General features: G+C 38.3%; 3 protein-coding genes across 7 annotated transcripts; 1 reads left to right on the forward strand and 2 right to left on the reverse strand.

Annotated features, from left to right (window-relative positions):
• Positions 1-9,107: 9,107 nt before the first annotated feature.
• On the reverse strand, positions 9,108-18,639 carry MAIP1 (matrix AAA peptidase interacting protein 1). 4 transcript variants are annotated; one of them, XM_080799006.1, is made up of 5 exons: positions 17,972-18,639; positions 13,149-13,220; positions 12,606-12,732; positions 11,347-11,494; positions 9,108-9,475 (listed from the first exon to the last, which is right to left on the reverse strand). In XM_080799006.1, the coding sequence occupies exons 1-5, from the start codon at positions 18,410-18,412 to the stop codon at positions 9,397-9,399; spliced, it is 867 nt and encodes a 288-aa protein (XP_080655132.1). In that variant the 5' UTR covers positions 18,413-18,639; the 3' UTR covers positions 9,108-9,396. The 4 variants fall into 4 exon arrangements, 2 of the variants coding, with proteins under 2 accessions (XP_080655132.1, XP_080655133.1); XR_013966573.1 differs by having other exon boundaries at positions 9,176-9,475; positions 11,347-11,448; positions 17,972-18,460; XR_013966574.1 differs by having other exon boundaries at positions 9,177-9,475; positions 11,347-11,490; positions 17,972-18,460.
• Positions 18,640-18,692: 53 nt separating this feature from the next.
• TYW5 (tRNA-yW synthesizing protein 5) lies at positions 18,693-38,167 on the forward strand. 2 transcript variants are annotated; one of them, XM_080799668.1, is made up of 9 exons: positions 18,693-18,820; positions 23,516-23,651; positions 28,069-28,138; positions 30,797-30,878; positions 31,000-31,044; positions 32,137-32,274; positions 34,015-34,102; positions 34,473-34,589; positions 37,627-38,167. In XM_080799668.1, exons 1-9 carry the CDS (start codon positions 18,743-18,745, stop codon positions 37,881-37,883), a joined length of 1,011 nt encoding a protein of 336 aa, XP_080655794.1. In that variant the 5' UTR covers positions 18,693-18,742; the 3' UTR covers positions 37,884-38,167. The 2 variants fall into 2 exon arrangements, with proteins under 2 accessions (XP_080655794.1, XP_080655795.1); XM_080799669.1 differs by lacking the exon at positions 30,797-30,878 and having other exon boundaries at positions 18,698-18,820; positions 23,516-23,670.
• A 3,843-nt stretch (positions 38,168-42,010) lies between these two features.
• Positions 42,011-58,690, reverse strand: LOC308340054 (mitochondrial protein C2orf69). Its single transcript, XM_080799210.1, has 2 exons — positions 58,247-58,690; positions 42,011-45,291 (listed from the first exon to the last, which is right to left on the reverse strand). The coding sequence occupies exons 1-2, from the start codon at positions 58,586-58,588 to the stop codon at positions 44,464-44,466; spliced, it is 1,170 nt and encodes a 389-aa protein (XP_080655336.1). The 5' UTR covers positions 58,589-58,690; the 3' UTR covers positions 42,011-44,463.
• Between the last annotated feature and the right edge of the window lie 13,225 nt (positions 58,691-71,915).

Raw genomic sequence — 71,915 nt, forward strand, 5'->3', positions numbered from 1 at the left:
TCTTGGCACCGAGTTCTGGAGGTTGTTGTCTGGTTTGAATCCCAGGCATCACCACATACTAACGGTGTGAATTTAGAAAAGTTAACCAATCACTGTGTGCCTCAGTTCCCCAAACTGTAAAACAAGGATAATAATTGTGCCTATGATAAGGGATGTTGCATTGATTACATGTATAACCCATAGAACATTGCCCAATATCTGAAGGCAATCAACAAATGATAGGTACTATCCCTCTCAGACAACATTGCCAATACCACCTCCTGAACCCTAACACAACAACACAGCTGCCAATAGCTTAAACCAGTGTTTCTCAATTGCAGGCAATTTCGGTCCCAAGGGGACACTTGGCAATGTCAAGACGTGTTTGGTTGTCACAACTAGGGGGCCAGAGAAATCACTAAATACTCTATAGGGAACAAGACAGCTGCTCCCACAATAAAGAAGTATGTAGCTCCAAGTGTCCATAGTACCAAGGCTGAAAAACTCTGCCCTAAACTGAACACCAGTGACATAAAGGATATTTTCCCAGATATGATGAGGCACTACCTTGAAATGGGAAGCTCCCATCCTAGCAGAGGGAGGCCAGACAATAAACAAATAAAGAAAAAAAAAACTATTGGTGACAGTAAATGCTGTGAGAATAAAACAGCAGAACCTGATCAGGTCAGGCTGCTTTAGGTCGGACAAGCAGGAAGTCTTCATGGAGGAGGAGGCATTTAAACTGGAACCTGGATGACAAGAAGTGACCAGTCAGTGAAGATCTGAACAGAGAGCATCTAACTGGCAAAGGGATCGTTCTTCCAAAGATGCCAAGGTAGGGACAACCTGGATGTGCCTGAGGAACAGAAAGAATGGGAGGCCAGTGACTAGTGGGAAGGGGCAGATAAGGAGGCAAGTAAAATTCCTATAAGGCCGCACAGAATGGCTTCTTTCAGACAATGGTACTTCTTGGTGTTACTCCTCAGAAAAAATATTACCTAAAAATACTTGATGGTAACTAAAATATGTGATTTGTTGTATGGTAAAAAAAAATTTTTTTTACTATTTTTTTTATTTTAATAAACATATAATGTATTTTTGTATGGTAAAAATTTTAAGTTGGTTTTAAAGTTTCTGTTTACTTCCTCGTTAGGGAGCAATAATAGGGAGTCTCTTTCCTGGCAATAAATTAATTAACAAGGTCAGTTATTGGAATTGGCTATTCCTTTTTGGGATAAATCATATTTTGCTCTATTGGTACTTTTTTTTTTGAAGATTTTATTTATTTATTTGACAGACAGATCACAAGTAGGCAGAGAGGCAGGCAGAGAGAGAGAGAGGAGGAAGCAGGCTCCCTGCTGAGCAGAGAGCCCGACACAGGGCTTGATCCCAGGATGCTGGGATCACGACCTGAGCCGAAGGCAGAGGCTTTAACCCACTGAGCCACCCAGGAGCCCCTATTTGGGGCATTCTTAAGCAGCTGTGGGCTCCGAGTTTTCTCTGGGTGCTGTATTACATCCAGGTTTTAAAAATTAGCTGGTAATATTTAGGACTATTACAAGACCCCAGCTGAAAAGTATGTGGTGGTCTCGGTCAGTGAAGCCGGCAAAGCAAACCTGTCGGCCATCTAACCAGAGTCCACACCGACACATGACTCAAGTAACCCAATTAGGGCAAATTATTAGTTGCCTCCTCCTCTTACTTTAGTTTTAGGACCCCTAGTTTTATTTGGGCAATAAAATGTACCCAGCAAGAAGAGTGTATTTCCCAGTCCTAGCAAAACCGTGTATGACCATATGTCTAAATTCCAGCCAATGAAATTAAATGGAAGTGTTTTGTGTGATCTCTGAGAAAGCATCTTAAACGACAGCTGATATATACCCTTTGCTTATTCTTTCCTTCCCCCCATTCTGCCACTAGAATATAGATACAATGGCTGGAGCTCTACCAGCCATTTTGTACTGTGAGGGCAAAGGTCAACTCTAAGGAAGGCAATGCTAACTGGAAGGAGCCTAGAAGGAGCCTGACTGGTAGGACTCTGTGCAGTCACATACCACCCCGAAGTACCCTATCTCTGAATTTCTTTTATGTGTGAGAGAAATCAACTACTTCTGTATTATTTAGGTCATGGTCTTAAAAGTTTTTGTTTCATGCAGTCAGAACTAATCCTAAATAATACACCAATATTTGCATGATCTATCTAAATTGAGATTGAAGGGCCAAGATTACATACTCTCATAAAGTCTTATTTTATCTAAGTTTCTTAGAATTATTATTTTGGCACAATGAACAACTTATAGTAACATTGACACTATGTAAGGTCTTAGTTTGAATCCACATGGTGCTCCCATTAATCCAAGGGGTGTTTTTTTTTTTTAAGATTTTATTTATTTGACAGACAGAGATCACAAGTAGGCAGAGAGGCAGGCAGAGAGAGAGGGGGGAGGAAGCAGGCTCCCCTCTGAGCAGAGAGCCCGATGTGGGGCTCGATCCCAGGACCCTGAGATCATGACCTGAGCCGAAGGCAGAGGCTTTAACCACTGAGCCACCCAGGTGCCCCAATCCAAGGGGTGTTTTAAAGCACTTGGCAGGTCTCATCACAGAAGAGAATGGAATTCAGGTGTTCTATGGTCTCTGTCATTGAGCGCTGGTCTAAGGCATCTGCAATCATTGGTAAACATTAATAGAGCCCCTCATCTTCAGGCTCCCATAGCAGAGTAGTCAATAATCCTCAGGTAAAAATAAGTCACCAGAAGATCTGGAAGCCCCCCACCCCTTTCTTTTATCGAGCTTCCCAATCTATTTGACGCAATAGTATCCTGGCTCCACAATAGCCAATCTTAGCATTAAAATAAGACAGGTAGCTCCTTGCCACATGTGGTACCAATTGTTACTGCTCACCAAATGCTTCTCAATCTCTGCCTTTCAGCCACATGATTAATTGCATTTGATGGAGCTCTGTAATTGAGCAGGGTCATGTTCTGGCCAATGAACTGTATCACTTCCAAGTTTAGTATTTAATTGCTCATGTGAGCCCCTACAGAGTTGTAGTTTTCATTTTGCATCATAGCAAGTAGTGGTGGCCTATCAGCTGTGTCCAGGAGGGCAGGTGACACGGTATCACTGCTGAGCAGAGCCCCCTGGTATCTCTTATTGAGTTAAAAAAAATATATATATATATATATATATATATATATATATTTTTTTTTTTAACTTCAATCCACCGCTATTTAGAGATTGTTTGTTACTGCAGCATAATCGGCATCATCCTGACTGATAAACTACCCCATCCAGAAAAAAACGTGAAGACGGGCGTGATCACAGCAGAACTGAATGATGCAATCTATGGTTCCAACAGAGAAGAGATGTGGGTAAGTTCCCCCTGATTTGACTCATGCACTTAACCCTTTAAACATCAATAAATTCTGTTCATGAAACCTTTTGTTAAGCGGTTTCCTACAACATATCTACCTACAAAAATCTGTCAGTAAGCAAAGCAATTCTCCCATTGCTCCGTGACTTCAGACCCTGTCACATGTTACTGCCCATCCTGGCCTTCAGATTCCATACACAATTAGCGCCACCGTGTGGTACTTACAATAAATGACATTCAGTATGGGACTCTAAGGGCAAGGTCACTTACCAAGTGCTATCATTTACCCATTGAGAAGGGGGTTGTATGTGATAAAAGAAACCACATCCAGGTTGCTGGGACACACACAAAAAAAAAAAAAAAAAAAAGAGGGAAAATATTCCTGATCTGTGAGCTAGGAAACTCAATACAAGCGAGGCTTGTTCATTTATTTATTCATTCAAGTAATATTTACTAAGTTCTGCCATATACCAGATATTGTTCTGGGTCCTGAAAATACAGTAGTGAACAAGATAAAGCCTTTGCCTTAGTTGGAAAGATAGACAATGGAATAAATTAACAAAGTAATATATACTACAATGGCAGATATGGTAAGTCCTATAAACCAAAATAAATCTGGGTTAGGGCATAGAGAGTGATGGGGGAGGAATTGTTTTAAATAAGGTCGACAGAAATAAAGGCAAACAGTCTACATTTAACTCACCCAAAGTTACTTTAGAAAAATGACCCAAATCTCAAATATATATAAATATGAGCATTCTCTTGCATATATTAAATGCTAAGAAGCTTCAAGATGCCCAAAGCTTGGTTTGTAAACATCCTGTCTTAGTGCAATCAGGTTGCTGTAACAAAGATACCATAGCCGGGGTGGCTGAAACAACATTTTTTTCTCACAGTTCCGGAGAGTGAGAGGTTCAAGATCAAGGTGACAGCAGATTCAGTGTCTGCTGAGAACCCTCTTCCTGAATTGTAGATGTGTCCTCACATGGCCAAAGGAACTTCTGGGATCTCTTTTTTGAGGACATTAATCCCACTTGTGAGGATTCCACTCTCATGACTGAATCCTTCCCGAAGTCCTCATCTCCTAATGACATGATACTGGGGGTTAGGATGACAACATATGAATTTGGGAAGGACACATTCCGTCTATAGCAATCACTCTGAAAAGAAATCACGAGTCTTTGGACAAAACACTGATTTTTCAGGTCTGAGGCAGGAAATGAACATGAAGATCCTGGGACATATTGTTATGCCAAAAAATGCAGAAGCATACAAGGATTAACTACTACGGTCATAAGAGTCTTCACCTGTCACAGTGAACACATTATAGGGGCTCCCACTGGCCAAACTGGGGGCTATTTCAGCATCAAGAGAATAGTAACCGTAATTGATATTACATTGGATGACTAAAGTTTATGAGTGGTGATTTCTTTTTTTAAAGGGAAGGTGCACTGTTTTATAGAATGCCAATAGAAGGTGTGTTACAGAATTAGAGAATCGTTATTTCGCAGACTATGGTAGAATTCATGCAAGGATCATCTGGTATGTTAATTCCTTTTGCCAACGTAACAAATTACTACAATCTTAGTGGCTTACAACGACACAGATTTATTATTTTACGGTTCTGGAGGTCAGAAGTCTGGCTGCTCTCCTCCGGCAGGCTCTAGGGAAAAATCGGTTTCTTGTCTTTTCTACTTTCTGGATGCTGTCTACATTTCTTGGCTCTCATGGCCTCACATCACTCCCATCTCTGCTTCCATTACCGCATCTCCTTCTGACCCTGACCTATCTGCTTCCCTTCTATAAGGACCCTTGCAATAACAGCGAGCTCACCCAGATAATCAAGGATATTCTCCCCAACACAAGATCCTTAATCATATCTGCAAATTCCCGTTTTGCCATGTGAGATAACATATTCTAGGTTCCAGGCATTAGGATATAAACATCTCTGGAGACTATTATAAGCCTACCGCTATGTATGGTGTATGTATGTGGATGTGTAATGTGTGTGTGTGTTCTCTCTCTCTCTCTATATATATATATATTTGTTCTATAATATGAAGTACACAAATCACTTGTAAGATATTCTTGCCAAAAATGTTTAACTTGAATCTAATCAAGCCTCTAGCCCTAACTTTCAGCCAGCTTAGAGAAATGACACCGTAATAAAATAATCAAACACATTCAACATATGGGACATACTATATATTTTCTAGGCTATATGTTATACCATCCTAGACTCCTCAAAATTACAAGGTCATAAAAATAAAAGGATATTCTTAAAATTTTTAAAAGAACTTAAGAAACATGATAACTAAATGCAATGTGTGAACCTTGATTGGATCTTGGTTAAAAGATAATTGGTGAGAATAAAAAAAGATAATTGGTGGAATTTTAAACTTGGGCTAAATATTAGATGATATTATGGAATTGTTGCTAATATTCATATTTACTTAGGATAATGTCCTCATTTTTGGAAATGCGTGTTGAAATATTTAGGAGTGAAATATACAATGTCTGGAACTTTCAAATATTTTAGATAAAAACTGTGTGTGTGTAGAAGGGGAGGTGGGTGGAGGGCGCCTGGGTGGCTCAGTCCTTAAGAGTCTGCCTTCCGCTCAGGTCACGATCCAAGGGTCCTGGGATCGAGCCCCACAGGCTCCCTGCTTGGCGAGAAGCCTGCTTCTCCCTCTCCCACTCCTCCCTGCTTGTGTTCCCTCTCGCTGTGTCTCTGTCAAAAAAATAAATAAAATCTTTTAAAAAAAGGGGGGGGAGGTGGAGAGATGAAACAATATGGCAAAACGTTCATGATTTTGATTCTACGGGGAGAGTATGTAGTCTATATTGTAGCCGGGACAATTAATTTTATGAGTCAATTGGAGTAGGTCATGATACTCAGATATTTGACCAAACATTATTCTGTCTCTATGAAGGTATTTTTAGATGAGATTAACATCTAAATCAGCAGAGTTGAGTAAAGCAGATTATCCTCCATACTATGGGGTGGGCCTCATTTAGTCAGTTGAAGGCCTTAAAAGAAAAAGACGACACCTCTCCCCTGCAAGAATGAATGGTGTCAGACCACCTTCTGACTTAAACTGCAGCATTGACTCTTCTCTGGGTCTCCTGCCTGCCCCCCCATCCTACAGATTTTTAACTTGCCTGCCTCCACATCTCATGAACCAGTTCCCTAGTATCTCTCCCTCTCTAGCACATATATACGAAGATATATTTTTATTATGTATAATATAGATCACATATATATTAGCACATACATAATAGGATATATTTTATATATTACATCCTATTCATATATGTGTGTGTGTGTGTGTGTGTGTACGTGTGTATTTTTATTCCTGGGCTATCTAATTTATAGTTAGCTTGCTTAATTGCTAGCCTCTCAAAAAGCAAAAAAATGATTAAAAGTAGCAGGATGGGGAATAGCAGGAGGAGATTTAAATAATCCAGTTGTACATAAGAAAATGGCTTTGAAAGGGGAACATATATATATGAAATGCATGACTTAGGGACATGTAGTCTCTCCTTTATGCATAACTGAAGGCAGATTCAAAATGGTAAAGGAAGTGATGATATATTAGCAACAGACTTTAGGAATAAACTTCAGGAAACTTTTAAACAGAGGAGACACCCTACACCAAACACCTGAAAGGGGCTTTGTTCTCTGTCAACGGGCTCACACCCGAAACAGGGAACTTAATCAGAGAAAGTACAAAGAAATGGAAAATTGCCAATTTAGAGAGTTCCAACAGGTAGCTAAACATTTTCAAAGAGCTTTAAAAAGTAAACTAGCTAGAAGTCAAACCAAATTTATGTCCCTTTAGGTAAAATAACTTGCCTCCAACTTGGTGTCTCGGCTATTGTGAATAATGCTACAATGAATATGTCTTAACTTTTCTAGACTTTCACAGAAATGTAATTGTACAGTTAAGTACTCTTTTGTATCTGGCTTCCTTCACTCATTTGTCTATCCGTTCATCTACTGAACCATTTGGAGGTCTTTTTCGTTTGGAGTCATTAAGAACAAAGTTATGATCAGTCACATACGACACCTTGTATAGATGTTGGTTTTCACTTCTCTTGGATAAATATCTAGAAACAGAATTGCTGGACCCTAAAAGCATGTGCTTAACTTTAGTAGAAACTGCCAAAATATCTTCCAAGTTGTTGGTATCATTTAGCATTATTACTAACAATATTTGAGAATTCCAGTTGCTTCAGATCTTCACCAATACTTGGTTCTGGCAGTTTTTGTTATCGAAGCCGTTTTGGTGGGTTTGTAGTGGGTTTTGTCTCCATATAGTTTCATTTTTCCATTGACTAAGGATATAGAGCATCCTTCGATGTGTTTATTGGCAACTTGAGTATCTTTCATGGAGAATCTATTCAAATCTTTTGCCCAATATTTAGTGGGTTGTTTAACTTTTCATTATTGAGCTTTATAAGCATTATTTGTATTTTCCAAATATAGGTCATTTGTCAAATATTCCAAGTATTTCCAAGTATTTTCTCCCAATCTGTGACCCGGCTTTCGTTTTCTCACTGCTTTCAAAGAGTATAAGTTTTATTTTTAATATATTCTAATTTACTTCTTTTCTTTCACAATTGATGCTCTGTGTGTCCTAAGAAATCTTTTGTCTATTCCAGGATAGCAAAGTTTTTCTACGATTTCTAGAATTTTGCTTTTAAGTCTATGACCCATTGTGGAATCCAAATTTTGCACTAAAATTATGTATGGTGTGAGGCAAAAGTTGAGGTGACTTTCCATTTGAATATATAGTTATTACATTTGTTAAAAAGACCACCTTTCCGTCACTCAATTACTTTGGCACCTTTGTCAAAAACCAATTGTCCAACAGGCATAGATCTATTTCTGGACTCTATTCTGTCCATTGGTCCTTAACAATTTTTTTTTTAAAAGACTGAACAGGGAGCCCGATGAGGGACTCGATCCCAGGGCTCTGGGATCATGACCTGAGCTGAAGGCAGACATTTAACCAACTGAGCCACCCAGGGGTCCCAGCCCTTAACATTTCCTCTAAAACGGGTCTTCTGGCAACAAATTCACTCATCTTTTCCCTGTCTGAAAAAAACCTTTTTTCACCTTTTCTGAAGGATATTTTTGCTGAATACATAATTCTAGGTTAATACGCTTTTTCTTAAACATTTTAAAGATTTATAACAAGGTCTCTAACTTGCTCTTAGAGGGAAGAAATATAGTCCTTCTCTGTATGGAATGTGGTTTTTTTTTTCTTCCTCTAGCTGCTTTACAATTTTCTCTGGTTTTCAACAATTTGATTATGGTATACCTTGATGAGGTTTTCTTTATGTTACTCTGCTTATTGAATTTCCTGCATCTGTGAGTTTATAGTGTTCATCAGTTAGGAAAAATTTCAGACATTATTTCTTATATTGTCTTTGTCTCCCTTACCCAAACTTCTAGGAATTCAAATACAAGTATGTTAGAGGACTTGATATTATCCCATTGGTGGCTAAGGCACTACTGTATTGTTTTTCTTTTGGTGCTATAGTAAGCTTCAATTTCACTGATCTTTTTGGTTCTGCTGTGACCAACCTGGTACAACTCCATCCAGTCCTTCTCATCTAGCTAGTGACCAGAAGTAATCAAACAGCAGCAATGGTTTTTAAAAATAAATCTCAGACGTACTTGAACTATTGGTTTAAATGTGTTAATGACAAATATTTAGGACTATTAATTTAGAAATGTGTAGTTTTTCAATACTCTCTTTATGCCTATAAAATTAGTCTGTGTACAATAGAAATATTGAATATGACACCAACAATGGGCTGTTGTACTTTTTTTACTTTGATCTCTTTTATAGAATGTGGTATTTGTGGAAAATGCTCTATTATATCATGCTGATATACTACAAGAAATATTTCAAAATAATACAAAAGTAAGCCACAGTCTTGACTAAGTGAAGATCAACTCATCCAAAAATTTCTTTCCTTAATTTTTCATAGTAATTGCCAGAAGTCCAATAAGCTGGTTTTTCCAAGAAAGATCATTCTAGTAACTTTGAGTGTTCAATCCGTGCAATGGTCCAGTCAGGCTTTACTCCTTGTGTAAACTCCCTCTGAAATCTAGGGGAAAAAAATTACAAATAATATGAATCTTAACATTAGTCCAAATATTTCTTGGGTAACTATATAATTTGCAAGTGTACATTAGAGACAGTTTTTAGCAACAGCTAATGGTTAATCATAAACAAACATCAAAACAAAACAAGTTTAATTTACCAATTCAATCACAAAAAAAAAATCCTCACAAAATTACAATACTCTCCACTAAAATGAGTTTTGTTTTTCTTTTTTTTTTTTTTTGAGGTAGGCTCCACACCCAGTATGGAGCCCAACGTAGGGTTTGAACTCACGACTCTGAGATCAAGAACTGAGATGAGCTCAAGAATCGACCACAATTGACTGAGCCACCCAGGTGCCCCTAAAATGAGTATCTTAATCAACTAACAGACAGTCCAACAACTGCCAACCTTAGGAGAAGGATGTAATTATGCTTATATAATTATATAATGATAATAATAATAACTATTATTATTATTATAATCCTATTATTCTGCTGTTAAATAATAGCTATCACAAATGTCTAATATGAAGAAAAATAAATTGGACCATCGTGACGGAAAGGGTACTTTAGTGGAATTTGGCTTATATACATTAGATCAGTCTTGGAAATAACAGTCTTTATGAATTGTCTGTGGTCTTAATAAGGAAAATCAGAAGAAGCAGAAGTATTGGTTATATCGTTCTTTAATTATACATGATGTCTTTAAAAGGAGATGATTCAGATTTTGTACAGTAACAAATAAAACAAAATTCAAAAAAAGAAAAGAAAAAAGAAAAAAAGCAGTCCTTTCAAGAAAAGTGAAAAAGTAAGACTACCTTTTACCTTAGTGAAACAGAATATATTTTCTTTCTTAGGTCATTTTTGGGATTTGTTATTTTAAATCAAGTTTATATAGTTTTGGCAACATAATAGTATCTTCTTTTAAATGAATATTAAATTATGTCTCCATTGACTTGCTTGACCTGGCTCACTGTTCCAAATTTTATTAGCACAAACATACATGATAGTGTCTCTTTTAAATAAGTTGCTAACCTACTAGACAGTACCTCTTTATACATAGGAACGCTTCAATTTTATATGTGAACCCCTACCAGAGTACCTGGTAAACAGGAAATGATTAATAAATGTCTAGAGAGTGGATGGTCCATGTGCCAACTGTGGCGGATTGTATTTTCCAAGGATGGTTATAACCATATGCCCCATCACACATGTTCTTCTGCAATGTGACCCTGCTTTGCCCCATAAAGAGGTGGAGTCTCTCCTGCCCTTTCAACTGTGCGGGTCCTAGGACTGCTCTGACAGGCAGACTAGGGTGAAAATGATGTTCCCATCCTGGGCACAGTCCTTTACCTGGTCTAGCCAACGACCACATAAAATATGTGAATAGCCTGAGATCGCCACAAACCCAAGCCACGAAGAGAGGCCTTGGAGAATGAGACGTTATATGGAAAAATCAAGGAGCACCAAGGGGATCCGCGTGTGAGTGACAAAGCCACTATGGAAATGAATCCTCCAGCCCCCGCCATAAAGAAAACCCCAGAGCTGAGCCTTCCCAAAATTCCTGAGCAGTAAAACAGCAGACAAAATATACAGCTGCTTGAAGTGACTGAGTTTGGGAGTGGTTTATAACACAGCAATAGATAGCTCAAACACCCTTTAATTAAATTCAGCAATATTACCTCTTTCTAACTTCTCAACACTTCTGTTTCATGTCCAGTATGTCTTTATGACTTTCTCTCTTCTTAAATAACTTGTCAAATTTCAATCCTTTTCTTCCTAAAGCTCCCTTTAGCTTTCATACCTTCATACTTCCTTCATACTACCTTCCATTTTCTAGAGAAAGGAAACAATGAAATGAGATTAGACTTACTCATAGCTTGCACTAAGAAGCTGTTTAGTTTCCACGTTCTGATCCCCCAACTTAACCTGGAACACACTGGCTCCACTTAAAGTTTCACTGGGGATGTTGGCACTGGTTAGATACCAAAAGCACATCAGGATGTTAACAAACTTCCTTCCTTAGAGAAAAAACACACATATACACACATACAAATACAAATCACAAAAATCTATCATCCACATATCCAAAATGAAATTAGAATTTGGCAATAGCTACACAGTTGTTACAGATCATATTTTATACTTAGTCTAGTCTAGTATGATACTAACATTGGTGACTTTCTATTTTTAAAACATTCTCTTAACATTGATGACATATTTGCCTTCTTCTCTGCATCTCAGAAATAACAGTTAGGATTTCTTGAGCATGTACTATGTACCCTAATTCACTTTACTATGTGCCTAATGATTACAACAATGTAGGATGTTAAAATCAGGTTGTGACCATGATGCTGAGATGCAATTTGAAATATTAGGGGAGAAGAAAATATTCATCACTAAACGTATCTATAGAAATGTTTCAAATTAACATGTGTATGAAAAATGTTTAACCATTAAAGAGTCCTATATCAGAACTGCCTTGCAAAGTATGTAAGCAAAGGCTAGATTTCCTGGGTGCCTGGCTCATAATACATTTGCAAATATTTTAGAAGAAATAAATGAAATCAATACATTTTTTAGGAATGCTACAGGGAAAATGTATGCATCAGCCAAGGAGAAGAACAAAATAACTACTAAAGTTCCTTTTAACCTTTTCATTGTCTCCAAACAAATCCAATGTGGGAGTTCCACAGCCAGTCTTACTTTCAAAAAAGTCATTAACTGATATTATCTACTTTTTCTTTTACTCCTTCTATTTAACATATATTTAAAATATATTTAACATATATTTAAAAGGTAATGCTGAATTGTTTCCTTCAAGTTAGGAAATCTGAAACCCCAAGTATTTTCTCTTTGAGACATGATAGCAGCCTTTAACAATTTTCATCAACTTAGGTGCTGATGCCGTCTCTCGTGAATGAAATAGTAGTAGAGGCAGGTCCTAGATAGAAGGCTTTAAGTTATTACCACATCTTAACTCTCCCAGAGTTAGGTCTTGAAAGAATGAATGTATTATTTTTCCTGAAGTCTGCTTGTACCAACAAAATCCCCACTATTTCATGATCACCCACTAGATTAGCTTACTTGGGCCATTATTTATCATTTAAACTGACTACGCTCTAGCATTACCTTTCTCGTCGTAGTAAATGGAGATGTCTCCTGTTGATGTGTATACAATTTCATCTATGTCAGCAGCAAGGGCATTTTTATGGTTGTCAGGTAGCGAAGTGACCTTTTCCTTCAATACATGGAGCACCTAAGTATGGAAAAAGCAAATCATAGTTCACCCGCTGCATTTTCAAAAGCCTTTCAAAAAGCAGATGAGTTCCTTACGGAATGAATTTTTCTACGCCTATTTTTAAATTTACTACCATATTTACTCATATTCAAAGGCAAGGCTGAAAGGCATCAAATTGTTCAATAGGTAATTCCTAACAGAACACTCAGTATAAAGACAACTGAAAAACATCGCATTTGCTTACTTACTCCTTAAGTAGCAAATCATTCTATGCGTTTATATGACCCAAAGTACCCAAAAGTAAAGATACAGGGATTCTACTTCGGCTGATGGCACACATACTACTTTTAAGCATAAATAAGGGTAACATGTATTAGTCTATTGCAGAAGAATAATACATTTATTTTTAAAGGAAAATTAAAAGTATACTTCACCTCTTTGGCCACAAGTTCTTCCAACAGATCAAATTTACACCGTGACAGTAACTTGGACACATGAGCAAAAGCCTTAAAAAAAAAAAGTGGGGAGAGGTTGGTAATTGTTATTTCAAAACACCATGCAAAATACCATACAATCTACAATGCTCACACTTAAATAGCTTAGTATCATAAAGACTGTTTTAAGATAAAGGTGGCAAACAATGTCAAATATTATATCATTGTCAGGCATGAGTCCTTCAAAGTTGGTTGGCTTTTCTCTTCTCCTATGGCCTTCCCACATAGACAGTAGTGAGCTCACGGCCAATTACGTCTCCACTCTCAGGACCAGGGGAAAGACAGTGTGTGTGTACACATTAGCTCTCAACACCAATCCTCCTATAGCTTTCCTTTTAAAATAATAATGAAGTAATCACTGTTATTACTGTAAAGACTATTATGTGACACCCCCCCCCACTTAACCATGAACACAAAGAATTTGAGAAGTCGGGCAATCTAGATTGTACTGGGAGTCTGGAGATCTGGGCTGCAATCTGACCCTCATTAAGATTGGTAAGGCAGGGCACCTGGGTGGCTCAGTGGGTTAAGCCTCTGCTTTCGGCTCAGATCATGATCTCAGAGTCCTGGGATCGAGGTCCGACTAGGGTTCTCTGCTCGGTATTGAGCCTGCTTCCCCCTCTCTCTCTGCCTAGTTGTGACCTCTCTCTCTATGTCAAATAAATAAATAAAATCTTTGAAAAAAAAAAAAAGATTGGTAAGGCAGGTCTGGGAAAGTGGGAGAAAAGATAACGAATGAGTTTACAGTGTAAGTGGATGCCAACTTTGAAGTATGAGATGCCACTGTAAAGTAGAGGGGAACCAACCACACTCCTCCATAGTCTCAGCAGTGAGACTGAAACGGTTATAAGACTCCACCTGTCTTCAAGGAGCTTTCAGGATGCTTGAGAAGGGAGGCAAGTAAACTGACAAGTTCAAGAATTATGACAGGGGTAGGAACAGGATGACCTGAGCAGAAAAGCCACTTGAGCCAATCTGGGAGGACCAGGGAGGGCCTCTGAAAGGAAGGAACATCCAAGATGAGATCTGAAGAAGCAGCAGGACAAGGAGGTGTTTGGGATGGGATGTTATGGGATTAACAGTTTCCCCCCAAATTCATATGCAGCAGTCCTAACTCCCATCTCAGAAGGTGACTATATTTGGAGACAGGGTCTTTAAAAAGGTGATTAAGATGAGGGTGGGCCTTAATCCAATCTGACTTTATAAGAAGAAATTCTGACACCCACACAGAGGGGGAAAAAAATCACATGAGGACACAGAAGACAGCCATTTGCAAGGCAGGCAGAGGCTTCAGAAGAAACCAAACCTGCCAATACCTGGGTCTTGGACTTCTACCCTCCAAAACGGTGAGAAAATAAAGTTCTGTGGTTTAAGTAAGCCAGACTGTGGTATTTTGTTATAACCCAGCCCTGGCAAACCAGACAATGAGAGAGTCGAATTTTGAGAAAATGCATATATCCAAACAGGTTCAAGGACCCCTTGCAAACATTTTAGGGGCCCTGAGGGTTCAGAGACACTATACATATATTAATAAGCCTTCATGTGAGGAAGATGGTCGTATTTAGGTAAGAAGAAACGAAGACCACAGGGACCATGGTGAAACCCAACCATTATATTCTCATTTGTGGCCAAGGTGTGATATTGTGGGGCCAAAGATCCACCTGAGCAAATTATCTGATAAGATAATAATGAACCATTAGGAGGCTGCTCTGACAAGGCTTTGATAATATAGGATTGTCTAACCCAAAGAGGCTTCTAGGAAACAGCCTTCTAAAACATGTAAGGACCATACAGGAAAATAAACTGTATGATTAATGTGGTTTGATGGCAGTAACAGGGAAGAAGATCATATGCATACATCAGTAGTGTTATATTGTGACAGAAGAAAATATAAGTTTGTTCTTTGTTCTGATTCCTGGCGTAGAGCTCCTAGAACAAGCCCCTTTCAACCCTAGCTGAGTTTAGGCTAATGAGGTGACTGTCACGGAAGCTCCACACCCTTCCCACATCCTTCGCCCTATACATCTCTTCTATTTGGCTGTTCCTGAATTGTATCCTTTTGAAAAAACTGGAAATACCAAGTAAGGTGCACTGGCCAGTGAAATGGAGCCCTGACTTGTGATTAGCGTCTGAAATGGAGGCAGTCATCTGGGACTGAGCCCTAACCTGTGGGCATTAATTCCAGGGAGTCAGCCTCAGAACTGCTGTAGAATGCCCTGAGGAGGCAGGCCTTGATGACACAGGAGTGTCTAGCCTAGAGAGGCTTCTAGGAAATAGCCCTCTTTTTCATAGAAAAGGCTAAAAACTTACAAACAAGATATATAAGAAAACATACAGTATATGACTAACATAGTTTAATTGCAGTAATAGGGAAGATATGTTATATGTACATTTTTTTTAAGCTTTTATTTATTTGACAGACAGAGATCACAAGTAGGCAGAGAGGCAGGCAGAGAGAGAAAGGAGGAAGCAGGCTCACTGCTGAGCAGAGAGCCCGCTGTGGGTCTCGATCCCAGGACCCTGAGATCATGACCTGAGCCGAAGGCAGAGGCTTAACCCACTGAGCCACCCAGGCGCCCCCTGTTATACGTACATATTAATGAAAAGCAGGGTCTATGGTGCTAAAAAAGCTTAGCACTGGACCACCTATTCCCTTGGCTCATGTAATGAATCAAAACTTGACTAGATTGTACTTAACCATCTCAATTTCTAGTGACTAAAGGACCAAGACTGCTTGTAGACTGGGTCACAGCACAGTGCTTACAATGCATCCTTGAGCCACTGTTTTATCATTGGCAAAGGAGAGTTAGACTAGAATCATGAACCTTAAGATGCCTTTTCGTTTTCATGTTCACTGATTAAAAAGAAAAACCTGAATGAAAATGATCTAATGATCACTTGATATTCATAACCCAAGATAAGATTTTATTGCTGGGAGGTGAGCTTAAGGAGAATGGGCAAGTGGAGCCCAGGAGAGGAGATGAACTAGCTAATGTTTTTGCACCAGATTATTTGCAAGCCCTAGAATTATGTATGTATGTATGTAACCCATGTAAAAGAAAAAAGATACAGTTGCACTAAGAGATCTGGGAGGGAGGAGGTTTTTTTGGCCATGTCCTTTTAAATCTTAGGTGTTGAAGAACTGATTTGCTTTTAAATCTTAGGTGTTGAAGAACTGATTTGCTTGGTATAAAAGGAATGTTAAGTAACCAGTGGTTTAAGGGAATTGATTTGCCATGGATGACCCAATATTGCTTTTGAAAATAACGGTGGCTGAATGCACAAAAACTGACTTAGATGAGGCAAAAATTGTTTACAGACTGGCTGATTAGGGGGTGGAGATACTACTTCATAGCAAGGAGGAGGGCTAAAATAGCTAACAGGGGAAACAGGATGAGAGAGTGGCTAAAAAGTGTTCCACGCATCCTCCCCAGGGTCTGGGGAGAGGATTTCATTCCTTACTGATATCAATGAGCTGGTACAGTTATACAATGTTATGAGGTGGACAAACTCACATATCATCAGTGAGCACTGCAGAGGAGAGTAAAATCATGCCAGTTGACCTCTGCATGAACAGAAGATTTTGAGAACTGATATGAGCAGAGGTTTACTTCTTATAATGCTGTAAGTCAAGCTTGGTGTTTGCTTTTTAATTTTTTTATAAACACACAAAGCAGTCAAGAGTTGATTCAGGGAAGCAGGAACCAGGAGTTAATATCAACACGGATTATGTAAAGTTGGAAATGATTTATGATTGATGGGTCACACAAATAAATATAAATGGCTAAATAATCTGAAATAAATTAGGAACAAATGTATCAGTATTGCGAAATGATCCCACTAATAGCGTAAGTGTAAAGTCTTACACTTACTTAAAACGAACTGGGAAACAAACCATGACTTCTATTTATCACCGGTTCTGAAATGCTTGGGAATAACAAACCCTCAAAGGGATTCAAAAGAAATTTATAGATGCACTTTCAGCCTAGAAAAATGCATGTGCACACAAAATCCATGAACAATCTTAGGACCCAAAGTGACCACTGTGTGACAAGGGTAAGACAGGGTATTACCAGTCACTCGGAAAGAAACAACAGACAGGGGTTAAACTTCTTGGAGCGCAGGGCGCTGTGCTTTTATCAGCGACCAGGTTGTCTCAGCAAATTCTTGGAAAGGGTAAAACTGCTTCGCTCTAGGTTACTCTTTAAAGAGGATGATAGGGAGGGGTTGCAGGGTCGGGAGAGGGGCAAGGAAGCTCCACCAAACAGCTAGCCGGAAGTTTTGTTTTTCTACCAAAATTACATTATTGCACTAGGAAAATACTATTTCGTTTACTCTTCGAAACAATCTTATCTACTCATTCATTCATTCAACAATTTGTGTAGTGTCTACTGTGTGCCAGGCACTGTCTTAATTCTGCAGAAAATCACATTCAGAAAAGACAAAGCCATGAAGCTTTAAAGTGGCAGAAATGGGCTTCGAGTCGAATCCATTCCTATCGGATTCAAAACCTGCAGAGCGGAAAAAGAAACTGGGGGACTTGACCCTGGTGTCTCATCCGAACCCCTCCCAGTCGGCGACCATGCAAACAGGCTGAAGCTTAATTCAAGTCCAGAAGCAGCCAGGGGGCTCGGTGCATGGGTCACTACCCACGTTGGATGACCTGGGACCCAGGGAGGAATACTCTTCGCTCAAGACTTCGTGCGTGTTAACAGCCGAATGCCTGAGAGGCTAACGGGTCAACCCCAAGTCAAGAAACAAACCTGCTTCGCTCCCTCAGAGAATTCTGCGATGCTGAACTCTTGGTCGAAATAGGCCCAGATTAGGAAGGCGTAAATTCGAGTCCGAACCCAGTTGATGGGGTTGGAGAAGCCCAGAATGATCATCTTGGTTTTCTGGCGCGGCTGGGGCTGCTCCTCCGCGCTGTAGCGGCGCCGAGGGTAGGCAGGGAAGACGGAGAGGGCGGCGGGGGGTCCCGGAGGGCTGAGCAGGGGCCGCGGAGGGCCGCGAGCGAGCAGCGCCGAGGCCCAAGTGACGCGAGGAAATGGGGCCGCTCCGGAGCCGAGGCGGCGGCGGCAGAAGCAGCAGAGTCCAGCCAACCGCGGCCCCACCTCGGCTACACCGGGAGTCAGGGGTCGAGCGGCCCCGCCGGACAGAGGCGAAGAGAGCAGAAAGCGGGGCAAAAGACGCACGGCCAGCGCCATTTTTATGACTTTTCACCCCAGTCCCTGTCTGTGCTGTGTCGAATGAAAGCCGGCGGGAAACCAGCAGCGCAGCATCCGGGGAGAGAGACCGGTGAGTAAGGCTGACCTGCTGCTGCCACCTCTGGTGAGTCGGCCCCGTTCCGCCCCCCAGCACGCCGCTCACGTAGAGGCCTTTTAGCCCCCAGTCCCCCTCTCCGACCAGCCACGCTCGCGCGTCCGCCGCTCCCGCGGGCCTTTTCTCCCCGGCTCGGGTTTCCGGGCGGACGGTTTGCTGAGGGACGCGTCAGGCCAGGGTTTCCCGGACTTGCAAGAGGACTGGCGTGAGCCACCATGGCCTGGCAGAGTGTCCCGGTGCCTCGGCTTGAGGGCGTTTCGCAGGAACAGTTCGTGCAGCACCTCTACCCACAGGTGAGCCCCTCTCTACCACCTGGGCGGCTCCAGATTGGTTTCTTGAGACCCAGGGTATGGGGAGGAGGCAGCGGGCGGCTGAGGAAGGTTGGTTGGCTCTGTGGCTGGGGGAGAGGGCGCGTGGGGGATGTCGAATGGCTCATCTGTTGAGTTTTCCAGAGAGAACAGCTCCGCGTTTCTGGGGAGCAGGATGACAGCGGAGACCTGGGTGCGAGAAGCGGCTTGGTCACTGCGAAGAGTGGCCTCGCTGGGACTCTATGACGCTCTTTCCGTTACCATGGCAACGAAGGGAGTTTCCCCACCCCCCCCACCCCATCTTTTTCGGGTTTCCTGAAGTTTAGAGGAGGTTTCACCGCCCCGCTGGTGGCGCAAAAGGTGCCTGTTAGTCTCTTCGAGTTACTGGATTCAGAAGAGCAAGTTTTCACTGCACTGAGCCAAAGGGCGAGCAGTGGGAATCCCTCAGGAAACTTCCACCGGTCTCGGGTTCTAACTAACCTGGGTTCTAGTTCAGGCACTGGAAGCTCTTATGTGTGCAATTCGAACCTTTGTTCTTTAAGAGAAAACTCAAGAGGAAAATATTAAAGAGAGGTCTTTCTACTTGCACTGCTTTGTAAGGGAATCCATACTTGAGAGAAATTGAGACTAAATAGCCCAGCAGGTATTTAAAGAAAAAATAATCCACAAGGATATAGTTGGTATGCTTATGGTTGAACTCTCCTCTCTCCCCGCAATTTTACTTGATATTTACAAGTAAGAGTACAGTTCTCAGTATTAAAGAAGCAGGAATGAAGTTTTTTCTTTTAGGAGTTGGCAACCTACAGACAGGATCTAAGCCTTCATTTATTTGTGGGTCTAATGCTGGATGGTCTGTTGTTGCATCACTGAGTTTCATGAACTGGAAAATTGCGAACAACACTCTTGTCACTATGTAGTAAAATTAGAAATCAATGAAATGGGAAAACAAGATCTGTCTACTTGGAAACACTAAAGAAAATCTGCGAGGGGACATAGTCTTCATATTTTTAACATGTTTTAATAATTAACAGTGTGATAATACGTGCATGAGTAGATAGACCAGAGAAATAAAACCAAAAGTCTGGAGATCTACATATATCCGAAATAAAGTTCCATTTATATGGAGATTAAAGTATGTGATGAACGTGAGATGTTCAGAATCACTGGAGCAGAGGAATTTTTAAATAAATGATGCTGGGGCAACTGGATTGTCATTTAAAAAATGATAAAATTAGATTTATATCTGACACCATATGCAAGAGTAATCTCTAAGTGGATCAGAGATACAAATATAAAAAAATGAAACTACACAGTACTAGAAGAAAACACGGGTAAATTCCTCTATAATGTAGGCCTGTGAAAGGGCTTTCTAACTATGAAAATTCAGACGTAATAAAAGATTAACATTTGAATATGTAAAATACAAGCTGGGAAAAAATATTGACAACATGTTTCATAGAAGGGCCATAAGAGCCCGTGTATTTAAGAACTTTTAAAAAATACAGGGTGGGGTGTGAAAGGCCAAAAATCTGATAAAATGTGAGCAGTTGACAAAAAAAAAAAAAAAAAAATCAAATGGCCTATAAACATGAAAAGATGTTCAACTTTCCTAATAAGAGAACTTCAGGCCACACTTATGTGCCATTTCTTATCTATCATTGGCAAAAAATCAAAAGGCTGATTTTTAGTAATACTACTCTTGGTGAGGCTGTGAAGGAACTGGCACTCTCACACTTATGCCAAGTGGTACAACCCTTGTGGAGGGGAATTTGGTATATTTAATGAAACTGTATATATGTTTATGATCCAGCCGTCCTTTTAGGAGTTTACTTTGATGATTATTGCAAATAACCTAAAAAAAAAAACAACAAAACTATGCGTAGGAGAGTGATTGATTAAATTACTCATTTACACATGGTATACAAAGCTGTAAAATAGAATGAGGGAGATTAGTTGAACTGATAGCAGTGATTTCCAGGATATGTTTTTAAATTAAAAAGAAAAAAATCAAATTGCAAAAGAAAATAACATGCCACCTTTTTGTGAAACAAGGGGAAACAAAGAAGTATATATGTTTTTGGTCTCTTTGAAAAAAAAAACAAAAAAACAGGAATGATAAGCCAGAAATGAGACTGGTTAACTACAGAGGATGAGTGAATATGAGGTGTAAGAATGTGGCTGTGGTGACCCTTTTGTATAGTTTCGACTTTTGGGATCCCATTAATGTTTTACCTTCCAAAGTAATAGTAATAATAAAATTAGCAAGGATAAGGATGATTGAAAAACCCCAAACTTGGGAGGAAGATAAGTAACCCAAGTCACTTTTGAACACACACATATTAAACAAACACTAAACTCTAGTTAATAGACTTGCTTTTTTTATAGTGATGTGACTTAGCAATTGTGAAAGTACTTATTGTGAATTTATGCAATTTAATGAATTAAAGATGAGATTTCTCATTGTTAAGAGAAAGAGGTTACAAATATATAAACAAAAATTAAGATGAGTCTTCTGATATAAGATCGGAATTGAGCTATCAGTATTAGAGGTATTATGGTTCATTCACACATACATCCATTAAGAGTGTGTGTGTGTGTGTGTGTGTGTGTGTGTGTGTGTATGTAGTATATATGTATGCTTGGAGAGAGAGAGAAATAGATTCGGTAGCTATATGATACATATAAATACATAGGTGGGGTGAGGGGCTGTGCTCATGCACACGCATGCATATTTGGGAAAAGGGGGAATGAGTATACAGACTTGCACATATTTCCTAGCTCTGTCCACTGAGAAGGCCTGGTAGTAATGATACCTCAATAGCAGTGAACACCTCTAACACCCAGATCATGGTTTCTAAGTAGCATTCCCTTTAAAAGAAACCAGAGCTGCTTGAAGAAATGACTGTAGGGCTGGGAATGAAAGAGTATAAAAGGATTCTGGATTGTGGGGGTTTTTTGCTATAAAATAAGGAAGTGTTCAGGTAAAAAGTCACAAGAGCCAGCTTGATTTGGATCCTACTGGCCAAATATAAGATAATTCGAGCATCAAAATTATATCAGTAGATTATAACCAAGTGAATAAAATTAATAGGTAGAGATAAATTAGTTCATTTTGACATTAGCCAATTAATGTAGAAGATGATGGAGTTTTTAAAAATCATAATTTTTGCCTTCATCATAACAATACTTAATTCAGGAACGAATTACCAGTTGATCAGAATTAACACCATAAATAATAGGGCAAAATATCTTGTGCTACCTGATGTGTTACACTGAGATGGACACAACATTGCTTCTTTGGTACATTCCTTCTAAAAATGCATTACCCAGGGGTACCTGGGTGGCTCAGTCATTAAGCGTCTGCCTTCAGCTCAGGTCATGATCCCAGGGTCCTGGGATTGAGCCCTGCATCAGGCTCCCTGCTTGGCAGGAAGCCTGCTTCTCCCTCTCCCTTTCCCCCTGCTTGTATTCCCTCTCTCACTGTCTCTCTCTCTGTCAAATAAATAAAAACTTTGGGGAAAATAAATAAATAAATAAATAAATAAAAATAAAAATGCATAACCTGAATCCAATCATGAAAAAACATCAGATAAACCGAAATTGAAGGGCATCCTGCAAAATAACTGGTCTATATTTTTCAAAAACATCAAGATCATGGAAGAAAAATGCTGAGGAACTGTTCAGATTAAGAGACATGGCAACTAAATGCAATGTGGTATCTCAGAAATGGGAAAAAACACTATAAGGGATAATATTAGGATAGTTAGGAAAATTTGGATATGGACTGTGAAGTTGTAGTATTACATCAGTGCAAAATGTAATTTTGATAATTACTCTGTGGCTATGTAAGAAAATGTCTTTTTTTTTCAGGAAATATACTCCAGTTTTTGGAGATAAAGGAATATGTCTGCAACTTACTTAGAAGTAGTTAAGAAAAAATTTAATTATTTTTAGTACTGTGTTCCTCTCTATGCACACATAGTGAGAGTGAGAGCAAATTATAAAGTAAATGGGGCAAATGTTAAATTAACAGTTGGTGAACCAGAGTAAAGGGTATATGGGGGTTCTTTGTTCTTGCAACTTTCTACAACTTTGAAATAGTATCAAAATAAAAAATTATGAACAGTATTTGACTATAAAATACAAATTTTAATCATCATTTATATTTTGTCATAAATAACACTTGTGAAAATGCCTTTTTTTTTTTTAAACGTTGACTGATTTGAGAGAGACAATAAGTGTGAGGGCGGGGAGAGCAGAGGGAGAAAGAGAATCTTGAGCCGACTCCCCCTTGTCACTTGAGCCCAGATGTGGGGCTCAATCCCATGATCCATGAGATCATGACCTGAGCTGAAACCACTAGTCGGATGCTCAACCGGCTGAGGCACCCAGCCACCCTGAAAATGCTTTAAATAAATAATGTTCAGATTTCTGGTTCTCAGCTACTGATGGTACTGCTGTTTCATTTAGTTTGTTTTCCTAATGTTAAATTTTCATTCTAAGTATATTACATTGCTGTTCTCCCGCTTTATAGCATGCATTGTCGCAAGGTGTGAGTTTGAGCGTCTTAGGATCAAGAATCATTTCTTAATTGTTTTTGTCCTTCTATAGCCAAATATAATTCCTGATATAGTGTTCGTTTTCCCTAATTTTTTGTTGTATGCTGTTCCCCACTTACAGAGAAAACCCCTGGTGTTGGAAGGAATTGACTTGGGGGCATGTACAAGCAAATGGACAGTGGATTACCTGAGCCAGGTTGGAGGGAGAAAAGAAGTAAAGATTCATGTCGCTGCAGTTGCCCAGATGGACTTCATTAGTAAGAACTTTGTGTATAGGTATTTTCTTCTGAGGTTTACTCTGGGACTACAAGTAACTTATTTTGAACCTTGCCGATATTTTTGTGTTATTTTACAAAGACTATATGGCATTTCACCTTTTGGCTAGTTTGATGTCATCACAGAATAGCTTTGTAATTTTTAAAGAATAGCTTTTAAAAGACACGAATTCTGAGTTCACACAGTTATATAAAGACATTTTCTTTTTTTTTTTTTAAGATTTTATTTATTTATTTGACAGAGAGAGATCACAAGTAGGCAGAGAGGCAGGCAGAGAGAGAGGAGAAAGCAGGCTCTCCACAGAGCAGAGAGCCCAATGCGGGACTCGATCCCAGGACCCTGGGATCATGACCTATATAAAGACATTTTCAAAGACCATTTTTTTTCAAGTAGGGTATATGGCTTATAGCTTCTGGAGCTATGGAAGGAACTGGATTTCTGTAACTGGAGTTAGAGCACCTCTAACATTGGGTGTGCTATCCTCACTCGTGCTTCATTAATTAATAGAGCCTACCTCATTAGTAATTGTTATAGAGTAATGAACTCTAAAGTTTTCCCTCATAACCTATTCTGATTTTTAATGCTCTTATTTTTAGAAGATTTTCTAGTTCATAATTGTGACAGATACATAAGCCATGTTTTCCTTTTCTTCCCTCTTCAGAAATGCAGGTCAGGTAGTTGCTATGTTTGATAACAGTTTTTCATCAACTTTGAATCTTTGAAAAAAAAAATCACACTAAATTTTCTCTTTTGACAAAATAACCTTTAATACTTTTAATTTCCCTTGTGGTTGTCATTTTATGCTTTGGGATGTCTTAAAAGTAAAAAAGATAGTTAAACACTGCTGAATGTCCAAACTTGAAAGTTTTAAATGTTGTAATCTTATAAATACGTTATTTATTCCCATGTTTCATTAAAAATGCTAAAAAACAAATTATATTCTGAGCATGTGCAGTTTCCAGCAAATTCAGTCTATTGAAAAACCATGTAGTTCACAAAAGAGTGATTTTTAAAGAAAGGTGGTTCTCACTGTTCGTTCCAGAGTTTAGAGATGAGTTAAACAGAGCTTCTAATGTCCAGAGCCATTCCTTTCTCATTAGAGTTTTCCAGGCTCATATAGCAGCTTGCCAAAGCATTTCTTAGTTTTTGATCCTTTGAATATTCACCATTATAGTTTTGGTTTTTAATAGGCCGTGAATTGAATTTAATTGCCGTAAGTTTTTCTAAGTGTAATAACTTTTCATTTTTTATTAAATCAAAAAGGTGGAAGAAAGTGCTGGAATGGTGAACATTTTTAAGCCAGCAGTTAATGATGTTTATTTTCCAGAGAGTCCAAAGCCATAACAAATGGGTATTGAAACTTCATCTTGAATTGCTTTGCTGTTTTGTCATGTTCCATAAACTTTTCAAAACTTGTTTTTGAATCACATACATTATGTAATAGTTCCTATCCCAGCTTTCTTCAAGCCTTTCACTGGAGTTACTGAAGAGTTGCAAGATTATTTTCTTAGTGCAAGAAAAAAATAGATTTAATCATTGCTGGCAGTTACCGGGGAGTAGGAAAAAAGGAAGGCATCTAGGTCAGAAAGAGTCTAGAAGGAAGAAATCCTACACACATAAATCATTGTTATCACTTCAGTTCCAGGTTGCATTTCTGCTTGCTTAAATATTTGAAGAGCAATACATTTCCAGGTCTTAGCTTTTACTTCTTTCTTCTTGGTGGCTCTCAGAATTGGGGTACTATGAGTGAGAGGAGTATTGTGTGGTTAAAGAATACTGTTGGTATTCTTATGGTCATAGATCTAAAGAAATAAATCAGTTTGACTCTTACAGCTCTAATTGCTTCTGTCTATCACATCATCTAATCCCTTTCATCATCCTGCTCTTATTATTTATTATACTTTTATTAATCCTGATCTTGATTTTGCAAAGCAGCCTTTTGCAAATGGGAAACAGGACAATGCGAGATTTTTTTTTTTCTTTTTCTTAATGTTGGTAACTACTTTTGTCCTGCTGAAGGGTACATTACCATTGTTATTAACCCCACCATTTGTCCTTTACTGAGCACTTACTATATATCAAGTACTGTGCCATGCATCCTAGATCATATATTAGTCATTTAATTTAGAAAGTCTGTGAGGTAGTTTTTTGTTTGTTTTGTTTTGTTTTCAATAATTATACAATCGAGAAAATGGAGGCTTAAAAACATTAAGTAACTTACCCAAGACCATATGGCTTGAAATAATGGAACCAAATTTGTACCCAAATTAGCCTGACTCCACAGAACCCATGATCCTAACCCCTCTTTGATACTACCTCCCTTACTGGTCTGTTTACCAGTCCAGACAGATGGAACTTAAATGGCAAATGTCCTTCTTTTTGAAACATGCGTGGGATAGATTAAATCCTTGAGTCTAAGGAATTCCCAATTCCTACCTCATTTCCTCTTCTCTTAGCTTTGCTTCTACAGCTCTGACAGGCACCATTACCCAAGGGAAAAAACTGTTGAGAGCACTCAAGTTCTGCTTCTCTGGGTCGAGTTACTCTGTCTGCCCTGTTCTTAGAAAGGTCTTGAAACACTTCAGAGTTTTCAAGTAGTATTTAGTACAAAGATAAGCCTGGGCAACTGCACCAAGTAAGGGGTAGCTCTGGACCCGAGAGGCTTCCATATTTTCCCCAATCTCTTCAGAGTTGCTTTGGTAGGAATGAAGGGTTTGTGATGAGGTAAGAGATGGAAAGCATTGCATAGGAGGATGCCAAGTAAATTTGTTGATATAATTCACTAGAAACTGTAGCAGCAAATTGGTCTTCAGATGGCAGACTCCTTTCTTCCCTCTTGCAGTGCTCACTCTTACACATAATGATCAGTGTCCTCAAGTTCAGATTGACATTCACGCCCACAAGATCCACTAGTCCATACTCTGGCATCAGATCCACTTAGCTTTACACAGGAATCCACATTCTAGCAGTATAGTAACAGTGGGAGTCCTTACACCAATCCGGGAGCCATTTTTTTTGGTTCACCAAGTGACAGCTTAATTGCAAGGGAACATGACTATAAAGTTGGGTATAGAAACACCTTGGCTAAATTAAGCCACCTAGTCCATAGAAACCGATGACATGAAATGGCCCATGAAATTTAGCTTCTAGGTTCCTCCAAGGGAGGAACTCAATGACAAGAGTTACAACACACAGTGAAGCCATATCTTTCACTTCTTCACAAATATTTATAATCCACTCATCAGCCTTTCAATCTAGACATAGTTCATCAATCGGGTCATTTTTTACAACAAACAATGTTAACTGATATCACAGGTGACACTCTGCATTTATCTTAACCCAGCAGGTTTCTACAAAAGCATTGCTAGGAAAAGGTAAGCCCAAGGTTATCTTCTTACAGAGGAGAAAGGGTTTTTGCTAACCCTTTCTCCCCACTTCCTCAGTACAGAGTTCAAGTGGAAAGATATTTGGTGGTAAGAGTGAAAAGACTAAAAGAAAAAAAGAAAAGACTTCTACTCTTAATCAAAGGTTTGGAGGCTGGAGTGCAGTGAGGGTTAGGGGGAGAGGCTTTTGACCCAGATGCTTTTTAGGACGTCATTGTCTTGATGTTACTGTTACCAATTTCATGTCAGGGTCAATACTTTTGCTTCTGGGATGGTGAAGGGACAGGATGGGACCCAGAAAAATGGTAGCCCTCCAGGCTTGAGAGTGACATAAAAGGAAACGAACTGCTTCTGTGATGTTTAGCCTTATTTACCACAAGGGAAGGAGATAGCCATTTGAACAGAAATACTGAAGAAGAATAAAACTTGGTCACTTCCCTGAATTCTCCTTGAGGTATTCCTCAGAAGACTTCAAATGACAGAGTGGTGAAGGAGAGTGAGAGCAGTGCTGTGGGCTTCTGTTTCCACTGGTAGTGCCAAAAGGCAGGAAGATCAGTGAGAGAGTGAGGGCTTGATCTCTCTGGTCCATTTGCCTGGGGTCTCTTCCAAAGGGGCACTTCGTAGTTTGTCCCATTCCACAGTCATAAGACTTGTTTTGCCATGACACTTGAAGTAGCACACTTGAAAGTTTGTGTATATCCAGAGGTAACCGGATACCACAGAAATATTTTTCTAACAGTAACTTGGAATAGGAGAGTATTGACATAAGGATTCATCTGTCGCATAGATTTAAAAGTCCTTAATTTTTGAAATTGTAATTTTAGACAATCTAGGTCAAATAGAAAGGACCTAAATGAATTTTGAAAATTTAGAATTCCACATAATAGGTTATGATAAAATTATGGCTATTATAAAACAGCAGAGCATATACAACTGCAACAAGCCTATATGTATAGTGATAAGGGTATTTACTAGTTCATTTATTGAGTCCAAGGCTTCTTTGTCTTTATTTCAGAACTTTACCTTTTGATAAGTTGGTTCAGAGGGCAGCTGAAGAAAAGCATGAAGAATTCTTTATTTCAGAGGTAACTGATTTGAACCTATTTTCTTTAGAAAACATTAATATGTATGTATTAGGTGGATTTTCTTATACAAGAATATTAGATAAAAGCTGTAGCCTTCTCTAAGAGCTATTTTTAAGGTTTGGTTGTGTATGCCAGTAGATCTAGTCTTGCTATTTATTAGATCTCAAACCTTGGCCAGATTATTTTTCTGTGCCTCAGTATACTCACCTATAAAATGGGAACAGTTAAAGTACCTATTTAATAAGGTTTCTGTGACAGTTAACTAAATAAAATCTGTAGAGTACTTAGCACAATGCCTGACATGTAAAAACTACTCCCTAAATGTTAGCTATTAATCATACTTTCTTTGAATATGCTTTGTTCTGGGGTGCCTGGGTGGCTCAGTCAGTTAAGCAGCTGCCTTCGGCTCAGGTCACGATCCTGGGGTCCTGGGATTGAGCCTTGCATTGAGCTCCCTACTCAGCAAGGAGCCTGCTTCTTCCTCTACCTCTGCCTGTTGCTCCCCCTGCTTGTGCACTCTTGCCATAAAAGAAAAAAAATAAAAAAAAAAAAAGGAAAGAAAATGCTTTGGTCTGATGTGCAAAGTTCAAATACCAAAGGAGACCTTTATTTTCATATCTTATTGACCATTAGACTACTTTTATATTTTATTATGGTTATTATCAATGTGACTTCTATTGTATTTGCTATATTTGTTCAGGATTAAATGCAGAAGAATTCTACTTATTTACATTATAATCCAGTTTTAAATAATTCAATTTAAATAGCTTGAGATAAAACATTGAGGCTTATATATATATATTTTTAAAAATTCACTGTTATCTCAAAAGCACATTTTAAATGTGCTTGGGGCGCCTGGGTGGCTCAGTGGGTTGAGGCCTCTGCCTTCGGCTCGGGTCATGATCTCAGCGTCCTGGGATCAAGCCCCGCATCGGGCTCTCTGCTTGGCGGGGAGCCTGCTTCCTCCTCTCTCTCTGCCTGCCTCTCTGCCTACTTGTGTTCTCTGTCTGTCAAATAAATAAATAAAATCTAAAAAAAAAAAAATGAACTGCTTTTTAAGCTTTGAATAAAGCTGTTGTCTGCATTTGAGCCAGCTGGGCTGGTGGCCAGTTTGGTAGTGACAGGTGCTGCCTGCTCACAGTTGTCTCAGCAGGTAGTGGTTACACTAGATGACCACGAAGATGTGATTCTGTGGTATGATTAGATTGTCTCCTGAAACTGATTCCATTAACTCACAGTGTTAATGGAATCAGTTAATCAGATACCTGAACTAACAGTGTATATTCTTTTATATACTTTCCATAATCTTTAGACATAAATCCTTTATCTTGTCTCTGTTTCTTTTACTTCACTTGACATTTCATGGCTATTTAAATCTGTGCTGCTCATTACATTACCCTTGGACAGGAAAGTTCCAAAGGGCAACTGACTATACATGTATATTTACATTTTAAAATGATGGATGTATGTAAATAAGATGAACATAGACTGTCAGTTCAGTCTTCCAGGAAGCAGATGTTAAGATGGAATTAGGAGTGCCGATAGGTTTGTTGGAGAATAATACCTCTGAAAGGAAAGGGGGGGATTGGGTAGGGGGAAGCCCTCAGACAGTGACATAGATCTGATGGACAGCTCACGTTGGAACTCCTAAGCAAAGACTGCCTGTTAGAGGAGTCTCATGTGGTGGCAATGTCTAGGACTTTCACGTCTTGCTCAGTCATCGGTTGGGGCTACCCCAAGAAGAGCCCGACCTTGAATGGCTGAGGTGGACCTGGAAGAATTAATAGCTGGCGGCCATAAGATAATCACGCTCTTTGCAGCTAGCGATGAATTCTTTCTTGAAGGGGTTCTGAGCAGTGCACCTCTATGTCTGCCCCATGAGGTTTTTTCCCCAATCCTGAAACATTAGAACTGGTAGAAAACTTTTAAAATTTTGAAGAACATACTTTGAAACCTATTTAGCCAATAATGAATTTATAGAAATTATCTGGTACTGCTTAAAAATATAAAAACACTGGATCTGAGAATAGAGTTAAATTTTTGGTCATAGATTTATAATATGTTGTTAAGGTAAATAACATGGATTTTGAATGTTGTGTTATAATGGTCAGTGTAAGTATAAAAGAGGCAGAATTTTTGAGTTGGATTGCCCTTGTACTTGACCCAGTATCTCAGTTCTTACTTCTTAGAGGAAATGCAAACAACAGTAGTGTTTTATAATTCAAACAGTTCCCTCTTATAGCTACTCAGTGAAGGTCAATGGGCAGTTTTTTTAAAGTATCAGCATAAATATACTACTCTGAAATGACTTCTTTTTTTTGAAATGACGTATTTCTAATTCATACATGAGCGGACTATAAAGGGTTTGCCTTGAGAATTTATATGACCAGTGGTAGGCTTAACTTGATAAAATGCAATGTTCCAGATTTTTAAAAAAATGTATTACTGAGAGAATAATTATCCTATTTATCATCTATTCTGCATTTGCATTATATTAACACGTTCGTTATTGGCCTCAGCAATACCTTGAGATCATGTATGTTTTACAAATGAGAATTCTTTTAAGTCTTACTGTTAAGAGTCTTAATAATTTAAAGTCTAAATTAAGCATTGTGTTTTAGATATAGTAAGTGTGTGTTGCCTTTCATATTTATGTAGTATCTTGTGGATCCAGTCATTATTACACGCAGCCTATAAAGACATTTCTTCATATGGCCACCAGAGAGCATTAGTAGAAAGGGTAAGAAGACGGAACTGTTTCAAAAACGACTGGGTTAGATTTTAAAACTCATTTCCTTCTGTCTTTACTTTCTATTATTTTTACATGAATATTTATGTTACTTTTCTTTCGGGTGTTTAAGGATGAGAAGTACTACCTACGGTCGCTTGGGGAAGACCCTAGAAAGGTAAGAATTCTGAATGTAAAACAAAGGCTTAAAACCTAATGGATGTGTATATTTAAACTGGCACTGTGGTTTTTATACTTATTGCCTGACATATGACCTGCTTCTTCTTTTTCCCATTCTTTTCTCAATGATTTCTGCCCCTGAATAATAAGTAAAATTATTAGCGGGTGCCTGGGTAGCTCAGTCACCTGAGTTGCCAACTCATGATTTTGACTCAGGTTATGATCTCAGGGTCCTGTGATCAAGCCCTGAGTCAGGCTCTGCACTCTGCAGTGAGTCTGCTTGAGGATTTTCACTCTCTCTCTCTCTGCCCTTCCTCTGCCCCTCCCCTGCTTGCATGCGTGTGTGCTCTCTCTCTCTCTAAAATAATTAAATGAATCTTCAAAAGAAGAAAAGAAGTAAAATTATTAAAAGTTGATTAGTTTTTAAGTAGGACCATAGTATCTTAGTGTTTAAAGTCATCTCCTCTTGTCTCAACACAATTAAAAAATTCTTTCTACTATATTTTACAGATAGCTGTTCAGCTAATAAAATATAATCTAAATTAATTATTAAAATACTGAATAATTCACTCATACAAGCTTTGACATGTATTCAGAGTCAAATTAATATGGTGCAGTCTTAGGGAATGGTCCCTAAAATGATTAAGTAAGATTGTTTTTTCCTGTTTCTGTCTCCATTTAGTTCTTTAACTTCTTTTAGCCTCTTCCCTTGGTAAAACCCACAGGTTTAACATAGTTGATAACGTTCAGATTGTTGACTGCTAAATTTTAAATCCTTATTATTGGAGTAGGTGGCAAGTGTATGATTGTCGTCTAAATAGGAAGAACCTATTAATGAAGCATGATGGTGTTGAGTCTGCAATCTGCTACAGTCTGTATTCCTTCATTTGAAAGCTCATGTGTTGACTGTGGTTTCTTACTACTATTTTACAGCAGTGAACAGAGTTTTACCCCATTCCTCCTTAATACCATGGGATCTGATGGCAGCCTGAGATAAAACAAGCATTACACAAATATTGCATTTATTATTAAAATTAAAATTGTAATTGTAATTATTATTAAAATTCTTACCATGTTTCTCTCCATGCAGGATGTTGCAGATATCAGAAAGCAGTTTCCTTTGCTGGAAGCAGATATTAAGTTTCCAAAATTTTTCAAGGAGGAGCAGTTCTTCTCCAGTGTTTTTCGAATTAGCTCACGAGGATTACAACTTTGGACCCACTATGATGTATGCTACGTAAATGAGAAGTCTGAAGCTACAGTAGATATTTAGCCTTTAGAGACGTAACATTTACAGTTTCAACTTTCTGTAGACTACCCTAAAGATCTTGGACACATAATTTGCTGAAACATGAGATTTGAAAACAGGTGCTCTGCAAGTTGGTGATATGGGAATAAATTACTTAATGCCATAGCCTAGTTAGTTTTCACATTTGCATTGCTCTGCGATAGTGTTCTTGATTTGCTCTATTTTGTGTGTGTGTGTGTGTGTGTTAAGTTTTATGAAGTGGATTTTGAGTATGTGAAAAATGGCCATCAGCTGAGGGGGAAAGTTGTACAAGTGGAAAATGCAGTAAGGTTGTGACAATGAGGTTGTGGAAATGATACATGTAACTAGATGGAACTATTATTCAAGAGAAAGCAGAAGTTTGTGGAGAGCCATTTCCAGGTATAAGAATCTGGGGATTTCTGAAGGCCTTAGATTATACATCCCTTGAGAATGTGAAATGTCCACTGTATTTGTTGAGTAGGAAGATGTATAGAATATTGTCCCTGATCATTTACTCTATGGTATTGTAATTTTACTTGCTTAAATATAGGCATATAAATATTTTAAACACATTAAAAGTATAATATTGTGTATGGTTTGGTATTGGGTGGAGAAATGTAGGAAGCTAAAGCAGTAAAACAATACCTAATAGGTTTCTAAAGATAATTTTTTTTAAGAAACTCTAAATCAAGCTATATTAAGTCTTATTTTATAATTCAGCAGAGGGCCCCTTGGGAGGATTTTAACATCATAACTAATTAAATGAGATAAACAAATTCTTAGCTTATTTTTTAAAGGTTTTGTATAAATGATACAGTGAAAAAATGATGTGGTTAAATAAATTTTTAATTGTATTGTGTGACTTAAATTTTAACTAGTATCACTTTTATCTTGATTTATAATAGAATTCTATACAGCTTTTCTTACATTAAAAATAAGTCAGAGGAATGCTTGTTATGTAGTTAAGGTTTATATAAGAAAAGGGTTAGTAATGAAAAATGCTTAGGTATAAGTGATACGTAAATAATTATGAATATATCTTGCTTAGTATATATTTTAATTCCTTGGCTGAGAATTACATATCTCTGCCTTTTAACATTTTCCATAAAGTGCACCCTTGTGTGTGCAGAAATAGTTAAGATGACTTCATTAATAAGTACATCAAGAAAATTTGCCAGGTTATAATCCTGTAGAAATAATGTAGAAATGAAGATGCCTGCAAATAAGTTACGGTCACCCATATATATTTAAAGAGTTTTAATTTAATTAATGATTGATTACAGCAGTTACCTTGTGTTGTTTTCCCAAGGTCTAACTACCTTGGGAAAAGGTAGTTATTTTCCAAGTGCTTTCAGTCTGTTGCCTGATGTTGGCTATATAGCATTCCTCGACAGATAAGTAAGATCTGACCAAGGAGAGCCCTCCCTGTCAGAGTGGTGGGGCAGGGGCGAATAGTGCTCAGATTTCCTGATGGCTCGCCAGGCTTTTCCATTTTAAGGCGGTGCTGCAGGAACATCTTTAACAAAGGTACAGCTGTATTTACAGTACACGTTTGCATTGTTAGAGTATTAGTATAAGTGTTTTAGATAATGTGAGTCAAGTCTTTAGGATTTACATTTGACTGTTTAGAATATACCATTGGTTCTGTTTATTTAAATTTTAGATACTGCTTCTCCATAAGTTCTTATTGTCCTTCAGGTCATGGATAACTTCTTAATACAAGTGACAGGAAAAAAGCGTGTTGTGCTCTTCAGTCCTCGAGATGCCCAGTATTTATATCTATCAGGTACTTTTCTTTTAAGTTTATATTTTTAAAGTCTAGTCTGTTCAGTTATACTTTTTGAGAAACCTCTTTATTTTCATGGGAAAACATCTAAGGGCTTCTTTTTTGTGTTCTCCATGTGTACATATGTAATGATAGGCTATATGAACAATGAAACTTTCAGATTTTCTTAATTATAGTGCATGAATGTCAATAGTCATAAAGGGTGGATCATTGAAAATCATCTTAGGTTTCAGAATAGTAATGGTTCTTACATTGTGGATACAATAAATAATTGTACAGAAAAGAATACATTTTCAAGTCTATATTTGTGATTACCTTTTAAGAAATGCTACTTTCCTTCTCTAAATTATTCTTTTTTGGAACTTTTAAGGTACTAAATCAGAAGTGCTGGATATAGATAACCCAGACTTAGCTAAATACCCACTGTTTTCCAAGGCTAGAAGGTATGAATGTTCCCTGAAAGCTGGAGATGTATTATTCATTCCTGGTAAGATTTCTAGACCTCATTCATTTCCTTTTTATAAAATCTGTGGTCTGTCACTCATCTGTTACATGATTTTTTGAGTACAGAAGTGTATGTTACATGTATTCTGTCCAATACAAGTTGATTTTTATATACCGCTGTGTATGTGTTTAAAGTATGCTTGAGCAAATTCTTTTTTTTTTTTTTAAGATTTTATGTATTTATTTGACAGACAGAGATCACAAGCAGGCAGGGAGGCAGGCGGGGGCTGGAGAAAGTAGGCTCCCCACCAAGCAGAGAGCCCGATACCGGGCTCGATCCCAGGACCTGAGCCGAAGGCAGAGGCTTAACCCACTGAGCCACCCAGGCGCCCTGCTTAAGCAAATTCTTATAAAATTAACAATCTTGCTTTTCAAAGGCAATCTATAATACAACATTATACTCAAGTTATGTTGTTAAATGACATCAAACAAGGTATTTTATAACTGGGAAAAGATTATACCTTGTTGTTCTTATTGTTCTTTTTAATCCTTTCTAAAATATTTGCATATTGGGATGCCTGGGTGGCACAGTGGGCTAAGCGTCCGACTCTTGTTTGGCTCAGGTCCTGATCTCAGGGTGTGAGAGTAAGCCTCACATTGGGCTCTGCACTCAGCACAGAGTCTGCTTAAGACTTTCCCCTCCCTCTCTGTCTCTCTAAAATAAATAAGTAAATCTTTAAAAAAAAAATTGCATATTCTAGAACTAAGTCACTTAAGAATTTGCCAAAAAATGGTAAATGTATTTCAAAGCCAAAACAGATTAGAGATTTTATTAAATATCAAATTGTTATAATCCCAACACCTGTGATGTCTTATGTGTGCATTATTTTCTAGGGTCTGAATTAGTATCACTTAATTTCTTTGTACAATAAATAGGTATTCGTTTTTAGTAATTAGTGATGTAATGAACATCTGTAATTATTCAAAAGTGAATACCTTAAGATTATAAAAACCATAATTAAGATTAAAGGAATGTGTTAACAAATTCTGTTTGTACAGTCACATTTCTCATATTTAAGTTAATACATTTTTAATAATTAATAACCTCACCTGGGTGGCTCAGATGGTATAAGCGTCTGCCTTCAGCTAAGGTCATGATCTTAAGAGTCCTGGGATCGAGCCCCATGCCTGGCTTCCAGCTCAGCGGGGAGTCTGCCTCTCCTCCCTCTGCCTCTCCCCCTTGTTTGTGCTCGCTCTGTCTTTCAAATGAATAAATAAAATTTAGGGAAAAAAATACCTCTTTTGGGGCGCCTGGGTGGCTCAGTGGGTTAAAGCCTCTGCCTTCGGCTCAGGTCATGATCCCAGGGTCCTGGGATCGAGTCCCGCATCGGGCTCTCTGCTCCGCGGGGAGCCTGCTTCCTCCTCTCTCTCTCTCTGCCTGCCTCTCTGCCTACTTGCGATCTCTGTCTGTCAAATAAATAAATAAAATCTTTAAAAAAAAAATACCTCTTTTTCAGTGACAGAATTAAAAAGTATTAAAAATATGATGATCCCATTTGGGGCTATATTATAAATTGCTTGAGGATAAGGAAATATATTTTAGCAATCTTTGTATTCTCCAAGGGGCCTGATACAATGTCTTTAACATAATTGTCTATAAAAATTTGATACATTAACTTCTTATTCTGATGTTTTTTATAAACAGTCAACACACTAGTCTTTAAATCCATTAGTATTGCTTAAACTTTTTGGTTTCGTATCTTCAGAGAATGGTTAAGAGCTATGCAGTTTCTCTTATTCTGTATAAAATTTTAAAAAAAGCCAGAAATACTTAACATTTGCATATATTTTGAAATAAAAGCAAAACCCCCATCTTTGCATTTAAATTTAACAGAATGGTTAGCTTTTTTCCTGTTATATTGAATGAGGAAAAAGATTCTAAAAGAAAGAATAGTTAAGATTAAATCCATGTTTGAAACTAGTTTTGCAAATCAAAATATTTTAAGCTTTTGTTTTTCCTAGAGCACTCTTAGAATGAGTTTGTTTCTAAAATTTAGCATCTTGTAAATCTTACTTTTTCCCATTCATAAGATTAAACATTTTTTGATGTGACTATTACTTTTTTTTAAGATTTTATTTATTTATTTGAGAGAGAGTACTGGGGCTTGGGGGCAGAGGGAGAGGGAGAAGCAGACTCCCCACTGAGCAGGGAGTCCCACTCAGGGCTCCATCCCAGTGCCCTGAGATTATGACTTGAGCAGAAGGCAGACCAGGTGCTTAACCGACTGAGCCACCCAGGTGCCCCATTTACATTCCTAGTATTTAGTCTTGGTTATATTGCTTGTTGCTTTCATATTCCTATAGCACCTATAGTCTGAAAACATTTAGACTCAATTGAAAACAAAGAAATAAACGTTCTAGAGGAAGTGAAAAATTAATTAGCTATATCATATGATAGTTTATTCATCTTCTCCACCACCAAAATATTTGCTTTAGTTTTATATACTTACTGTACAGGAGCCGAAAGAAATATGACATTTATAATTGCATTCCAAATAGAAGTATAAAACTAAGGAGGCTACAATGAGTGTAAAATTAAGCAAGTTAGAAAACCAAATGCAGCTTGAATGGGACGTCTGAGAATAAAAGTATTGTGCTGAGGCAGTAAAGGTCAAAGATACTCCTCAAATAATTGAAATGTTCTGTGTACAAAAGTAAACACTTTTAATGTGGTTGTATGACTCAGGAAGTGTAAACAAGTAACACAAAACAGCCCCAAATTACAGAACTACAAAACAAATATAACTTTATTATGTCTTTCAAGTTAAAAGGAAAAAGTGCTGTTTCCAAAGGTTTTAAAAGTAGGGTTGTGTTATTGACACTTTAAATTGGTTGGCAATTCATAAAAGTTAAAATGATTCTGTTAAAAGCTGGGAGTGTGCTAACGAAGGGATCTAGTTACAAGAATTTTACATTGGCTATATGCAATTTGTGATATTTCGCTGACATTTTGGTGTTTTTTTTTTTTTTTTTACTCTAGGTTTTATTTTTAACTTTTTTTTTCTTTAAACTTTTTCCAGCTTTATGGTTCCATAACGTGATTTCTGAAGAGTTTGGAGTGGGAGTGAATATCTTTTGGAAGCACCTTCCATCTGAATGCTATGACAAAACAGATACCTATGGAAACAAAGATCCTACAGCAGCATCAAGAGCTGCACAAATTTTGGACAGAGCTTTAAAAACACTGGCTGAATTACCAGAGGAATACAGGGACTTCTATGCACGGCGAATGGTCTTACACATTCAAGATAAAGCCTATAGCCGAAACTTTGAGTAAATAATGAAGTGGATGCAATGAATATAAACTTTTAAATACAGTTCAGCTCAAATACTGGAAAAGTATTACCACATATAAATTATTTTTTAGAAGATTCATTCCTTGTTGAAAATAGGAAGGAAAAGCCTGAGATTTGTAGATTAAATAAATATGAATTGGTGTTTATGTGGTTTCTATTTAATACAGATTGTTATGGTTCAAAGACTGCTATCCTTGGTGGGACCACTCGAGCTTTCAGATGCAAATAACTGGACATGATTTAATAAAATGTATTGAATCATTATACAGAAGTCTGCTAGTAGAATGGGGCTTTAGTATTTCTGATCCAGTGATTCAGTGGTATCACCAAGAACCCCTAGTTTTTTTTCTCCCATTTTCAACTGCAGCACTGGCATCATCCTAAGGCTGGCTACCCTTGTGGTCATGGGATGATTGCCAATAGCAGTTTGAGCCATGTGCATCTTCATTTACATGCAGTGGAGGAGTCAGGCTGGATTCCAAGGGCCTTCTCTTAATATGCAAAAGCTTTCCCAGGATTTGCCACCAAATCCTTGGGTCTCATTGATTTAAAGTAGCTTAGACCTATCCATCTCTGAGCCAGTCACTGGGAAAGGGTCTGGAATAACCCTTGGTCCAACTGGTTCTCTAGGAGCTCTTCCTCTGAGGCACATGGGGTATATATGGGGACAGCATGGATAATTTTTTAAATCAGGATTCAGATTAGGGAAAAAGGTGAGCAACCATTATCTACTATATTTGTCTTTGAAATTTTTTATTTTTTTAAAGATTTTATTTGATGGAGAAAGTACAAGCAGGGGGAACAGGAGGGAGAGGAAGAAGCAGGCCCCCTGCTGAGCAGAGAGCCTGACATGTGTCTCCATCCCAGGACTCTGGGATCATGACCTATACTGAAGCAGACATCTGTATAACTGACTGAGCTACCCAGGCACCCCCTTTTGAGCTTTTTTTTACTCTACACAGATGTCTAGGCCCCAACTTTGTAGATTTTGATTTAGTATGTTTGGGGTTTGGTATAGTATCTGTATTTGGTAAACCTCATAGGTTTTGGTGTATGATCAGGATTGAGAACGGTTGGATCAGATGATAGTGATTTGGATTATTAGTTTTGTGATTCATCCAAAACATGTTTAATCTGATCCTGGTTTTTCTTGGCACTCAATATGTCAGGCCTGCCTCTTTTTTCAGTTTTTCAATGTCAGAAAATATTCAAATCTGTCTTAATTTTAATTTCTACCTATAGCTAAACTTCAACCCAGTTAGTTTTCCCCACTAGATGCTTTTCCACCTATCCCTTTTTTAGAAAAATTATTTTTTTAAGAAGAAATACAGGAGAGATCCCAGTAATGTTGTCATCATTGAAGACAATGAGCCATTGTATGTGGATCTGTGCCATTCTTTGTTTTGCACCTAGTAATTCTATTACAATGTCATTGAAGAAAGACTAGAAATATTTACTGAATGCAAATGTGCTCATCTAAAGTAATCTGAGTGCATCAAGTTGGTGCATTTTAATTATGAAGAAAATAATTTTCTCTGTTAAAATAATTCATCCATTCATATCCTATGTTTGGAGTTGGATTAATTTCAGGTATTAAAAACATTATAATAAATAAGAAAGGAAAAATACATAAAAAGTTATTCTGAACTTCCTAGGTGTCTTTAGGAAGAGAGATTAAAGTTACTCGGGTCAACAAAAGTGAAAAGATGGTCTGTTAGAAAAGGAATTGTTACATTCGATTTAATTATTAGGTTTGTTGTTGTTTTTTTTTTTTCATTTTTGGTTACTTCTTAGATTAAGCAAAGAAATTCTTTAATGGCTCTTTTTCCTTTGGGAAGAAAAAAAAAAAAAACCTCTGTTAGCTTGAACAGTACTTATAGTCAGCTTTTAAATAAACCCTCCTTAGTTTTCTTTTTTTAAAAACCAGTAAGAGAATCAGTACAAGGTATATATCCAGAGTCATGTAGAAACTTGGAAGTAAAACTGAGATAATCTTCCATGAATATTCATTTTAATTCAGTTTATTTGGGAAGCAAACTGGAAGACCTTAGGTGAGTTAAATAACTTAATCTTTATGAAGCTTATTTTCCTCATCTTTAAACTTGTACTTTTTGGGGTTGCTGCAAAAATACAAAGAGGTAATTCAGGGCAAGGACAGTTGATGGCTGATGCTAGCTTTCAGATTGGAGATGGCTCTTGTTGCAATATTAAATTATATCTAGAACACTAATAGCGAACACTTTGGGAAGCCTTAAAATTATTTCCTTGATCATAATCTTTAGAGTGTTTAAATGCAAGATACTTTTATCCTTTTTGCTGACCTAATTGAGACAAAATGAGATGTTTTTAATGTATAAAATATAAAACAGTATGTCAGCTGCAACTTCTTAGGAATTCCAAATCTTAGAACTTTATTGCTGAAAGGGATCTTAGAAATCATTTTATCAATCTAGATTGCTTAAGTGATTGTGCAGGTTTACACAGCTGGGTGACAGAACTGGAATTAACAGTTGTGATCAGATCAGTCATTCTCCACGCTTTCTCCCTTAGGTGCAGTTCATCTCTCTGTTGTTCTTTGGCTACGGTTTGGGGGCTCGACCTGATTCACAAGGGAATTTTTTTCCTCTGCCAGCAAAGCAACTCACTGCTCCACATAGACAAAAGATACAAAGTAAGACAAAGGGATACAAAATAAGATTAATGAGCAAGTAGACAGCAAAGGGTAATATAAAAATGGAATACTATGCAAAGAATGAGACAGGTATTGTAGTACTGGCAAGAAATTTTTCCAAGGTAATTAAATGAGAAAAAGGTTGGAAACTGGGTATAGTATCCTGCCATTTGTGTAAAACAAAGGTATTCTGTAAGTAAACATTTGTATATGTATACATTTACCTATGCTGGGATACACGAGAAACCAATGATAGTGATTGCCTCTGAGAAGTTGGACAAGTTAGGTGGGCAGACTAGAATCTGCAGCTGTGTATTATTTGACCTTTTTTTTTTAGGTCCCTCTATGCATCATTCTTTCAAGGTAACTTTAAAATACATGTGTAGACTATAAAAGTCTTTCATGAACATTAAGTGTTTGTCTTGGCACATAATTACACTGAAATTCTATTTATTCTGTAATTAGTTTAAAATTTGTCACTCAAAGTATTTTTAAAAAGGGAAATAAAGTCAACAAGGCTTATTTTGTATCTTTCCATCCTTTTGAACAGCAGCTATGTGAACATTTGGAAAGAACCTTAGTAGGGAGGCTTTTCTCTCACCTATCTAAAGTTGCCAACAGACATCTAAGAAGTTGACAAAAAAAAAAAGGAACCCGCAGAAAGCTGGAATGCAGGTCTGGATGGAGTTGGAACTGTGCTGCTGTGACTCCTTCCTCCAGTGCTAAAATGCAGTGAGGAGGAACTAACGTAGATTGGCAGTCACCCACATATCCCTCATACTACCTTAAAGTCTTATTTCAAGCATGTAGTCCATGACTATTCAGGTGTTTTAAATACACCTAAGTTGTATTCTTTTTTTTTTAAATTCCATTAAATGGGATACTAAAATGACCATCCTTAAGTGACCGCACGTCTCTACCACTAAGAGCTGCTGGGTCTCTCTGCCTTTGTAAAGACCAACCTGAATTTACAGATAAGGTCTATTTATCTATATATATCTTATCCTCTAAAACATGTTTCTCTTAAAAGCCCTTAATGAAGTCTAAAAGAATAGTTCTTTTAAGAATACTATCTTTTGTTTCATATTTTCACTTTTTTTTTAAAGATTTTATTTATTATTTATTTGACAGGCAGAGATCACAAGTAGGCAGAGAGAGAGAGAGAGAGAGAGAAATGGAAGCAGGCTCCCTGCTGAGCAGAGAGCCCGATGCGGGGCTCGATCCCAGGACCCTGGGATTATGACCTGAGCTGAAGGCAGAGGCTTTAACCCACTGAGCCACCCAGGCGCCCCCATATTTTCACTTTTAAGCCTTAGTCTATTATACATTTCTATACTTAAATGCTTGGGACTGTTTTGTCTGTGTCTAGATCTTTCTTACCTTTGGTAGGTGCTTAGATTATTAGATGAATGAAATAAAAAACAGACTACACCATATTCTAACTAAGTCTCTTAATGACAGCAAAAGGAATACAGATACCTGAAATGATTAGCACATAAAAGGAAAAACCTTATTTTTGAGCAATTTTTTTTCTCCCAAGAAATTTAAAAGAAATGGAAATAAAGTGAATTTTTGTGGGACAATTTAAAGGTGAGAAGAAATGTACTTTTACAAGGAAAGGTTCAAAGTTGCTCATATGAAAAAACATGGAGGGTTAATGAAAACATACACAAACCTAAACTGGCAAAGTGGAAAGAAATAGCTTCCTTCCAAGTAACAATCTGAAGTTTTAACAAATCTGGTAACATAAAGCACATCCAGACAGACTTCTCCGGATTAAATTTAATACAATTATACATTCATGCTGTGGTGGTAACAACTTTCACATTATCTGTAGGACTTCTCAGTTGACTCTCTTGACACAAACACAAAGGCACAGTCCAAAAGGATACACTAACATTTACAATAGTTTTAAACAAATGTAGAGAAGACAAATTTGAAGTCTTAAACTATTTGAAGAGGGATCAACTGGAATATATTTTCATTCAAGAAAATACTTCTGCTTTCAACACACTTGCTTTGCCGCAGTGGCGGTTCCAGGTGTCCAGTGAGTTATTCTTCATATCCACTGACCAGACGAATGTAAGTAAGCAGTCACATGACAAGATAGCTAAAGAACACAGATTTTTAAATACCTCAGATTTTTTTCAGTGAACTCTTCTGCAAAAAGTCCTACTTCTTCCATTTTAGTTAATCCTATAAAAATAAGTGCCTTTCCTGCCCTCCCCCCATTAGTGCATTCACTACCTTAGCTATTTAACATTAGATTCACATGAATTTAACCAAGGATTATTAAACACTGAAAGAAGCCATCCAGGCATGGTACTTTAGGTTTAGGTAATAAAATGCTAGCATCCGGATTTGTCTCCTTGTTGGGAATTTTTGGTCTCAAAAGAAACAGGTATTTAAAGAAACTGAAGCAATATAAACTAACTTGTCCTTAAAAAAATTGAGATACTATTCTGTACTTTATAGAATTAAGGTTTGTTATTTTTAAGCATTTGGTGAGTAAGAATTCTTATAAGTCTGAATATTTGGAATGTATTATAGAGTCATTAAAATATAATTCTGGGAAGAAACCAAGAGATTAACATTTTAATTCTATATTTTATAAATTTAGGTCCTCTGGGTTATTAAGATATTAAGCTTCAGTGTCTTTTTTTTTTTTTTCAGTCTGAAAGCAGCAATGTTACTTCCCTGCTTAATTATTTCATGACCTGCAAAAGCTAATTATTATTAATAAAGTGTTCACCTTTTATTGTAATCACACAGCTATCAATGTTGGTTGACATTCATTAGATCTTGGTTTCTCAAAATGTATTTATCTAGGTCAAGAAAAACAAGCAGAAGGAAACCTCACCCAAATTATGTAGCAGTGTTAAGCAAATTCAGTTTTTGAGCCAAAATTAAATCATTTGTGTCTTCAAACTTTCCCTGTAACTTTTCTTATAGCAATATAATTTTGCATTTTGGCCAAAGAGAGCTGCTTTCTTTTGGCAGATAAAATCATGCTTCTGGAGAAACACTGACTTAGATCTATAGAATCTGTCTCCTTTTCAATAGAGCAGTAACAAATAAAGTGTTACACATTTATTTCAACTAAGTTGATCTCTTTCAAAAGACCAATATGATAAAAATCTGTAGCGTATTTTTACCCAATATACCTAATTACAATTACATTCAATTTAAAACAATTTTTCAAAAGAACTGGTTTTTGGCCAAGAGTCAAGAAATTCAAAATATCTAAAAGTTGTAAAAAATTAAGCCACAGTCCTTAAGTGTAATGATTTTAAAAACCAACTATACACTACTGCATGTTCTTGGAAATTTGGAAACAAATATATTTTGACTCTTAAGAAAAAAACTCTTGGTGGCACATTAAAGAATGACTAGGAGTTTATAAAACTTAAGAGGCAGGGTATAGTTAATTCTAAAATTATGGAAAACATCAGTGTGCCTTTGCTTTATTTGACGAGAAATGGAGTTTTGAGTGCCAAATAACTAATTACTGTTAGTGTCACCAAAATTAGTTCCAAACAGTCCTCAGAAAATAAACTACTTCAAACAATAACAATTTTCATTACCTTTTCTAAGGACTATACTGTAACTTTGATTTTTAAGGATGATCCTCCTTGTAGGATCATCACAAACTACCTTTTACTTTGCAAATGAACTAATTCTAACCCATTCTGAAGTAAAAACTGTTCACATTCACAAGCAAGGAATACTATTGCACATTACACTTATTTTAGGAATGTGTGCTTCCTCCCCCCATCCCCCCCAAAAAAACCTGACAGTGCATCTATGAATTATATGTCATTATCTGAATTTATAACACTCAAAGTGCTTTTGCTCTTCCACTGAACATGTAGGTTAATATTCTTATAGTCTCAAAATACTTCATGAACCCTGAAGTGATTCTCTATGGAAGGAGCTTCCTTTGCAAAATGAATTTGGCTAGTCACCTGCATACCAAAATCTCCAAGAATCTGAACAAATTTCTTGTGCTCCTTTCCAATCCAAGATCTCATTGGATCACATACTTGGTAAGGTGTTACATGGGTATGAACAATAATCCCTGTTTGTGCAAATTCTTTCAAAACTTCCGGATAAGTAACCCAAGTATTGCTTCCTCCAGAATGACCGCCATCCAGCCAGTACATTGTTCTTATGCTTTTGATAAAAGCATCTATGTTCTTGTCTTTCCTGGCTTCTTTTAATTCAAAAAGCAATTGATTCAAAACAACACAACCTTTACTGAATCCAATCAAAGTAAAAGAAGCACCATTTAGTGATGGTGGGTAAAAACTCACGGTGGACTCGTCAGATTTTTCACAGGTCCTCTCTTTTTCTCCCTGGCAACCATTAGTAGCGTGAGAAGAACTGGATCTGCAATTAGATGCTCTGGAGTCCTCATTCAAATCTTTCACATTCTTCTTTGATAACAAACTGTTCTCACTTAAGTTAAAAGCATTAACTAATAACATATAAAGGTGCTTAAAAGCTCCAAAGTCAGTATTGTGTTCTGGAGCACCAAACATATTACTTTTCACAAAATTGTCATAGCAGCTGAATTTGTGCAAATGCATTCGGGAACACTTTATCACCCAAATATAACTATTGGGGAACCGGTGAGCTAAAATGGTGGCAACATTTTCTAGACTCCAGTTTTCCCACTGATAATTCTCAGGATGACGAGTCATAATTTCATGGTAATTCTGAAAGGTAAGAAAGATGAAACAAGCATTAAATACACATTTATATAAAATTATTTCCACAAAATAGTTTCCTATTTTTATTGTGGAGGAAATTGGGATGTTATATGACCAATGGTTAATGTACCAGAAAGGGAAACTATAAATCCATCATTACTTTCTGATAATAAGATTCTAAACAAATAATTTTTTTAGTTTAAACGTAAAATCCTTATAACCTGTCAAAAGACAGGTTATAAGATATAGCTAAACAGTAGAAATGTAAAAATAAACTTACTTTAAAAGGATTATATTTTAAAATAAATTTTATTTAGTATACATACAATCTCCTATTCTTAACATATTAACTGAAAATAAAAATTGGTTTATTATTTTAAGTTTTTTTTTTTTAATTTATTTGAGAAGGAGAGAGAGAGAGAATGTAAGAGCAGGGGGAGGGAGAAGCAGGCTCCCCAAAGAGCAGGAAGCCTGACGTGGGGCTTGATCCCAGGACCCTGGTTTATTAAACAGACTTTCAACCAATCCAGAACTTTAAAATATTTTCCCATTAAAGCTGCTATCCTGAACCCTCCCTTTTGGATTACTCTAACAACCTGAATGCTAAGTTTGATTTTTTTTTTTTTTAAGATTTTATTTATTTACTTGACAGAGAGAGAGAGATCACAAGCAGGCAGAGAGGCAGGGGGAAGCAGGCTCCCCAATGAGCAGAGAGCGCGATGTGGGGCTCAATCCCAAGACCCTGAGATCATGACCTAAGCCGAAGGCAGTGGCTTAACCCATTGAGCCACCCAGGTGCCCCTCTAAGTTTGATTTTAATTTTGGTATTTACAGTTGACCCTTGAAGAACGTGGCTTTGAACTGTGCAAATCACTTACAAGTGAGTTTTTTCCTATAAATACATCATAATACTGTAAATGTATTTTCTCTTATAATTTTCTTAATAACATTTTTTAAGATTTTATTTTTAAACAATCTTTGCACCTGGTGTGGGGCTTGAACCCACAACCCTGAGATCAAGAGTACCATGCTCCACCAAACTAAGCCAGCCAGGTGCCTGCATAATAATATTTTAAGAAAAATGTTACTTTAAAAATACAGTATATGATACATAGAACACACAAAATATATGTTAATTGACTGTTTACATTATCAGAAAGGCTTCCAGTAAACAATAGGCTACCAGGTAGTTAAGATTTGGGGGAATCAAAACTTACATGTAGATTTTCATCTGTGTGGGAGTCAGTGCCCCTAAACCCTAAATCGTTCAAGGGTCAAAAGTGTGCAAAACTGCAATGAACATTCTAGAAAAATCTTTCTATACATCTATGATAACATCAATAAAAATAAATTACTGGATATGGGGCGCCCGGGTGGCTCAGTCAGTTAAGTGTCGGACTCTTGATTTTGGTGCCGGTAATCATCTCAGGGTCATGAGATCAAGCCCTTCATGGGCTCTATGGTGGGTGGGCAGCCTGCCTAAGATTCTCTCTCTCTGGCCCTTCCCCAGCTCTCTCTCTCTAAATAAATAACATCTTTTAAAAATAAATAAATAAAAATAAATTCCTGGAAATGGAAAAACTGGATCAAAGAATACTCATAATTTAAGATTAGTTATACAGACTACAATGCTGTCTTCCAGAGAGGTATGTATAATTCTTAGATCTTCATTCAATTTCTTTTTTTTTTTTTAAAGATTTTATTTATTTATTTATTTGACAGACAGAGATCACAAGTAGGCAGAGAGGCAGGCAGAAAGAGGTGGGGGAAGCAGGCTCCCTGCTGAGCAGAGAGCCCAATGTGGGGCTCGATCCCAGGACCCTGGGATCATGACCTGAGCCGAAGGCAGAGGCCTTAACCCACTGAGCCACCCAGGCGCCCCTTCATTCAATTTCTTATGCAAAGGATAGCTTATTCTAATTTGGAATTACTGAAGATTTGAATGACGTTGTAATTTGCTCATATATTTATTAGCCACCTGGTTTCTATTTGTGTCTGTTCATAACTTTGGACCTTTTTTATTTGAATCTTATTTATTTAAGAACAATCTATATATATTAATAACTTTTTGTATAGGTTCTAGGATATGCATATAAATTTTTTTCCTTTCTATTTATATTCACAGCAGCTATTTTTAAAAGGGGGAAAATCATTCAAATTTATTCCTTTATTCTATGAGATTTACTGGATACCTACTGATTGGGTATGGATCAGAACAGACTACACCCCTGCCCCCACAGAGCTTACATTCTAATACGGATATACAAAGTAAACATTCTAGCTTATATTCTAGTACAGAGATACAAAGTAAACATTCCAGCTTACATTCTAGTACAGAGATACAAAGCAAACAGAGCAACTATGTCCAACAGAAATATAATCTGATCCACATAAAATTTTCTAGTAGCTACATTTTACAAAGTAAGAAGTTAACAGGTGAAACTACTTTGAATAATATATGTTATTGAGCCCAATATATCAAAATATTATAATTTAAACATGTAACCAATGTAAAAAAACCAATGAGAGATTATCATATTTCTTTTTCTAAGTCTGAAATCCTGTGTGGGTTTACACTTAAAGCACATCTCAATTTGGATGGTAAATTTTCATTGGAACTACTGGATCTGAATTTAGATTTCATAAAATTTACAGTTGAAAAAGTAGATTCACATATCCAAGTTGTTCAAATATACTTAAAAGTTTTTTAGGAACTGAACTATCAGTTTTTGGACTTAAATTTAAAGTTAAATATAATTAAAAATTGAATTCCTTGATTAGACTAGCATTTCAAGTGATCGATAGCCACAAGTAGCTAACAGACAGCACGAAATATTAAGATGGTGGTTAAATGCAATGGAGACATTTTAACAATGCTTATTCTTCCAATCCATGAGCATGGAATGCTTTTCCATCTTTTTGTGTCTTCTTCAATTTCTTTCATGAATGTTCTATAGTTCCTTGAGTACAGATCTTTTACCTCTTTCGTTAGGTTTATTCCCAGATATCTTATGGTTCTTGGTGCTATAGTAAATGGAATCGATTCTCTAATTTCCCTTTCTATATTTTCACAGTTAGTGTATAAGAAAGCAACTGATTTCTGTACACTGTTTTATATTCTGCCACATTACTGAATTGCTATATGAGTTCCAGTAGTTTGGGGGGTGGAGTCTTTTGGGTTTTCCATATAAAGTATCATGTCATCTGCTAAGAGAGACTTTGTTAAAATGTCTATATTGCCTAGAGCAATCTATACTTTCAATGCCACCCCAGTCAAAATTCCACCGGCATTTTTCTAAGAGCTGGAACAAACAACCCTAAAATTTGTATAGAACCAGAAGAGACCCCGAATTGCTAAGGAAATGTTGAAAAAGAAAAACAAAACTGGGGGCATCACATTGCCTGATTTCAAGCTTTACTGCAAAGCTGTGATCACCAAGACAGCATGGTATTGGCTCAAAAACAGACACATAGACCAGTAGAATAGAGTAGAGACCCAGATATGGACCTTCAACTCTATGGTCAACTAATCTTCAACAAAGCAGGAAAAAATATACAGTAGAAAAAAGATAGTCTCTTCAATAAATGGTGCTGGGAAAATTGGACAACTAGGAGAATGAAACTCGACCCATTCTCTTACACCATATACAAAGATAAACTTGAAATGGATAAAAGACCTCAACGTGAGGCAGGAATCTATCAAAGTCCTAGAGGAGAACATAGGCAGTAACCCCTTCCACATCGGCCACAGCACCTTCTTTCAAGACATGTCTCCAAAGGCAAAGGAAACAAAAGAGAAAATGAACTTTTGGGACTTCATCAAGACCAAAAGCTTCTGCACAGCAAAGGAAACAGTCAACAAAGAAGCAACCCACGGAATGGGAGCAGATATTCGTAAATGACACTACAGACAAAGGGCTGATATCCAAGATCTATAAAGAACTCCTCAAACTCAACACACACAAGATATAATCACGTCAAAAAATGGGCAGAGGACATGAACAGACACTTCTCCAAAAGAGACATACAAATGGCTAACAGACACATGAAAAAACGTTCATCATCATTAGCAATCAGGGAGATTCAAATCAAAACCACATTGAGGGCACCTGGGTGGCTCAGTGGGTTAAGCCTCTGCCTTCAGCTCAGGTCATGGTCTCAGGGTCCTGGGATCAAGGCCCGCATCGGGCTCTCTGCTCAGCCGGGAGCCTGCTTACCCCCCCACCCCTCAACCTGCCTCTCTGCCTACTTGTGATCTCTGTCAAATAATTAAATTAAATCTTAAAAAAAAAAAAACAAAAAAACCCACACTGAGATACCACCTTACACCAGTTAGAATGGCCAAAATTAGCAAGACAGTAAACAGTAAGTGTTGGAGAGGATGGAGAGAAAGGGGAACCTTCTTACACTGTTGGTGGGAATGCAAGTTGGTGCAGCCACTTTGGAAAACAGTGTGGAGATTCCTCAAGAAATTAAAAATAGAGCAACCCTATGACCCTGCAATTGCACTACTGGGTATTTACCCCAAAGATACAGATGTAGTGATAAGAAGGGCCATCTGTACCCCAATTTTCATAGCAGCAATGGCCACAGTCACCAAACTGTGGAAAGAGCCAAGATGCCCTTCAATAGACGAATGGATAAAGATGATATGGTCCATATATACAATGGAGTATTATGCCTCCATCAGAAAGGATGAATACCCAACTTTTGTATCAACATGGACAGGACTGGAGGAGATTATGCTGAGTGAAATAAGTCAATTAGAGAGTCAATTATCATATGGTTTCACTTACTTGTGGAGCATAAGGAATAACCTGGAGGACATGGGAAGATGGAGAGGAGAAGTGAGTTGGGGGAAATCGGAGGGGGAGACAAACCATGAGAGACTATGGACTCTGAGAAACAAACTGAGGGTTTTGTGGTGGGGGAAGGGTGAGCCTGGTGGTGGGTATTAAGGAGGGCCCATATTGCATGGAGCAACAGGTGTGGTGCATAAACAATGAATCCTGGAACACTGAAAAAAATAAAAATAAAAATAAATAAATAAATGCAATGGAGTATAATTTTTTTAAAAGCAGGGCAAAAGAGATACAAGGTTTTGGAGAGGATAGAAGATTATATGAAACCCAGGGTGGTCTCCAATAATACCATAGTTGAGAAGTACCTGAAGGAACCAAGCAAGTCAATCATGCTATTTCAGGCATAAGGAACCGCAAGGCCCTGAAGCAGAAGCATGTCTGGGACAGACAAGATACAGCAGTGAGATGAGAGTAGCTCCTGTAGTGGGAACAAAAAGGAAGTGGGGGCAGCCGGGTGGCTCAGTCTTTTAGGCATCCCAGCAGCTCAGGTCATGGAGCCTGGGCATCAGGCTCTCTGCTCAGCGGGGAGCTTGTTTTTCCCTCTCCCTCTGCCTGCCCCCAAGGCTTGTGCCTGTGCACTCTTTCTCTCTCTCTGTGTGTCAAATAAAGAAAATCTTTAAAAAAAAAAAAAAAAAGTAATCGCCAAGGCCAGAGAGATTGTTGGGGAGAGGGGGAGGTGTGAGGACTTTGGCCTTTGCTCAGAGCACAGGGCTGATGTAATTTGTTTTGAAAGATTACTCTTGCTCCTATGTTGAAGGATCAGGAGTTGAAACAGGAAGACCAGTAAAAGGTTCCTGAAGTATAATCCTGATGAGAAAAGGCGGCTTGAACAAAAGTGGTAGTAGAAATTAAAGTGGTAAGAAGTGGTCAGACTCTGACTATATTTTGAAAGTAGAGTCAGCAGCATTTGCTGATTGACTGGATACAGGGTATGAGAGAAAGAGAAACAGAGTTGTGATTTTCTTTTATTTCTAACAGCCATATACTATCTATGTTGAACAATTTTACATGTACTTCTCTTTTGACCTAGTGATTCCACTTCTGGGAATTTATCTCAGTGATATTCTTGCATATATGCATAAATAAATAAGCATGTATAAGGTTATTTCTGTTTCAGAAGAATGAAGCAGGTCTATGAGTACTCATATGCATTGTAAAATAAGGGCCAAAAAAACCTTGTAAGCTATGTGCTTTTTAAAAAAAAAAAAAGTCTGCAGGGCACCGGGGTGGATCAGTCGGTTGAGGGTCCGTGTCTTGATTCCACTCGGGTCATGATTTCAGGTCCTGAGATCAGCTCCAAGTCAGGCTCCACCTTTTCTATACCACGTCCCCTGAGTGGGCATGCGTGTACATGCAAGCTTGCGCATGCACTCTCACTCTCTCAAATAAAGAAATACATCTTAAAAAAAAAGTTTGCATCAGCACAGAATGTCTGTGGAAGAACACATGAATCAGCAACAGTGTAGCCTTGGGAAAGAGAAATGGGAGACCAGAGAGACCAGAATGAAAAGGTTATACTTTTCAATGTATAACCTTAAATAAACTTAATTTTTAATAATACATTTTTCTATTAAATTTTTCTATTTAAAATCTTAAAACTAATGAAAGTAATACTAACTACAAAAATTTAGTTTATATAAAAAGGTATAAGGAAGACAGAAAAGCCATCCATAAAACCACCAATTAGAAAAAATCATTATTAAAATTTGAGTCTAGCATTCCAGTTTTCTTCAGTATACATACACATTTGTAAATACGTATTTAAGACAGCATTCTTACTTCTCCCTCAACAAGCTTATACACAGTTTTCACTTAATAATATATAACAGGCTTGGTTCCAAATCAATAAATATAGATATGCATACTTTTTAGACTTCCCATCAATTTCCATTCTCACTGGAAGTATACAAGAATTTACCCACATTACCCACACTGGCTGTTAGCATTTATTTTTTAGAAATCTTCACTACTATGATAAAATATTTTACTTTTAATTTGCATGTTTTGATTCCTAAGCTGGTTGTTTATTGACAATTTTCATTTTTTTTCTTTTGTTAATCCTCTGTTCATGTCCTTAAAATTTTTCCCAGTTGGATGTTCAAGTCCTTCTTAACAGTTTGTCATATATGTTAAAAAAATACTTACTCCCAGAAGGCTATCATTTAACTTTTTATGGATTCTGCTACTGCCCTTTGCACATTCATATTTGTGATATAAAATTAAAACAGGAACTTAGATATCAAAGGGCTCATCTAAATCCTTCTTATAGCTAAGGAAACTGAGGTGCTAGAAACTAAACAGTTATTTCTATTATAGTTATTTAGTTAATGAGCCAAAATGAACTCAAGAGTCTACAATTCTCAGTTTAGCCTCTACCACATAGAAGGTAATCTAAAAATTTGGTATTTTCTTTGATTAGCCCCAGGTTACATGATCAGAGGGGGAAAATGTTTATACTAAGGAACTATGTGCACTAAAATATAAAAATAGTACTGTCACTGTTGTATCAAAACCCAGATCTCAAAACAGTGGATAAATACTCCCATATTCTATAAAGAGACACAGGACATCCCCTAGGACTTGCTAGCAGTTGGCCAAAACTGTTTCTGGAACTCTGGCTATTACCCAGGGCCACGCTACAGAAGAGGGTAAGACGACAGAAAGAGAGTATTTCCGTTTGAGAATTTTCATCCCAATTGGGAATGCAATGTACTTATTTGCCTTGTAGTGTGGAATGCTTGGGGGTGGGGGGGAGGGGCATGATGCTTCTCATCACCAGTGAGGCAAGTCGCAAAAGAATCTCTTGGAGAGCTTAAGGGGTGCTTATTTCACAGGAAGATGCTTGCTGACCTGCAAAACTTACAGGCCCACCCCATACTCCTAAAGTAAGGGTACAAAAGATTCTTAGGAAAACTTGACGTGCATGTGTCTCCAACAGTTTGGAAACATTTGTGATTAAGTTTCAAGCGAGGCGGAATAGTCTTATAGCAGAGCAAGGATAACTATATTGGATATGAGCTGTACCTCCATCAAAAAAGGAGGGAGGGGCACCTGGGTGGCTCAGTGGGTTAAAGCCTCTGCCTTCGGCTCAGGTCATGATCCCAGGATCCTGGGATCGAGCCCCGCATCGGGCTCTCTGCTCAGCAGGGAGCCTGCTTCCTCCTCTCTCTCTCTGCCAGCCTCTCTGCCTACTTGTGATCTCTGTCTGTCAAATAATAAATAAAACATTAAAAAAAAAAAAAAAAGGAGGGAGGTGGCGTCTCTGCGGAGCATAAAGTAGACATCCCAAGTAAGCAAGCTAGAAGGACTAGAACAGGATCCAGCCTAAGAAGGCTGCCTGACAAAAGCACAGGAAGCCCCAGGGCACAAGATCAAGTGTGAAATAATAGAATACATATTTTTTTATTTGCTCCTGTTCCTGTCACAGAGCTCCTAAAACCCTTGGAATTTCCTGGGTGACAGGAACATCTTTGTTCTAATGAGGTAACTCTTGGTGGGCTCCTGGATAGGAACTGATCAACCAGAAAGACCAAGACATGATTAGAAGTTTGAAACTTTCTGTCCCACTCTCCATTCTCCAAAGAGGGGCTGGAAATGGAAGTTAATGATTGACTGTCACGATGCAATGAAGCCTCCAAAAAAAATCCCCGAAGTATGGGTTCTACTAACTTCTAGGTTGGTGAACACACGGAGGTGCTAGGAGAGTGGTGTGCGGAGAGTGAGCTTTGGAAGGTCCACACCCCTTCCCACATACTGTATGTATCTCTTCCATCTAGATGTTCATCTGTATTCTTTATCACATCCTTTCATAGTAAGTGGGTAAACAGTAAGCACACCATTTCCCTAAGTTCTATGAGTCACTCTTGCAGATTAACTGAACCCAAGGAGGGTATCATGGCAATCCCAATTCATTACCAGTCAGCAGCAGCACAGGTGACAACCTGGGACTTGCAAATGGCATCTGAAGTGGGGGGCAGTCTTATGGGACTGAGCCCTTAACTTATGAAATGTGACAATAACCGCGGGTAGATACTGTCAGAATTAAGGACTAGGATACCCAGCTGGTGTCGCAGAGCATCACCTGGTATGGGGAAAAACCCACATATTATGTTTCAGGAGTGTTATGAGTGTGGCAGTAGTGTGAGTAGTAAAGGCATGACACAGGAGAAGTGAGTCTTTACTCACCAGGACATACACTTAGGGCACAATCATCTATATATCCTAGCCTTTAGGAAAACAAAAATTTTGTAAAGGTAAAACTGGAAATGACCCAAATGTTCACCAAGTGCTAAATGAGTAAACAAATTGTATATCCATACATAGAAAACTACTGAGCAATAAAAAGGAACACACTATTGATACAGGCAATAGTAAGAATGAATTTCAAAGCATTATATAGTAGTGAAACAAGCCAGACACAAGACCACATATTTGATTCCAAATTCATGAAAATCTAGAAAAGGTAAAACTATAGTGAAAAAAAGGTCACTGGTTGCCTGGGGCTGAGAAAAGAGACAAAAGTGGGGCACAAGGGTCCTTTTTAGGGTGACGGAGATGTTTTATGTCTGTTGCATTGGTTACATAATTATAACAACTGTCAAAATTCATCAAAGTGTAAGCTTATACTTTAAAAAAGAGGAAAAAAAAGAGAAAAGTATAATTTTATATCCTGAGGCTTTTAAAAGCAAGATAACTCAAGAAAATTGGAAAGCGCCCCCCCACCAAAATCATTACTGATGGATTAAAAAAATCAAAGTACCTTAAGAAATATGAATTACTATGTTCTCAGCTTGCCTATTAACTCAAATGAAAAAACCTAACAAGTACAGAATAAAAAAGGACACACAACAAGAAAAAAATGATTGCAAAAGGAACATCAGGAAAGCAATGGTAAGGGGCACCTGGGTGGCTCAGTGGGTTAAAGCCTTGGCCTTTGGCTCAGATCATGATCTCAGGGTCCTGGGATCGAAACCCACATCGGGCTCTCTGCTCGCTGGGGACCCTGCTTCCCCCTCTCTCTCTGCCTACTTGTCATCTCTGTCTGCCAAATAAATAAATAAAATCTTAAAAAAAAAAGGCAATGGTAATTAAAATTTAAAATTACAGACAACTAGATCTAACTGATACCAAATAATAAATTGGTGTTAACATGAGGTAAATCTTCTAATGGTACCCTACTAAGTTCTATTGGCCCACTTCTGTTCAGTATTTCTCCAAATAAGAATAAAGATACACAAAGTATGCTTATTTACTCTATATATGATACAATCAGAATAATGGTTCTATAAAAGATTCAATACACTAATAAGATGAGCTGTATTTAAGCGTAAATTTCACAAGGATGAACATGAAGATCATAAGAATCAAGTACAAAGATATAGATGAGGAAATGTGAGCCCAAAGCATTTCATGTAATAGCCAAGACTGATCAAGCACTTTGAGCACTGCTCAAAGCAACTTACATATATTCATTCATTCATTCATTCAACAAGTTATGTACTGAACACCTACTACATGCCATTCACTGGCATGTATCTATTCACATAGATATATTAGTGAAAAAAACAGACATGAAGCTTATACTGTAGTGCTGGAAGACAGATAAAAACCAAAATGAATAATACAGTAAATGAAATGGGTAAAAATAAAAGAGAAAAGCTGACAGGAATCCTGTGGATACATCTGATTACTAAATATTAGGGTGGTCAGAAAAGGCCTCACTGTGAAGGCAACTTTTGAAGACTCAAAACAGGTGAGGTAATGAATCTTATAGATATCTGCAGGAAGATTTTCAGGGCAGTATGTGCAAAGCTTCTGAGGTAAAGGGAATCTACCATGAAAAATATGAATAACGCTGCTAGGGCAGAGTAAAACAGAAAAAGGGGACAGTCAGAAAAGCAACAGAGTAGGAAAAGGTGAAGACAGTGAAGAGCCCTTCAAAACATCAAGATTCTCTGATTTTTACTCTGAGTGATTTGGGAAGCTACCGCAGAGTTTTGAGCAGTGGTGTGGCATGATTGGACTTACTTTTAAACGGACTCATCTGATCGCTTCCAGAAAGATTTAGAAGGGGAAGCAACTTTGTTGATGGAGGTATGAGGTGTGAAAGAGAGGTTACTAACAGATAACTTCAAGATTTCTAACTTCAGCAACTAAAAAAGAATTTCCATTAACTGAGATGAGGAAGACTGAAGGAAGAACAGATTTAAAAGCAAAGATCCAGAGATTTTAGTTTGAGATATCTATTAACTATCCAAAAGGAAATACTGTGCGTGCAATAGGTTAAGTCTAAAGTTCCAGGACTCTACCTAGGCTAGATACACAAATGCTGAAGGTAGAACGTAAAACTACAAGACTCAAAGAGATCACTAAGGGAGTAAAGGCAGAAGAGAAAAGTCCACAAACTGAGCACCAGAGTAGCCCAATAAAAACGGTGATCAGAAAGATGAGAAGGAACTGTCACTCACCAGGTGTTCACATATTTAGTCCTCATTGATATTCTATAAATTATTATTCCTATTTTATAGTTGAGGTAGCCGCAATTGGCCAGAGAATTCATAGCTAAAAAGTGCAGAATCAGGGTTCAAGCCTAGGCAATCTGGCCAAAGCCTTTTGATGCATTATCTTATTCGTCTCTAAAGGACCTGGGTTTTTAAAGCACTTCATACTCTGCATAAAACACTTTATCACTGTCCAAAAAGCTAATGGAATCTCAGGCTACATAAGGAAATGGATGATGTCAAAACAGAAGGAGGTATGACTCTAAGTATATTTAGACTTTTTAGACCTGCACTGTATTCTGGTTGTCACACTTTATAAACAGTAAGTAGGTGTTCAATAAAGGTTAGTTACCATTACTATCACCATCATCATCATCATTACAGAGGCACACCCTCGCTACTCCTCAAATCTCTGCAAGTGGCCATGAGTAACATCATCCTGTTTTCCCACACTGAGCAACAGAGCATTAACTGAATAAGTATCTTCTCTTAACTCCAAATACTAGTTTTTTCATAGTTATCATCAGCCATCAGCCCAGTTGATTATTTTAAGAACAAGAGAAAGAAACTACATATATCTTAATCATCATTGGACACAGGGCACAAAGTTTGTAACTATATCATTTTAAAGCATCGATTTCAAAAACAATAAACTAATACTGTTTCATGGTATAAGAAACACATCTAGCCATATTTGAGCTTTACCTCTCCACACCAGCACTACTCAACAAAACTTTCCGTGATGATGGAAATGTTCTGTGAAAATGCTCTGTATCTGCGCTGTCCATTAGGGCACATACAGCCCTCAGGTGCTCCCAAGCACTTGAAATGCTGCTAGTACAACTGAGGAACAGGATTTTTAAATTTAATTTAAATAGCCACATATAACTAATGGCTACCATATAAGCCAACATAGTTCTGGATTAAGATCTAAATTAAGACCCAGCTTTGCAGGGCAATACATCCACGAATATTTGAAGATACAAAATTAATAATAAAGATAAAATCACATACGAAAGTACAGAATTTAGGTGAGCACAAAACACTGACATGCTTAGCAATTAATGACCCTTTTCTTCCACCCACCCCCTTTCCTTTTCTAGGGTTACTAAAAGTGTCATACACTTATAGTTTTGTTTGTTTGTTTTTTAAAACTTGTTTGCTTTTTAATTACTGCCAGCGTTTTCGGAACACTGCGTGCTAATCTGAGAGCCATGCCGTCTCCAAACACACATGTACGCGCGCGCGCACCTCGGAGAAACCAAGTTAGAGAATGAATACACATGATGTGCCTGCCTCATTCGTTCGGTCTCAAAATCACCCCCACCCCGGCCCAAGCCCGGACGAACAGCTGGCTCTTCCGAGGTCGGTCGTAACCCTCCAAGGACACCTTCCCTCCGGGGCTCCAAAAGCAGGGGGTCAGGGGCGTGGCAGGGGCGGGTTTGGATTTCGTGGAGTAACTCAAGAGCCACGCTGTGAGCGCATGTGTGGGCGTGTTCAGGGGCGGCAAGGAACCCGGCACTAGTGCAAGGGAGAAACTGAGGGAATTCGCATATGCATCCGGGGAGGGAATAGGTGTCCAGGCAGGCCCCAGGTTACCTGCACATCCCCGGGGAAATAGAGAACGTGATGCTGGGGCGCTGGCTGCGGCTCCTCCTTCGCCCGCTCCCCAGACAGGGCGCGCCGTTCCGGTCCCTCCCCCGCCGTCTCCGCCGCCAGCAGGAGCAACTCGTTGCTGCGCTGCGGGTCAGCTCCCGGCACCGTGGACAGCTGCAGGCACTGCGGCCGGCGCCCCTCCGCCGAGGAGGAGCACCGCGCGCCGCTACCGCCGCCCAGGTTCATGGTTTCGGCCTGCGAGCGGGACGCGGCGATTCCGAGGCTGAGCTGCGGCAGGAGGAGCAGCAGCGGCGGCGGCGACCGCAGGAGCCTGAACTCCCACATGGGTCGCTGCCGCGAGAGCGGTTCAGGGGTGGGGGGAGGTCCCGAAGGAGGGACTTGGGCAGGCCGCCCAACGGTCCGCGGGAGCGGCCAGGGCGGGACGCGGCGCCGGGGCGACGACGGCGTCAGAGGCCGGCGTCCGCGCGCAGCGTGCGTAAGGGAGGGAGGGGTGTACGAGAAATTGGACTTGGCTCCTGGAGCCGGAGGCGGGGGGCGTGGCCCGAGGAAGGACGTTTGTGATTGGTGGGTTCCCTGCGCGGGAAGTTCGGGCGGAAGTCGGGCGCGGAGCTGGAGGAGAGCGGAGAAAGAGGGAATGAACTAAGGCGTCCGGACGAAGGGCGGCAATGGTAGCGTAAGCACAGCGGCAGGAGCGGTCCGAAGGCCGTTGCCCAATGACTGGGTAGAGTTTTGAGTACACTGTGCTCCCGTTTCTGTAGTCTCACCTTTCCGGTGAGACTTTTTATAGTTCTTTGAGCCCTAAATGAAGGAAATCTCCCTTTTCTCACAAGCTGGAGTTTTCTTTGTAGATATAGAGGATTTCTAGGTTCATGGGGGTTTGTTGTTAGAAGGGAAATCTAATGCACCCTTGATTGGCAGTGGGGAACAGGGCACATGGCCTGGGACAGGAAAAATGAGGCAAGTCATTACCTGTTACACATTTGTTGTCCCTGGTGTTTGCAACCAATGGGATCGGCTGTTTTAGGGTTTTCAAAAACCAGTTGTGTTGGCCAGTTGTGTAGCAGTAAGTTTTAGCCAAATGTATGCTAAAGACGGGGCTGGGGGGTGGGAAATGGTTCAGTAGTCTAAATCTCAAACTGTTGGTGAGGCAAGGCACTATAAGGAGCATTATAGGAGACAATATTAGTGAGAATTATAAATAAAGGGACATTTTCAACTTTTAGTATTTCTGGGCCCGCTCATGGGTTCTCAGGGAAAGCATACATTAACATCTACCAGAGTCTGCAAAAATCTCAAAGCATGGGGTCTACTTCTGCCCTGAGCACATATTGTCCATCTGCTTTGTTTATAAATAACCTAAAAAGGAGTTTTTCATACGTAAAGAAAAGAGTTAAAAAACAAACAAACAAAAAACAAAACACCTCCCTGGTTCCTGTAAGATTAAGGTCATGTAGCCCTCCATCTACTAAACTTAAGATAAAGTTTGTTTCCTTCTGGAATGTCTTTTATCTAATGATTTGTAATTTTTATGGAAACAATGTATATAGTCCTTCACTAAATGTTCCTTCCCTGGAGCACTGTCTTCTTTACGAAGATTGTGCATCTGGGCAGCTGTCCTAAATTGAGATGGAATAAAACTCTTTCTTTCTTTGAGAAATTCTAAAAGATTACTTATTTTGTGTTGACAAACTGAGCACTTCATATTACTAACTGTTGTGAGTCTACACATGTATGTGTTTAAGTACACACATTGTTTACTTTGCTCCACATATCAAATATTAACAAATAAGCTTGGGCACCTAGGTGGCTCAGTTGATTGAGCATCTGACTTTGGCTCAGGTCATGATCTGGGGTCCTAGAATCAAGCCCCATGTGGAGTCCTATGTTCATCCAGGCGTCTGCTAGTCTTTCTCCCTCTTCCAGTGCCATTTGTGCTTTTCTCTCTCTAAAAAATAGATAATCTTAAAGAAAAAAAAGTAGTCTTGAAATAAGAACACAAATGAACAAATGATAAAATATAATTTTCTTATTTATTTTTAATGAATTCATTGAGGTCTAATATACTGACCTTCTGTGGTCCAAATTGTTGGGTTCCATCTGACATCATAATAGTGTAATCAATTAGAAATTAATTATTATTATTAAGTAGATCTGCTTTTTAACAATTACTAGCTAAAAAGAAACTGAGGCCAATTATATAACCGTATTTAGAAATCAGCCTTCACTCTATTTTGTGAATCCTATACATATTGTTACATTCTCTTGTTAGGTAGAGGATTACTGAAATGTAATCCAAAAACCCAAACATATATACATGTATTTCAAATGCAGCTTTTGATTTTTGTAGTCTTGTTTTTAGGTTGACCTGTTAATGGAATCTGTCACTATTGAAGAGGATGGGAGTTCTCGTGCTTTAGAAAGAAGATTAATTGTAGTATAACTGTTAAATGCAGCAAAGTTGTCCCAGTCATTCTAAGATAATTGAGCTCTTTAAGAAATACAAATAAAGATTAAAGTTCAGAGGAAAGAAACAGACTGAAGTAAGCGCAAGTTTTTTTTTTTTTTTCCCTACAGTCAAGGATTTACGTAAGCCTACAGTAGCCACTTCCAGAGAAAATAACAGCTCTTAATTCATCAATTGAGGTATGTATATCATTTATGTTAAGTCATTGACATTGTAATTGCTTTTCATAGGTTCCACTGATGTTACTGTAACATCTGTTTCCTTTCTCCATCCCCTTTTCCTTTTTCCAGAAAGACCAATATTGTAAATCACTACTTTTATAACAACAATAGGCACAGACTGCCCAGGGCTTTTCCCTTTTATTCTCTCTCTGAGATGGACTTTTCTTCCCTGAAAGAGGTCTTCCATATACAAAGTTAGTGTAACCCCTGGTTTAGAGTTTCCCCCTCCTTTTCATCAGATAGAGATCTCCACAGGAATTTTAATATGCTTATAAGGCCCAAAAGGCCACAGTTTATCTCTGGACTCTAGACAATTGTCAAAAGATCCTTTCAGAACTTTTGTTTTACTGCTCAGTATAGTAAATAGAAAAAGGTGCAAAACTGGAAGGAATCTGAGAGAGTGTAATTAATATACATTGGAAAGGATGGCATTAAAAGGTCATGAATTCCAGTACCTACAGAAGCTAAGCCTGTATCATAAATAGTAAGATTGGCCGTGTGTAATACAGTAGGGAGTGGTAAAGACTGCTGCAAATTCGAGGACATGTCATATTTGAAGAAGGTACTCACTATTCACTGCCATTTAGTGGTAAAGTGCAGGCCACATTTTGCCAAACTCAAATTTTTCTTTATTTTTTTTTTCACAAACTCAAAATTTTAAAGGGAAATCAGATACGTAAATTTTTAAATTTTTTTTTAAAGATTTTATTTATTTATTTGACAGAGATCAAAAGTAGGCAGAAAGGCAGACAGAGAGAGGAGGAAGCAGGCTCCCTGCTGAGCAGAGAGCCCAATGTGGGGCTGGATCCCACAACCCTGGGATCATGACCTGAGCCAAAGGCAGAGGCTTGACCCTCTGAGCCACCCAGGCATCCCAGATATGTAGATTTTTATGTGTCATTTCCTAATTTATAAATCTTAACAACTAATTAAATTTGTGTTTAAGATGTTTTATCAAATTAAATTCAGGCATAGACTGGCCTATGTATTACAAACGGGCAATTTGTGATACAATGAATGGATACAGAAAGGCAGAGAATGGGGGGAAAAGAAGACCTTAATTGTGGGTTCCTGTGGGAGACTGAATGGGATAGGAATGAAGAAAGAAAGATTTTTAAACTTTTTTCTTAGAATTTGAATTGGATCTCATTTGATATTCTTTGAGAGATTCCAATAATGTTTGAATTCTTTTCAATTTTTCTTGGCTTTGGGCAGGTATTTTGTGTGTTTTCATAAACCTCTGTACCAAAATTGGATACTGAAAGGACCAGGCTTCAGATGAGGTATGCAATTGTCATATAATTTTGCCCCCAAAATGCCTAATAAAACAAGATTAGAAGATAAAATCATGTGGATTTGAAAGCTTATTTTTTGGCTAGTCTCACTAGACAAGTGACATTCTACACTGCTCTGGCAGCATGTGATTTAAATACGTGTTTCAGCAAAATCCATAATCCAAATCAACCTAATAAAGGACATCTATGAAGAGCCCACAGCTCACATTAGTAGTGGTAAAAGACTGAATGTTTGCTCTCTAAGAACAGGAACAAGATAAAGATGTCTGTTCTTACCACTTCCAATCAACACTGCACTAGAACACTGGTTCTAGCCAGGGCAGTTAGGCAAGAAAAAAAAAAAAATATTCCAGATTGGGAAGGAAGGAGTAAAACCATGCAGATGACATGATCTTGTTTATAGAAAATCCTAAGGAATCCACTAAAAACTATTAGAAATAATAAACAAGTTCAACAAGGTTGTAGGATACAAGATCAATATACAACAATCAGTTGTACATCTACACCTGCAATGACCAATCTAAAAGTGACAGTAAGAAAATTCCATTTATAATAGTACCAAAAAGAATAAATACTTAGGAATAAATTTAATGAAAAAGATGAAGAACTTGTATACTGAGAGCTACAGAATGTTGTTGAAAGAAATTAAAGAAGACCTAAATAAATGGAAAGACATCTCATGTTTGTGGATCAGGGAATATTGTCAAGTTTGACAGTTTTTCAAAATCTTAAACATAGATTTTCCATGTGGCCCAGAAACTTCACTCCTAGGTATATACTCAAGAGAAATGAAAATATATCCATATAGCAACTTGTTTACACATGTTTGTAGTAGCATAACTACATAGTGTAACTATGTAGCAGCAAAACAGCCAAAAAGTGGAAACACCGAAATGTCCATTAACATTTTATATCCATATATCCATACAATGTGGTATAGCCATACAATGAAATATTATTCAGTAATAAAAAGGAATGAAGTGCTGATACATGCTACAACATCAGTGAACCTTCAAAACATCATGCTAAGTGGCAAATGCTAGTTACGAAAGACCAAATACTGTATAAATCCATTTATATGAGGTGTCTGGAAATAGCACATCTATAGCACAGAAGTAGATTAGTGGTTGCATAGAACTGGGGAGGAAGGAGACTAGTTAAAACCTATTCACCAGGGGCACCTGGGTGACTCAGGCATTGTCTGCCTTACAGCTCAGGTCCCTGCTCCGCAGGAAGCCTGGTTCTCTCTCTCCCACTCCTCCTGCTTGTGTTCCCTCTCTCGCTGTTTCTGTCTCTGTCAAATAAATAAATAAAATCTTAAATAAATAAAAAATAAAATCTTAAAAAGAAAACAACTATTCACTAAATCTAGCCCACAATTAGGGGAAAGAGCATTAGTCTCTACTTCTTTTTTTTTTTTTTTAAGATTTTATTTATTTATTTGACAGAGAGAGAGCACAAGTAGGCAGAGAGGTAGGCAGAGAGAGAGAGGGAAGCAGACTCCTGCTGAGCAGAGAGCCCGATGCGGGGCTCAATCCCAGGACCCTGAGATCATGACCTGACCAAAGGCAGATGCTTAACCCACTGAGACACCCAGGCGTCACATGTCTCTACTTCTTGAAGGGAGGAACAAACAAAATTCCTGTGGATTTATTTATTTATTTATTATTTATTTATTTAAATTCAATTTAGTTAATTTATACAGTGTTAATAGTTTCAGGGGTACAATCCAGTGATTCATCAGTTGCATGTAATACCCACTGCTCATGACATCACATGTCCTTCTTAATGCCCATCAACAAGTTACCCCATCCCCTCACAGACCTCCCCCCCACAGCAACCCTCAGCTTGTTTCTTGAGATTAAGGGTCTCTTACTGTTTGACTCCCTCTCTGTTTCCATCTCATTTTATTTTCCCTTCCCCTATGTTCTTCTGTTTTGTTTCTTCAACCCCATATCTGAGTGAAAGCATATGGTGTTTGTCTTTCTCTGGCTTATTTCACTTAGCGTAATACCCTCTAGTTCCATCCATGTCATTGCAAACGGAAAGATTTCATTCTTTATGGTGGCTGTGTAGTATTCCATTGTACATACACCACATGTTTATCCATTCATCTGTCCATAGATGGCTCGGCTCTTTCCATAGTTTGGCTAGTGGGGACATCGCTGCTATAAACATTGGAGTGCAGGTGCCCCTTCAAATCACTGACTGTGTCCTTTGGATAAATACTTAGTAGTGCAACTGATGGGTCATAGGGTAGCTCTATTTTTACCTTTTTGAGGAACCTCTATACTGTTTTCCAGAGTGGCTGCACCAGCTTGCATTCCCACCAACAGTATAGGAGGGTTCCCCTTTCTCCACATCCTTGCCAACATCTGTTGTTTCTTGAGTTATTAATATTAGCCACTCTGACTGGTGTGAGGTGGTATCCTGTTGTGGTTTTGACTTGTATTTCCCTTATGCCGAGTGATGTTGAGCATTTCTTCAGATGTTGGCCATTTGTGTTCTTTGGAGAAATGTCCGTTCATGTCTTCTGCCCATTTCTTGACTGGATTTTTTGCTTTTTGGGTGTTTGCCGCTTTCCAACGGCCACTTGCTGATTTCCAACAGTGCACAGGAGAAGAATGAGGCACAAAACAAGTCAGCTTCAAGAGAACAGGAGCAGGGGTTGGCTGTTGAGAAGACTGCCTGCCACCTCGAATAACTCCTCAGTCCCATATTTATTAGATACAAGATAACAATCAACAAAGGAGTCAGAGGAGATTATAGATAAACAAGATGTGTCTGATCAAGCGGTATAGGATTTGTGGTTGAGAAAACACATTTAAAGGAATCATCTAATTAACTACGGGTGATCTCTTGGAGAAGGGGAGATAAAAGAAAAAAGAAGCAGGCCGATTTCCACCCTGAGCTGAGCAGGCTGGGCGTTCCCTGCTGCTGGACTTCAAGGACATATATCATCCTCTCCCCCAGAGGCCTGTTGCTGGTACATGTTCAAGCATGTTTGGTCAGTACATTGTTCTGAGGGACAGTTACAGATGTTGAGGGTTTTTTTTTTTTTTTTTTTTTTGGTCTTGGAGGGTTTTTTTTTTTGTTTTTTTTTTTTAATTTTCTATTTGAGAAAGCATGAGCAGGAGGGAGGGGGAGAGGGAGAAGCAGACTTCCTGCTGAGCAGGGAGCCAGCCTTGGGGCTCAATCCCAGTACCCTGGGATCATGACCCGAGCTGAAGGCAGATACCTAACCAACTGAACCACCCAGGCACAGCAGGTATTGAGTTTGATAAGTTCTTTATAAATTTTGGATATTAGCCCTTTATTTGGTAAGACATTTGCAGCTAGCTTCTCCCATTCTGTAGGTTGCCTTTTAGTTTTGTTGACTGTTTCCTTTGCTCTGCAAAAGCTTTTTTTTTTTTTTTAAAGATTTTTTTTTTTTTTTTTATTTGACAGACAGAAATCACAAGTAGGCAGAGAGGCAGACAGAGAGAGAGGAGGAAGCAGGCTCCCTGCTGAGCAGAGAGCCCGATGCGGGGCTCGATCCCAGGACCCTGGGATCATGACCTGAGCCGAAGGCAGAGGCTTTAACTCGCTGAGCCACCCAGGCGCCCCTCTGCAAAAGCTTTTTAACTTGATGAAGTTCCAATAGTTCACTTTTGCTTCTGATTCCCTTGCCTTTGGAGACATGTCTAACAAGAAGAAAGGGGAGGTTGGCGGGGAGACAGGGTAACTGGGTGATGGGCATTAAGAAGGGCATATGATGTAATGAGCAGTGGGTGTTATATGAATCACTGGATTGTATCCCAGAAACTAATACTATTGTATAAATTAACTAAATTGAATTAAAATAAATAAATAAATATGTCCACAAGAATTTTGACACTCCTCCCTTCAAGAAGTAGAAACTAATTCTTTTTCCTTTATTTGTGGGCTAGATTTAGTGAGTAGTTTTGTTTTGTTTTGTTTTTAAAGATTTTATTTATTTATTTGACAGAGAGACAGTGAGAGAGGGAACACAAGAGAGACCTGCAGCCAAGGTCACAGAGTTACTGTGGCTGAGGTTAAAGAGGTTGCTGCCTGTGTTCTCCTCTAGGATTCTGATGGATCCGTGTCTCACACTGAGGTCTGTCATCCATTTTGAGTTTATTTTTGTGTATGGTGTAGGAAAGTGGTCCAGTTTCATTTTTCTGCATGTGGCTGTCCAAGTTTCCCAGCACCATTTGTCAAAGACACTATTTTTTTTCCATTGGATAGTCTTTCCTGCTCTGTTGAGGAATAGTTGACCACAGAGTTGAGGGTCCATTTTGGGGTCCTCTATTCTGTTCCACTGATCTGCATGTCTGTTTTTGTGCCAGTACCATATTGTGTTGATGATGACAGCTTTGTAATACAGCATGAAGTCTTGCGTACATATTTTAAAATAACCATACCCAGATTCTATTCTAGGTGTATTAGGATTCAGAGATCTTTGAACTTAAGTACAAAGGAAATAAAATAAAAGATGAAGTAGACTTGGCTAAGTCATTATCTATAAAACACAAGATGACTCTAAAAGGTTCAAAAAAAAAAAAGAAAAAAAGGCAGACAGACTAGGGACCTTGGGACTCAAGAAATAACAAGATGGTAGATACATTGGATTTTTCTTTTGCCTCATATATTACAGAATTAAAGTTAAAGAATCCAACCACTCAGAAACTCTTGATAGGCACAAACAACAAAAGTTTCAGGAAAAGGCTGCTGTCACTAGGCAAAACAGGAAGGAAGGGAAAGCCTGGCAAGATCGAAAACTTTGAGAAAATGACTGCTCTACTCTAGCAAAATATCTCAGGAAAAACTGTGGGCCACCCAAGAAGCGAAGGCTGAGTAGGGACCTAGATTCTACCCTCAAGTTAAATGAGATGCCTTGATACCCCTGCTTGGGTGGTATCAGAGAAGCCCATGTAAAGAACCTGGACTATTATCTCCATAACCAGTAACAAGCCTTCTCCTTCCCTCATATTGTCAGTAGTTACCATATGGGGAGTCAGGACCTTCACCACTGCCCGGGAATAATGAAGCCAAACCTACCACAGTGTCATTTACAGACCATGTGGAGAGCTGGAACATCTGTCTATACCCAGTAGTAATGAGGAGCTCTTCCCTCCCATCCACTGTCAGATCAGGCCAAGCAGGGAATCTGGATTTCTGCCACTATGTGGCAGTAACAGGGTAACAACCCTTCTCCCCTGCTGGAGTGGTATCAGACAACATTTAAAACCAAAGGTTTAAATAAGATACAGAATCATATAATATGAAAAATTCCAGGTTTTGTTTGAAAACCACTTGTCATACCAAGAATGAGGTAGATCTCAAACTGAATGAAAAAAGACAAATAATAGATGCCAACAGTGAAATGTCAGAGGTGTTAGAATTTTCTGAAGATTTTAAAGCAGCACTAATAAAAATGCTGTACCAAGCAATTACAAACACACTTGAAAAAATATTTAAAATTAGAGTGCCTCAAGAAAAATGAAGTCTCAACAATGCAACAGAAGATTAAAAAAGAAGGCGGCGGCGGTGGGCGGTGGGGAGGGAGAAGGAGGAGGAAAAGGAGGGCCTGCATAAAAACCATACTGGATGGGCTCAAAAGCAGTGTAGGAAATAGAGGAAGGAGTCAGTGAACCTGAAGATAGAGTAATAGAAATTACTCAATCTGAACAACAAAAAGAAAATAGACTGAAAAAAAATTAAAAATAAACAGAGCTATAGGGCATTGTGAGATTTTCACAAAATATCTAACATTCATGTCATTAGAGTTTGGGAGGAGAGGAGAAAGAGAGTAGTGTGGAAAAAGTACTTAAAGAGATAATGGCTAAAAAATTCCCAAATTTAACAACATAACCTATAGACTCAAGAATCTGAATGAACCCCAAACTGGATATAACAAAAGGAATCTATGCCAATATACATCATAGTTAAACTTGTGGAAACTGAAGACAAAGGAAAAATCTTGACAGCATCTAGAAAGAACTGACACCTGAAAAAGGAAATTTTCAATTTTTAATGTTTGTGGGCCCTGCTCCCGGGCTCCCAAGGAAGCTATTCTTTAACATTAACCAAGATGAAAGTGACTTGACAAAACCTCAAATCCTGGGTTCTGTTTCTGCCCCAAGCACACGTTGTACATCTGCTCTGTTAAAATAACCAAAAAAGAGAATTCTGAACATAAAAGATAAGGAAAAGAAAGAAACTTCTCTGATTCCCATAAAGTCATACAGCCCTGCATATACTAGAAACTTAAGATAAGGTCTGCAACTTTCTGAAATGTCCTTTGTCTGATAATTTGTAACATTGTAATGTAAAAAGATGTATATAACTCTCCACCAAATGTCCCTTTGCAGGAGCACTGTCTTCTTTGTGAAGTTTGTGTATCCCTCACAGCCGTCCTAACTTGGGCTGGAATAAAACTCTCTTACTGCTAGAGATTCTAAAAGGTCTGTTAATTTTACATCAGTATACCTCACCCATAGGAGAAAAACAATGGAAATGACAGCAAATTTCTCATCAGAAACATGGAGGTCAGAATGAAATAACAATGTTTTTCAAGTGCTGAAAGAAAAGAACTGTCAACCCAGAATCCTATACCCAGTGAAAATATCTCAGGAATAATGGCACATGAATCTACAATTTGAAAATAAGTTCAGGGGTTTTTGAAAAAGATTTTATTTATTTATTTGACAGACAGAGAGAGAGCACAAGCAAGGGGAGTGGAAAAGGGAGAAGCAGGCTCCCTGCTGAGCAGGGAGTCCAATGTGGGACACGACCCCAGGACCCTGGGATCAAGACCTGAATGGAAAGCAGACGCTTAACTGACTGAGCCACCCAGACTTCTCTAAGTTCAGTTTTTTAACATTTCATTAGGCTCCCTTTTTATCTCCTTACTGTAGGCAACAGTAATGTCCATTGTTTGCTATCATGTAACACGGGTCACTATTGTTCAGGGGTTCAGTAAAATTTCTCTGTTGACTAGTATCCCAGATTCCCCACACTGAACCAGCCTCAGATACCAGTTTAGGTCTTTTTGGGTGGAGGGAATGAGGAACGTCGTTATTCCTGACATGTAAAGAAAACCCGTTTACTTATCAGAGAGTGAAAACAGAAGAAAAGAGAAATCAAATTCCCAGGTTTACTTCCTAAAGCTCTGGGTTGTCTTTGTTTCTGGGAATTACCTGAGTAACTTTTTTTTTTTTTTTTTTTTTTTGTAAACACAACTTTTCCATTTTTTTTAAAGATTTTATTTATTCATTTGACAGACAGAGATCACAAGTAGGCAGAGAGGCAGGCAGAGAGAGAGGGGGAAGCAGGCTCCTTGCTGAGCAGAGAGCCCGATGTGGGGCTCGATCCCCGGACCCCAAGATCACGACCCAAGCCGAAGGCAGAGGCTTCAACCCACTGAGCCACCCAGGCACCTCAACTTTTCCATTTTTTATTAAACTGCGTGAATTTTATATATACTGCTTAGTGAATTTTTAAATTTATAACTTTATTTTTAGAGCAGTTTCAGGTTTACAGAAATAATTGAATGGAAAGTACAAACAATTCCCATATTCCTTCTCTCTCCCCATTTTAGTTTCCTTGCTATTAACATCTTCCATTAGTGTGGTACTTTTGTTGCCATTGATGAGCCAATATTCTTACATTATTTTTAACTAAAGTTTATAGCTTATTTACATTGGGACTCACTTTTTATGTTTTATTTTATGGACTTTGTCAGGAGTATAATGCCATATACTAACCATTACAGTATCATGCTGAATGGTTGCCCTGCCCTAAATATCTCCTGTGCTCCGTTTATTCATCCTTCCCCTGAACGCGCACCCCCCCCCCAGCAATCTCTGATCTTTTTACTGTCTCTAGTTGTGCCCTTTTCAGAACATCATTATTTGAAATCATGTAGAATAGTGGCTTTTCAGATTGACCTGTTTCTCTTAGCAGTATGCCCTTGAGTTTCCTTCATGTCTTTTCATGGTGTAATAGCTCATTTCTCTTCATGGTTCAATCATGTTCCATTGTACCCATGTACCACAGTTTGCTTATCCATTCACCTATTTGAAGGGCATCTTGGTTGCTTCCAAGTTTTGGTGATCATAAATAAAACTACTATAAACACTTGTGCTCTGGTTTTTGTGTGTGAACACAAGTTTTCAGGTCATTTAGGTAAGTAGCAAGAAGTGTAATTGCCAGATCATATGGTAAGAGAATATTCAGTTTGGTAAGAAACTGCCAAACTGTCTTCCAAAGTGGCTGCACCATTTTGCATTCCCACCTGCAACGAATGAGAGTTCTTGCTGCCTTGTATCCTTGCCAGCACTTGGTGTTGTCAGCATTTTGGCTTTCAGCCATTCTAGGAGATGTGCAATGGTATCTCATTGTTTTATTCTGTAATTTTCTGATGACATGTGATATTGAGTGTCTTTTCATACATTTATTCGCCATCTCTATATCTTTTCTGGTGAGGTGTCTGCTCAAATCTTTTGCCCTTTTTCGATTAGACTGTTTGCTTTCTTATTGCTGAGTTTTTGGAGTTCTATATAGATTTCAGATACCAGTCCTTTACCAGATAAGTGTTTTGCAAAGATTTTCTCCCAGCCTGTGGATTGTCTTTTCATTCTCTTAACAGTGTTTTTCACAGAAATTTTTTGTGTTTTTCACAAAAATTCATAGGAATTTTTAATATTTATGACATCCCACTTATCAATTTTTTCTTTCATGGACTGAGCTTTGGGTATGGTATCTATAAAGTCATCACCAAGCCCAAGGCCACCTAGATTTTCTCATATGTTATCTTCTAGGCCCTTTTTAGTTTTGCATTTTACATTTAGGTCTATGCTACATTTTGAGTTAATTTTTGTGTAAAAATTTATGTCTAGATTTCTTTCTTTTCTCTCTCTCTCTGCCTCTCTCTCTCACTTTCTCTTTCTTTCACAAATGGATGTACACTTCTTCTAACACCATTTGTTGAAAAGACTATCTTTGCTCCATTGTATTGCCTTTGCTCCTTTGTCAAAGATCATTTGATTATCTACATGTGGTTCTATTTCCGAGCTCTCTATTCTGTTCCATTGATCTTGTCACTAGCCTCTTAATAATTTCCCTTACTTGCTTATGCTGATTTGACTTGAATTTTTATCAGTGGCAGCTGAACTATCACTGATTAATTCAAGCACTTGGTACATGCCAAGCTCTGTGCTAATCTCTTTACATAAATTTAATTACAGCATTCTTTTAAAATAAATTAGGAAATTTGGGGTTTGTTCATTTAAATAACATGATCAAGATCATGTCACCAATAAGTGTCCCAGATCTGTCTGCTTGTCTATGCTATACTACCTGCCAAAGATGACCTTGTAACTCCTCACTCAGAATATTACAGTTGCTGTAATAGTTTTCTTCTGCTAATTACTGCCTTTAATTACACTAAGGTTGCCTTCTAAATTAATTACTGACTCCTTCGCCAGCATGTAAAGTCTAAACTACCTCTCCAGCTTTTTTCCTGTATTTTCTTACATGCTTGTTGGGACTACTCTGTGATCTGGTGTTACACCCCCTTCTTTACTGTATCAGTATGTAACCTAACCTAGTCCTTATACTTGATGCAGCTCCAAGTATTAAAATTCCCCCTATCAGAGTCCATTTCA

The sequence above is a fragment of the Martes martes genome, assembly GCF_963455335.1.
Source record: "Martes martes genome assembly, chromosome: 3".
NCBI classification, from domain to species: Eukaryota; Metazoa; Chordata; class Mammalia; order Carnivora; family Mustelidae; genus Martes; species Martes martes.

Bases quoted from the DNA above. Each gene is read 5' to 3' on its own strand.
- MAIP1 (XM_080799006.1), bottom strand. From the start codon at position 18,412: ATGGCGCTGGCCGTGCGTCTTTTGCCCCGCTTTCTGCTCTCTTCGCCT. The intron at 13,221-17,971 runs GTTTGTTTCTTG...TTTTTTTTTAAG, and splicing joins TCTCTGAGGGAGCGAAGCAG to GCTTTTGCTCATGTGTCCAA. The intron at 9,476-11,346 runs GTAAGTCTAATC...TTTTTCCCCTAG, and splicing joins CTTCTTAGTGCAAGCTATGA to ATTTCAGAGGGAGTTTACAC.
- LOC308340054 (XM_080799210.1), bottom strand. From the start codon at position 58,588: ATGTGGGAGTTCAGGCTCCTGCGGTCGCCGCCGCCGCTGCTGCTCCTC. The intron at 45,292-58,246 runs GTAACCTGGGGC...CTTACCTTTCAG, and splicing joins ATTTCCCCGGGGATGTGCAG to AATTACCATGAAATTATGAC.
- TYW5 (XM_080799668.1), top strand. From the start codon at position 18,743: ATGGCCTGGCAGAGTGTCCCGGTGCCTCGGCTTGAGGGCGTTTCGCAG. The intron at 18,821-23,515 runs GTGAGCCCCTCT...CCCCACTTACAG, and splicing joins TGCAGCACCTCTACCCACAG to AGAAAACCCCTGGTGTTGGA. The intron at 28,139-30,796 runs GTAACTGATTTG...ATATTTATGTAG, and splicing joins AAGAATTCTTTATTTCAGAG to TATCTTGTGGATCCAGTCAT.